At 40.6% G+C, this 72,089-nt stretch overlaps 2 long non-coding RNA genes across 2 annotated transcripts in view; both read left to right on the forward strand.

Annotated features, from left to right (window-relative positions):
* Nucleotides 1-17,434: 17,434 nt before the first annotated feature.
* On the forward strand, nt 17,435-46,903 carry LOC132333329 (uncharacterized). The gene is made up of 3 exons (XR_009488144.1): nt 17,435-17,596; nt 43,755-43,876; nt 46,660-46,903. It is a non-coding gene; the product is annotated as an uncharacterized LOC132333329 (long non-coding RNA).
* A 22,210-nt stretch (nt 46,904-69,113) lies between these two features.
* Nucleotides 69,114-72,089, forward strand: part of LOC132333370 (uncharacterized) — an 8,294-nt gene continuing 5,318 nt past the window's right edge. The window contains exon 1 of the long non-coding RNA XR_009488151.1: nt 69,114-69,357. This is a non-coding gene — a long non-coding RNA (uncharacterized LOC132333370). The remainder of the gene's footprint in view (nt 69,358-72,089) is intronic.

A 72,089-nucleotide genomic window follows, 5' to 3' on the forward strand; every position in this document is an offset into this window, starting at 1 on the left:
AAACACCAGAATGTTTATTATCTACCAGTTCTATGCTTCCCTATCCATTTTTTGCTTCTTCTCAAACTCAAGTCAGGCCAGAACCATAAGGCAGTGCAGATTGCCATGTTATCTGCTGTCTACCTTTCACACAGCTCAAGGGATGTTTATCTCCTTCCTCTGCCTGTGTTCATCTTTTCAGGGGTACCAACTCCATCAATCTGCTCCTGAAAGATGGTTTAAAATGCCAGCAGTTGTCAAAAAATGTGGGAATAAGAGAAATGCTTTGTGAAGATATGGCTGGTTAACTGTTATCTGGAGAGATTCCCTGCCTGTATTACTGTACTTGAATTATTCTGAATTTCACTGCAGAACTTCTCTTAGCAGCTCTCCTTTCCTGTTATTCTTGCTCACATCTGTTCACTGTAGTAATGGATATTTTTTGGCTGTAAGCAGTTATGCAGCATGACACTTGGCAAATGGATGTCTCTGTGTGCAATAGCTACTGTTTTTTGAAGACTCATTTGGCTCTTGTCCCCTCTGGGTGAAACAAACATATAAATATATTGCTATAAACCTCTCACCACACTTCCATTGCAACTACTACCTTTTTGACTGACATTGCTTATGCTTGAGCTCTCCTCTGAACTGAACTCTTTTGGGGAAATTGAAAGGATTTGATTTTAAGCTTCAAATTTATTGTGCGTATGTTTGCTCAGTGACAAGTTGTGCTTCTGCTACCTAGTCAATGGCATATCTGTTCTTTGTAAGAAACATGCTGTTATGTGATATAATTATTTCCACTAACCACTCAGAACCCAACTGATCACTCTCACAGCCATAAATGAATCTGTTTGACAACCTGTTCTCTACACAGTGGGTAGTCTTCCACCCGCCAGCTAATTTGTCATTGCATCTGCCTGGCTTTGCCAAGGGATATGTTCTAGTGCATTTATTCTTGTCTCTAAAAGCTTGTGAGTGGCCATTATCTTGGGAGGAGACATTGGTAGAACAAATAGTTTATGGTGTATATTTCTGTCTTAGTGAAACTCTTGTTTGCAGTGTCTCAAAGAGATCTCCTCCTTTAGTTGTTTTCATTCCCTTTTACAGTTGATACTTCCCAATGATTGCAGAGACCCCCAGCAGCCTGGCTGGTTGGCCCAGGCTAGATGAGAATGTTTCTCAGTGTTGGTGAGAAGTGCCTAATTGATATTAACATGGATGGAGATGATCTGCTCTGCCACAGGACAGACGTCATTTGGTACACTTTCCTTCCCTCTAATGCTATAGTGCTCATGCAACCTGAAAGGACCATCTGTAGATCTCTGAGATTAGTGCAGGCCTGTTTATTATTTGGCTTTTCTGTTCAAGCTATTTGGCCCTATCTGTCTGGATCTGCTGAGCTAATTGCCTGATATGTGAATGTCCAGGTTGCCTAGGTATCCCAGCAAACAGCAGATTTTTTTAGCTCACATTTATTCCTAATTCAAAGTAAGTCCAAGAACCTGCTGAACTGAGAAGCCGCTGAAATGGGGAAAACCTTCATCAAGCTTGATCAAGCCTGAATCAAGCTCTTCTGCCATACTGCTAAACAGCATTTTCATTGTCTGAACTCTTCATTGCAGTTTGCATTTTTTTCTTCAGGGCTCAGGTTTAACACCTTCCCTGACATGTCTCCCTCCACCAGTTAAAGCCAAAGCTCTGCCTTTGAATTACACAAAGGCAGCAAAGTTCACAGATGCTGGAAAAAGGTCAAAATAGTTGGTGTGACCTGCAAGTTGAGGCTATCTTTTTGATCCCCTATAAAATATGTCTCTTTATTCCTCAGTAGAAGAATCTCCTCTGTTTTAGCCTTGTCTTGTCACATGCAGAGAAGGATTAACACTACCAGAAAGAAAATTGAAGATGTCACTCAGAAGAATGGACGGGGCAGTAACTTATCAATAAGAGTATCATCCTTTCACCTAACTGACTCCAACACAGAGACGTGTCTTGTTTCTATTAATATTTCATAGAACCAGCTGGTACTACTAGATCCAGCCAGTCCCAATGAACTTCATTTTAGCCTTTTTATTAGCTTATAAATGTGATAGGGTTGATGGATACCATTTAATGGAATGCTTTCCACTCTGCTCCTCCCTCCCTTCCCACCCTGAAAAATCTGACATTCATAAATGGAGGAGGTCAGTGATTTGCATCCAGCTGAGTGGCTGTCTGGCTTTAATGAGATGATTTGTAATCATAAGCACTGCACTGCAGTGGTGTCTGGTACAGGGGAAGAGGAACATGTATGCATACTCCAGCTGAGAGGAGGGAAAGGTGATGGGAGGGAGGGAAAGCACATGGATTAGAAAAAGGAAGCAAGGCTGGAATGACATAAGGAGCTCCATTAAATGTAATACAATAATGTTGGACTGGTTAGCATAAGAAGAGCCAGAGGCTGGCTGATGCAAGCCAGTGAAACTCCTGTTACTTAAGGCAGGCAGGCAGCTTGCAGGACTGCACTTATCCAGAGCTCTTTAGAGTAGCTGAAAATAATGGGTTTGGTTTTGCCAGCTGTAAGTCCTGAGTGCCCTTAATGCACAGCTCTGTCCTTCCTCTCCCACTCCTTATACAACAAAAAAATCTTCCAGACCAGGAAGAAAATTGAGGGGCTAAAAAGAGGAAATATGTTGTGGAGATGGCATGTTCCACAACATCTATATTTTCAGCATGTTTTCCTAAACAAGTGGATTATGTTCTTTGTGTGTATTCTTCCTCAATCTGATGCATTTTTAACTCACTTACTCTTTTCATTTCAGTCACGCAAAGTAGTAGCAAATTCCTGCAAGTCTCAGGCAAACAGGTAGGAGAGAGATGGAGGCTATTAATCCATTCACTGGGGGAAAAAAATCAGAAGAGAATCCTTCTGGGAGAGGGCGATTTTTAATTCCCTGGCTTTGATAAAAGCTTCGCTTGGCATCTGTTTCAGATCAGGCAGCCACGAATCCACCACAGGCAAATCCATAGGAAGCCAGGCTGAGCTGGCTCTCCTGCACACAAAACTACATTCTCTGGCTGACTGTGAGAATTTTACACCTCTCAAAGACTATCTTTCCCTTGTCTCCAGGGTTTCTCTCCTCTGTAGTAGCAATTCTCTGAGATCGACATACGATACTTTTTCATTAGGCAACCCAGCTGTGGAGGACTAGATTCCTTTAACCATGTCTCCAGCTGTCTGGAGTTATTCTGCAGCAGGCCAGCTGGACCAGTGTAGTTTTTATTACAGCTGCAATGGAGTAGCTTGGATCAGCTTTAAGGTTGTTATTTTAAAATTCATTAACTACTTTATGTTATTAAAAAAATTACAAAAACAAACAAACAAACAAGTCAGCAATTGTGCAAACTGATCCAAGGAGAAGACACTGACTTGAGGCAGGGAAGCTGCTGGTTTGGCCTTGCTCACAGTGTCTCCCAGTGCAAGATAATATTGTTCAGCTCACAGCCCTTTTTGAGGGGTGTAATCTCCAGGGCAGTCTGCAGTCACATTACATCAGGAGATTTCAGCCTTTATTCATCTCACCTTTCTCAGTCACGACCTTGCATCCCCTTCCTCACTTGCCCCTGGAGAATGAAGATCTGTCCTTCCAGGCAACAAAGAGCTTTTTTCTCCCCCTTTCCTGAGCTCCTTCTGTAAAACATCCATGCTTCAAGTGCTTCCTTCTCTGCAGATGTTTGTAACTCTGCAACATAGTCCTTCCCGCCTCTTCCCTGGGGAGACGTTTACCCCTGTGTTAAGTACAGAGATTTAAGTTACAGGGATATGTGGGTGGCCTTCAGAAATTGTGCCAGTAAGATATTTTTCAACCAGATTTTCAGTTCTGATAGAAAAAGAAGAAGCGACACAACTCTACCCAGCATGCATAAAACAATAGTTGACCTTCCTTTGAGACGGAAGGTGTCTTCAGTGACCTCAGGGAAAGATGGACCCCGATAATGATTCTTTTTGAGAAGAGCCCTGACCTAGAAGCAGGTCTCCCAACCCCTCTGCACTTTCCAGGCTATCTGACTCCATCAGCAGGTCTGTAAGCTGGCAGTATCTCCCACAGCTTTTTCACAGGCACACCAACTGCTTTGCCAGGTCCTTACAAAGTACCAATTTACTGTGCTGTGTTAGCAATGCATCATCTGTCAGAAAGGAATTAGTTGTGTATAGTCTTAATGTTAAGAACATAAATAAACTGTAGATTGAAAAAAGGGCTCATGAGGAGGGAAATTCATTTTTACTGTCCCTCTAATATACCATGTCTCCTCTTTGTCTAGGGAGTATCCCACAGATGATCACCTCTCAGCCAGCAGTGCACTTTAGTGCCATCGTTCAAGCTAAGAAAAACCTTGAAACATTCACTGGGGCTGTTTTATTATTTTCCCAATCATGTTTCCTTGACTTGACTTGTCCTGTCCCTTTGATCAATAGCAGACGTCACCCAGCATGAGACATGTTTTGGATTGATTTAGAGTGCTTGTTAGTACCAACTTCTAAATCACTTTGGTGAGCTTCCTCTCTTTGATGTTGTTGGCAATGGATGCGGTCTTAGGCCGGGATTTTCAAAGGACACAACCACTGAAGAGTCCAGAACACTTAAAACTCTCCAGCCCCAGTTGAAAATCACAGGTAAAGAGTGCAAGAAATTTACTTGCTTTCAATTATAAGATTTTCAAGCACTTTAAGGTGCACATAACTGCTTTATGGAGTTTTCAGAGGTGCCTTTCAGAAGCTGTATACTTAGGCATATTTGGAAATCCTATTAGAAGCCATTCAGCATCTTTATTTGCCTAAATTCCTTTAAAGCCTGACTCAGCATACTGTGATACTCTTCTCTGTGTGTGAGAGCAACAGCATAAAGAGCAGGCTCCCAGTGAATGACTGATGCTGTATGAATGTGTGGAATACAAGCCAAATCCCAAATGCAAGGGCTCATATGTTACAGTCATATAACCCAGCCACTTGTTTCTTCAGCAGTTGTCACAGCAAAGCTGTCATTTCCTAGTTCAGGAGTGTTTTGTCACATCCTTATCCTTGATACACACTCCAGGAGGAGGAAGGACTCACAAAGCAAGTGGAAGTGTGATTCAGAAACTTCATCAAACTGAGCAATGAAAATACTCCCAGCAGTGGCCTCTGTCTTTTTTGGGTATGTGGAATGGATAGCTGGAGTTCCTCACATAATTTAGGTTACATTACCATTTTTCAAGAAAAATCCACAGTCTGGATTCAGTTTGCATAAATAGGAGCTTCAAAACCAAAGTCTAAAACATCTCATTCCGTTCTTACCAACTTCCAGCTGAAGGATATTTCTGAACATGAATTGTGAAGTATTGACTGATTCAATGGGAGCAAGAGTGAGAGACAGACAGACACATAGACCATTTCCGAGGAGATGTAGCCTGTTTCCTATGAGCTTTCTTATTAAAATTATCCCAGTATATACATTCTCTATTCAAGCATGAAGTGCTCATTACAAGTCTCTACATGAATAATGTACACGTAAAATGATTCCCTGTGCCATAAATATTGACCTTGGTTAATAATTGACTATGGCTTTCTCTCTCTGGTCCTCTGAACACTACTGACTGAGGGGCTGGACTGTTCCCATGCTTTTCTTTCCTTTTACTCCTGTAATTTTCCAAGAAGATACCATGCTGATAATATCAGTATAATGATGACACAACTTTGGACTGGAGTATACAGCAACTCCTCTACCCATCCTGGTTCTGGCTTAGTGTCCCCTGTGATTTAACTGGAAAGTGTGGAAAAAAAATTCTGTTTCTAATTTAATCTACAATTTCTCTGCTGGTGTTTGCTGCAGTCCCTGTCCTTTTTTGCTTTAACATGTAGTTAACATGTTAAAGCAAAAAAAGGACTTATTATTACAGTAAGATACATCTATCAGTCACTTTGCGAGACTGGTTCATGAAAAGAGTTTCAAAGAGCAGTATGTGGACCAAATTTGCTGTTCAAACTGCAGTGGATCCAAGACATTCCTTGTATTTTAAGCTTCCCACCCTTGTGCTTGATAAATCGGTACTGCCTGTACTGAGAATTTGGAAGAATCTACAGATTCACAGAGGAAGAAAGCTGAATGATTGTAAAATGTTGTCTGGCAGAGTTCAGGTTTATAATGTCAACTTCAGCCAAGACCCCAGATCTGTGTCTCTGTAGGCCCTCACTCTGCAGCTTTTAGGCTGGGCATGCAGGAAAAATGACTCTTACCTCATACACCACCATATTTTATACTTCTAGAATGAGTTTTCCATAGAGCTTTGCCTGGGCTTCATACATTAAATGAAAATTGCAAGCAGCGATAAAATGTGCTGAATATCCTGTCTGTGGTATTCAGGTATCAGAGAGAAATGAGGAAAGGCTTTGACGGCAACACTATGAAAAGATTTCATTAAAGTGTTTTATCCTCTAAGTTCTGACAGAATTTTCCTCTTTTGGACATTCTGCAAATATGTGTTACAAAAAATGCTGTGGTTGTTCCTACAGTTCCCAACTTCTCCCCTGGTGACAGAGTTATAGCCACTCCATGTGGGAGCTGAGAAAACTGTATCTCTTCTTTTACTCTCAGCCTTTGTAATTCTTAACCCAATGGCTCCTTGTTTTGAGAGAGAGAGATATGGAGGATGCTGTCCAACAAGCAATATCTATTTATGGAGACAGTGAATACACAATGAGTTAGGAGACGGTGACCAAAATGTGCAGCATTGTTTGTGGGTCCTTGAGGACCAATAAAAATAATAGAACTGCAACTGTAAATAGCTTATTACAAACATCCAATTTCTATGCTTGGAATTCAGGACTCTGTCCAGACCATAAAATTAATCCTCGTTGCCTGCTGAACCTTGGAAGCTGGGCTCCTCTGCCAAAGGTCACTCAGTTCTCAGTGGTGGCATCAGCGCTGATTTGTTTCAGCTCTGTGCATAAACATTTGCTCTGCTTGGTTACAGGCTGGAATTGCATGATCATTGGAAAACTGGGTGAAGTGCCACAGCCCCTTCATAACTAAGGATTGCACCTCAAGGAAAGGCACAGGAAAGGACCTAGGTACTAAAACTGACATTCTGTTATGGGTAATATAAGGAGAACACCAAAAAGGTTTTGCCTTGGGCTAATACTTGAAATTATTGGTGAAGGAATGATGAGAATTCGTAATCATAGCTAAAGTTTGATGTGGTAAAATATGCTTTATGTTCAATACTGGTTTTAATTTTTACTATGCCAAGAATGACAATATCTGTAATACACTTTCAAGTATTTAAGATTTTCAATTATTATGTATTAATTGAGAATATTTAGAAATGCCTAAAGGGGCCAATCTGTGTTACAGATTTCTTTGCATAGATTTGCACTGATGTAACATGCACAGATAAAAACTCAGTTTTTACATCATCATTTTAATTTTATTTTCAAGTGTGTTCCTTCCTCTGTAGAATGAATCATACAGCCTGTAAACTGCTTTAATATTTCTGCTGGTGGGATCCTGACCCACAAGAGAAATGAACCAGTAACCCCTTCTCTTATAGGTCATCATGTATTTGCATAATCAAACTTTTAATTTAAAGTTGTACTGGAAGCAGTGTTTGGCATAGTTTTTTTTACTTTTTCTGGATCTTTCACATTAAAATGCAACATAGTCCCTAAGGGAATAAAGGGGATGTGGATACACCCTCCTGAATTAAAGTCCTGTGTCACTACCACTGCAATCTATTGATAAGACATTTTGCTCCCCATAATGGTTTTGTCTTAGGAATCACAAAAAAAAAAAAAAAAAAAAAGGAAAAAGAAAAAAGATGCAGAATCTCAGGGCTGAGCTACAATGCTCTGCTGTTCCAGCAAAGATGATTAATAAGATGATGATTCTTATCCTGTACCCCCATCCCCTCCCTTAAAGCACAAAGCCAGCCAAAGACTCACTCAAAATTCAGTGGTGGCCACAAGGTCTTCAGAGATGATACTGAAGGTATGGACATGCCTCCTAGCCTGTGAGTGGGATGCTCTAACACAAGTCCACTCACCAAATGGCCCTTATCTCCAGGCTTCTGGTACATTTCACCTCTGCCCTTGTCCAAATGGGCTGGTATTGGTACAATTATCACTGGTCAAAAAAGGTAGAAATCCACAGAGATCTGTTGTGAGGCCTGAGTGTTAGCAGCCTGCCTCAGGGCTGGTGACTGCCAGTAGAGAGAGTTTGGCAGTGGCACAGAATGTACACGGAAGTTTTCATGTTCTGCTTAACCTACACCATCAATAACATCAAATGGGACATAGGTGAAAAACTCACAGATGTTCTCATCAGTTAATTTTATGAACTGCAGTTTTACACCAGAAATCAGTGCCCCCCCATTGCCTGACAGACACTTGGTAGATAATTTCCAGTTGTCTCTGTACAAGGGACCAGGTGCAGCCCATCCTGATTGGTAAATCCCAACCACACTGTAAATGTGCACATCTGCTGGTGTGAGTGGACAGACCTCTTCTGACACCCCTAGGCTCCAAGCCAGCAAACAGAGCTGCCTATTAAGGCCTCCTTTTGTAACTGGAACCTAAAACATCCATCTGAGCTGCAGTTGGTACTTGTGGGAAGTACTTCCCACTCTGCTGGGCTGTGAGTGAGAAGGCAGAGCTCAGCTCTGATCCTGCCAAGCTGGGCATGGAGATAAATCCCTTTCCCTCATCCTCACCCTTCTCCCTCCCTCTCTCGTGGTCTGTGAGCAGAGGAAAGCCTGTCTCATCCTGCTTGTATGTGCAGTGCCCTGCAAAAGATGGCCTTGATCACATCTGTGGTTTACAGGCTTTATTATAGGACATGGAAACAATGGGAGTTTTATTACCCTGAATGTATCATTTCTGTTTGAATGCTCCCTCAGCGTGGTGTTCTGACTCCAGGCTTGCCCAAAGAGGCTCGCATAGTAATTGAAAGATTGGTAATATTGCTAATGCTGTTCAGAGCATAATTCCACATCAAAACTCTGCTTGGCTTTTGGGGCCTTTTAAACATCCAAGTTTTATCCCACTTCAATTCAGCTTCTGAGCCTCCTCTCCACAGTGGATCAAACCAAAGGCCTGAATCCAACTATACTCTGAATGAAGTTCCAGATTGTATAGCTTCAAGTCATCTTCCTATGTATGAAATTGCATGCTGTACTGCTTTGTAGAGCAGAAGTCCTTGGTCAAGTGCTTTTGTGCTCTATTATGTAGAACTGCAATAAAACCAACTTTTCCAGTTGCTTTATAATCCATGTTTATTAGAGCCCCAAAAATTCATACCCTGGAGATAAAGCTGGTAAGTCTCACTTCCCAATAGAAGTTTATCCCAAGCAGAGTTGAGAAAGACTTTCACACCAACCAAAATATGGTTGTCACCAGAGAATTCCATCCCAGTCTACAAAGGAGAGTACCACCTTGCTTTTTCCTTCTTTCAGAGACTGGAAATTCAGCCTGCAGGTCTCAAAGTCAAGTTAAAATAATTCTGCCCACCTCTGCAAATAAAAAAAAAAAAACCAACCCAAAAAACACCACCCTGCTAATTGCCACAGTAAGGAACTGATTTTCATAAAAGCTCAGTTCCTATTTTGGCACAGAGCTAATTGGTTAGAAGTCCTAAGAACTGTGTACACTAATTACTGGTCTCTTTCAAAATATGTCACAATGGGAGCTGCTAGTTTGTGAACAATTGTGAAAATCTCCCCTCACATTAGCAATATTAGCAAAAGGTTTTGCATCTGGTGCTTAGCTCTGGTAAGGGTCAGAATATGACCATTTATTGTCAAAATCAGAGGTTTCTCAGTGGAAAACTGTGGTTGAACTCTATGGTTTGACTCAGATGTAGCACAGTCTTTGGAGGTTGTAGTGGGTTAACCCTGTCTAGATGCCAGGCACCCACCAAAGCCTCTCTATCACTCCCCTCTGTAACTGTACAGGGGAGAGAAAATATAAGAGTTCAAGGGTTAAGATGAGAGATCACTCACTAAATACCATCACAGGCAAACCAGGCTCAAACTGGAGATATTAATTGAATTTATTACTAACAAAATCAAAGCAGGATAATGAGAAGTAAAATAAGGCCTTAAAAACACCTTCCCCCCATCCTTCCCTCCTTCCCACCCTGACCTCCTGCCCCAGCAGCACAGGGAGATGGGAATGGGGTTTACAATCAGATCATCACAGGTTGTTCCTGCTGGTGCTTGGGGAGAAGAGTCCTTCCCCTGCTCCAGCGTGGGGTTCCTCCCACGTGAGACAGTTCTCCACACACTTCTGCAATGTGGGTCACTCTTCCATGGGGTGCAATCCTGCAGGAACAGGCTGCTCCACTGTGAGCCCCCACAAGGCCACAAGTCCTACCAGGAAATCTGCTCCAGCATGGAGCAGGTCCCTGCCATGGACACCCCATGGGATCACAGCCTCCTCTCAGGCATTCACCTGCTCTGGTGTGGGTCTCCTCCAGGGGCTGCAGGTGGATCTCCGCATCCCCATGGATCTCCATGGTCTCAGGGGCACAGCTGCCTCACCGTGGTCTTCACCATGGGCTGCAGGAGAATCTCAACTTTGCTGCCTGGAGCACCTCCTGCCCCTCCCTCTCCACTGACCTGGCTGTCTGCAGGGCTGTTCTTCTCACATGCTCTCACCCCAATGTCCTCTAGCTGCAATTACATTTGCACAATACTTCTCTCTCTTATATGTGTGTGACAGAAGTGTTTTCATCATTTCTAACTGGCCCAGCCTTGACCAGCTGTGCATCTGTCTTGGAGCTGCCAGGGATTGGCCAGACATGGGGGAAGCTTCTGCCAGCTTCTCACAAAAGCTACCCCTGTAGGCCCCCCAAAGAAAACCTGGCCACACAAACCCTATTCACCATTTCACATCACTACTCTAGCAGTAGGATACTTTCTTCTTCTATTTCCTTCTTCTCTGTTCTCCCAACACATTTTCTTTTTAACATGGGGAAACATTTTCTTGGCACTCCATCTAGTCTTGATCAGCCAGGAAGTGTTGACAGTGTTGCACCTTCACTGCATTAAATCTGTCAACCTAATATGAGAATAAACTCAGATTTGCTGGTAAACATACCTAGGGCACACAGAAAGCAGCTCTACCAAGCTACAAGCTTGTAATTTCTAATGAATCTTTTGATTATGCATACTGAGTGTGTCCTCTTCATCTCATAAACCAAGAATAAGAGCTGCCTTTTCCAAAAGGAAACTGGCATTGCATTTGTGGGAGCAAGAGGCTGTTTCCAAAGAGTGTTATAAAAAGCAGTTTATCTGAGCTGTGGTCAATGTATCATCCTTCTCTCACTTTTTGAGCCATTTTTTTGAGAATGATGAATTGTAGTCATCACTTCATTCAATTAATTTTTCCTCAGCTGGTTCTTATAGTGTGTTTGTACTAAGTGTCCTCTAACAGCTGATAAATCATCCCTGGGTGGCTGTAGATGCAGCAGCAGTGACATACACTAGACTGACGACAGGAATGTGCCACACCGTGTCTCTTGTCCCCTTTTCCCGGAAAGAATTTTATGACCTTTGGTGGCATTTGCAAGAAGCCATTTTATACTGATGTTCCATGGCTCTATTGATCTCTGTGTAATATTAATCTTAAACAAACAGGCCATATAATTTATGTAAACTCCATAGGTAATTAAATTCCTTCCAGCAAAGGTCAGGGCAGAATATTTAAGATTTCATTTGAATGGAAATTACAGTTAGAAATGAAGGGGGGAAAAAAAGGAGAGGGAAAGAGAGAAATTTGGAGCTTGTCATATCAATTATTATGGTGTAACTAAGAGGTATCAAGTTACTTCTCAAGGGCTCCTCTGCACACACAGTTTGAAAATGTTTGCCTAGAAAGACTTATAAATATCTTTAAGAAGTGTTTAAATAGTTCTAATGGATAGTGAATGAAAACATCACCTTTTTTTTCAAAGAGAACTGAGACTCTCCTTAAATGAACAAAGCACATCTTTGTAACTGACCTTGACTGTAGTATCCATTTTTCCTTCACCACGATCTCAAGGCCATGGTGAGTATTATTTTTTTGTTTACTTTCCAATTCCAAAAATCTTTCAATTTTAGTGTTGAAGCTGTTTTTCTACTAGAATAATATGTGTTCATTGGGCAGGTCTAGATGCTCATATTGAATGCATAGCTTCTGAGAAAAGGCATTGAACAAAAACTACTTTGTGACAAAATTTCATGCTTTGAATATTGTCTTCTTTTGCTTGATATGTCCCAAACTATCAGAAGGTTGTGCCATATTTGGGAAAGGCTTGCATAATTTCTACTACTTAGCTGATGAAATAGTCTCTCTCTCTGGACTCAACAGAGGTCTGTCACGAAGCTGAGAGAGGACCTAGGCTGGGCATGGAGACATTCAGCTGGTGAAAACCTGGGAGCAATCCAATCTATGGAGAAGATTTCAGCAAATGTCACAGTCACTTTCTCCTCCAGCTGAGAAGAAGAGAAGGCTAGGGTATAAAATACTTTCAGCTACAGAATAGCATAAGGGGTACAGGTAGGATTTTTCAGAGTAACTCTTTATTGTATATTTTGCCCCACTGAATGGCCTGTAAATGCTGTTGTGAAGTGGGACAGTGGCTGATCATCACTGAGAAATGTAATCCTGGTCTCATCTTAGTGCCTTGCACTGCCATGCCCCAATAATTTGCATAAATTTTTAAGCCTTTGTCCCCATTCAGCAAGTGGTGACCACTAAGAATTCAGAGGCAAAGAGCACCTGCAGCTGCATCTCTAACTGCTGGCTGCCCACTGCTCTGAGGCAGCTGCAGCATCTGCTGCATGTCTTGCTGTTGCAGGTCTTGCTGCAGTCCCACTCCCATCAGTAGCATCTGTCTCACCAGCTTTGCAGCAGCATCTTCCATTTGCAGCTGGCTGCCTTTGCTTGTTCAGAGGCCCATCTGCCTCCACACTGCCTGTCTCTGTTTCTGATATGATTGAGATCACATCTGCTCCTCCACTGACGGCTGCTCCCATTATGGCTGTAATGTCATTCACTCTTGTGCTTTCTGCTGCTGTTACTGCCATAATGTCCTGGCATCTGACTCGGGTTTTGACACAGTTACTCATAATCTCTGCTCTTGTTCTAACATGAGGACACAAGTGTAGCTGGGCTGATGTGAGCTAAAGATTCATCTAAAGCCATGTTTCTCCCCTCTGGCCATCTCCACGCACCAAGGGGGAAGATGCAGGCTCTCTACAACAAGTAGATGTGGGAAGATTGATGCTGATCTTTCCTTGCTTCTGCAGTTGGTGCAGCAGCTATAGAGTTAGCTGGAATTTGGGAGAACCAGGTTCAGATTCTGCTTCACAACCAATTTGTTCCATTACTTAGGCATAAGTTTATTGTGGAGTTTTGCACTTCATGTCACCAGGGCCCATTTTCCAGTGATTGGTTTTCACAATGAAGGGAAACCTAAGTGTCTTTTTCTTTAAGTTCCCCATGCAATGGATGAGGAAAGTTACAAGAACCTCAGGAATTTTGTTAGAAGTTGCAGCACTGAGAAAAGGCTTCCCCACAGGAAATGAAAATGACATGGACACTTACTTTTATGACATGTAAAACCATCCCCTGGAGGGATGTGCCTGTTTCTTTTCAAAATGAAAGAGGACTCAGTCCTTCTTTCTCAAAAAACAGCTGACAAGCCAGTGCTCACTTTCTCCTCTGGATGCAATGGCAGCTCTGAAAAAAAGTAACAGAAGGATGAGATTTCAGTGAGTTTTGGCTGTCAGTTTGAAATAATGCCTTCCCATCCCCCCTCCACCAGAAAATTGCCTCAAAATTAGTAAAGAGGTGGGTGTATGTAGGGAACTTTCTCATCTACAAGCTCTGCATACAGTGCTTAAAAATTAGGAAGGTGACAGGGGAAAGGGATGGATCACCCTTCAGCAGTGAAGAAGAAATTTGAGCTGTGATGATGATGAGAGCCATCTGCTATGGCTCCCACAAGTAGCAATGGTGATAGTTATGTAAAACAACAGCTTTGGGTTAAAAAATAAAGAAAAGAGAGAGAAAGAGGTAAAGAACTAGCCTTGTAGCTCTGCTCTGAAGGACCATTGTTACAGGACAGGGAGGAGCATTAGCTGGTGAAGTCCTATTGCTGGTTATTCAATGTGATCACAGGTTTTCCCAGTAAATCTCTGCCATGCAGTAAAACTCACCTGGTTACTCACAGAAATACAGAAACAAATTGAACTTTCTCATTTTCTTGTAAGCAATCATACTTGCAGGCCAAAAGCTTGGCTCCTCACACATGCCCCCTCGGGCCTGTCTTCACTGATGTATGCTGGCACACCCAGTATTCTTTATTGCAAGCTTCAACCCAAAAGTCACATAGCCATGTTGGCATGCTCTGCTAGAGTAAAAAGCCACCCTGATTGAGCCAGTAAGCCCTAAGGAGAGGCTGGGCTCCTCAGCTCAAGCACAGCCCTTGCAAATATATTGATTTGTGGTCAGGCTCATGGGTTTGTAACTCCTAATGTGTCATTCAGCTTATACAAATCTATACTGGTCTGTCCTGGAATATTTGTAAGATTTCTCTGGCTCATTAGTAGTATACCTCAGCATAGTATGTCTCCCTCTCCTCTCCTCTCCTCTCCTCTCCTCTCCTCTCCTCTCCTCTCCTCTCCTCTCCTCTCCTCTCCTCTCCTCTCCTCTCCTCTCCTCTCCTCTCCTCTCCTCTCCTCTCCTCTCCTCTCCTCTCCTCTCCTCTCCTCTCCTCTCCTCTCCTCTCCTCTCCTCTCCTCTCCTCTCCTCTCCTCTCCTCTCCTCTCCTCTCCTCTCCTCTCCTCTCCTCTCCTCTCCTCTCCTCTCCTCTCCTCTCCTCTCCTCTCCTCTCCTCTCCTCTCCTCTCCTCTCCTCTCCTCTCCTCTCCTCTCCTCTCCTCTCCTCTCCTCTCCTCTCCTCTCCTCTCCTCTCCTCTCCTCTCCTCTCCTCTCCTCTCCTCTCCTCTCCTCTCCTCTCCTCTCCTCTCCTCTCCTCTCCTCTCCTCTCCTCTCCTCTCCTCTCCTCTCCTCTCCTCTCCTCTCCTCTCCTCCAGTTTCATGAGGCAGTGGATGCTGTGGGAAGTTGTGTCGGTGCGGTCTGACAATGGTGAGTCAGGCAGCCCCACGCTTGCTGAGCTCAGGACACTCCACCATCCTCCTAGAAGGCAGCAGGTTCTGTCTGAGTGCTAACATTGCAATAACTGTGTAACATTTGCAGAATCAGGAGTCCAATCTGCCATCAAAATGATCCACAAAAGCAGCTGGTCTCATGCCTGTCTGGTCAAACTAGACCAAACCTCTAAACCTTCTGAGGTTCGCCCATCACTAATAATTAATGTTTGACTTTGATAAAGCTGACATTTGGTTTATAAAGGCAGACTAATAAGCTCCAAGAAGGCTCAGAAATCCTATCAAGTAATGTGTTGCATTACAAATCTTAAAAATTACTCTAAAAATTAACATAATCTACTGCTGGGCACGTTAGTATATTAATGTGATTGGAAGCGTGACCTCTTTCTGCTAACTTTCCGAGTGACCTCAGTAAATCTGTGGCATTTCTACTTATGTTAGAGATAACTATTTTTTACAGACCTGTAAAAATATAAAATACAGAGAATGTAGATACAAAAAAATACTGTATTTTCAGGGCCTTAAAAACTTCTGTTACAGGCTTTTGTCTTACATGAACGTGTTTTGTATTTAATGAGTAGCCTAAAGTTTACATGTTTTACGCAACTGGTTTTGTCTGGGCTTTTTTCTTTGGCTTTCCATTTCTGAGGCAGATGTTATCTTTATGGTTAAAGAGGTTTGGGCCTCCCTCTGTGACATTTAAAGGGACCCAAAGCTTACTAATTTTAATTTCAGTGGCTGCAGCTAGCAAGTAGTGGGAGTTACTGACCTTGAGATGACATGCATGGAAGGACAAAGTGTAATGGGGACTTTGTCACATCTCTCTGTGTCTTTGTTGAACGGCAGCTGCAATGTGCATCTATGTCTTTTAGATGTGTTATTTCCCTCCCCAGCCTTGTGGATGGACATATCTGTATGACGTGGATGATGCAGTAGAGAATACCATACTAAGTCACTTACACAAGGGGAAGAAAACAAGGAAGAGGAAGTAAATAAGATGAAATGAAAAGTAGGAAGCAATGTGTTTTCTGATATCATCATGTTCCTTCAGCCTGACTCTTTCAGCCTGATTCCTTCAGCCTGATTCCTTCAGCTTGCAATTCTTAATCTATTGGGAGCACAGAGCTGAAGCCAGATACAATATTAATGATAAACATTAGCCCTCAAAAATTGCTAAATCTTTTTCCAGCTTTTGATGTTCCCTCTTCAATAAAATGTTGTTTCTTCCTGTTCCTTATCTACTCCTTGCCTTCTGTGAGCATGGGAGCCCATCTTTTTTTGAATTATGGGTCTTCATCAGCATATGGTGATTGTTGCCCTCTTCATCAAATATCCTAGGTGTCTCAGTACGCCTTAAACAGATCAAAACAAATTTTCCTCATTCTCCATCTTCTGAAATGGCTGTTGAGTACTGTACAGTTTGTCCCAGCTCCTTCGGATCTGACACCAATTAACATATCAAGAAACATGGCACACAGACCCTAAAGAATATGTGTGAAATCTGAAAAAAATACAGACTAAGGGGAAGAGCAAGTACAGAGAGAGTAATGAGGAATGATAAATTTGCAATAGAATGGAGTTATTAAGCTTCTTGTGAATATAAGTTGAATTCACTGGGTGATATTGGGTCCAAATAATTGGAGAGAATTTTTAAAATGTTGACAGTCTCATCACACACACAGACACACAGACACACACACAAACATTTTGGCAGGAGAAAGTCTGTTCAGCCTTAACTGCATTTTTCCCTAGATGAGCTACCGAAGAGGAAAAAAGATAAATTTTTTCCTGCAGGTCTAGGCTACTCGAGCTGCAGGGAGTTGAAGGTGTGCATCTCCTTTTTAATGGCTTGGATATTCCCCAAATGTGCCAGGCTGGCTTAGTGGCCATCTGTCTGAATTGACTGTGTTGTCCCTGGCTCCAGTGACCACCCAGCCTGAACTCTGCAAGGGGGGCTGCCTGCCTGTGGTTGGTTTCTTCCCCAAATAGCTCTGAAGTGTGGCTTGGTGTGTGCTCTAAGTAAAATTATGCTACTGTTCAGTTCTCCTCTTGATTAAAATGTATCTTTCAGCATTTAAGGGTGGGCAGTGACTTCCTGGGATTAGAAAGGGAAGTGAACTGGCTGGAAAGCAGCAAGGAAAGAAGTTGTTTACGAGTAGTGTGAGGGCAGAGTAGCATGTGTTGCTGAAATCTGGGGTTTGGCTGCATTACTCAACTCCAGTTACAGATCTGCTAAATGCGTTCCGAGTCCCGTTTTCTTTTTTATTAGCACACACAAGGACGCTTTTACCAGAAGAATGATTAATCTGCTGTGGTATCCCAGATAAATTTCAGGAGAGCAGGCTCCCTTGGGCTGACAGTGTATCGTTTGCCTCAGGACAAATGCCCTCACAGCCTGTCAAGTTGGCTGAACACAGGCTTCTGAAGAATTGGACTTTTTCAACATGTAAGTTTTCACTCAGCATAACAATTTTTATTCCCATAATAAATGTTCTGAATAGCTTTGGAAATCCTCTCATGGCTGTGGCAGGAGAGGCACCACCATTCACAGGAAGTACATATACTATAAACTCACAAGTACAATCACTACTTAAGAGGTGTGTGTGAAACATTAGTGAGTACACTGAGGTGCCCCTTCACTAATTTATAGAAACTGAAAACTCGGTTGTTTTGAAGGCATGAATGTTGCAGTGTTTGTCAACTTAATGAACAAGAATTGCTCTCATCTCTGTTTCTATTTCACAAAGAAATAAGTTGATAAAAGAAACCTATTGTAAGTCTTTTAATGAGCAATTTTTAAAGCAGTCAAAATATTGGCTGATTTTAAAAGTTGGTGGGGTTTTTTTGTTTGTTTGGTTTGGTTTTTGTTTCTGTTTTTAATAGATATATGTGTATGCTTAGAATATGAAAAGAAAGTATTTTCAGCCTCCAGAGTCATTGGAGTGGATTGTAACCTTCTCTTACAAGTAGAGGACAAGATTTTGAAAGTTTGGCCCAGGCTTTGATACAGACATGTTTTCTGCCAGTAGCAATTAATATCATCCTCAGATGAGTCGGATAACGTTCTCAGTTGCACTGGAATCTAATCAATTTTTCTAAAACATCTAAAGATCCTTGGATGGGAAACAGCATCTGATTCAGATACTGAATCTATAGTTTCTGAAATTTTCTGTCTGTACACCTTTCTGCCTCAATATATTTGCATCTCAGTGGAAAGGGAAGGGAAAGAAAAAGAAAAGAAAAGAAAAGAAAAGAAAAGAAAAGAAAAGAAAAGAAAAGAAAAGAAAAGAAAAGAAAAGAAAAGAAAAGAAAAGAAAAGAAAAGAAAAGAAAAGAAAAGAAAAGAAAAGAAAAGAAAAGAAAAGAAAAGAAAAGAAAAGAAAAGAAAAGAAAAGAAAAGAAAAGAGAAAAGAAAAGAATTGAGTTTGAGCTTGGACTAGCTTTTCTTCTGTCTTTGGTCCTCACTAGTGCTGTGCCACACCTTCTGGCTTTTCTCCTTTTTTTTTTTCCTCAGGATATTAAGAAAATGCCCAGCTTATTTTAATGGTCATAGAATGAGAAAATGAAATATCAAAAATATTTTTGATGTAAATTAGTTATTTTCTTATGCTGAAGAAGCAGCTTTTTTGATGGCAGTGGCTTCTGGTGCATTTATCTTCCTCCACTGATCTCATCAGGGTGCCAGATGAGCCATCCTGACAGGGCCTGAACCAGCTGGGTCCAATATTAATGAGGAAAGGGACCTGTTAATTGTAGCAAGTGGTTCAGAGACCAGTGCTTCAAAGCTAATTCAGCCAGATGAGACTGAACCTCCCTGTGCACTGTTTTTCACATGATCTTTTATAATCTGTTGAAGAAAAATTCTATATAGAGACACAGAATTTTCAATGAAGTTATTTTTGCCATTAAGGATGAGCACTGTGACCTGCCATCTTCATCTCATGAGCAGAAGACTGAATGATTAACCAGGGTTATCCTAGCAAATGATGGTTTATTTTCTTTTCCAGCCATAAGATGAATTGAATCTAGACCAGAGCATGGGGGGTTTTCAATTATTTTTTGTGAACCCGTCTCCTTCAGCTTTGACTTGGTGGTTTTTAACACTCAAAGGGAAATAACTCTCTGCTAAAAGTCTATTTTGCTGTAAATTGCAGGGCTTAAACTGACATTCTGGATATTGCAGTGAACTTCTTGGTCTCTTAGGCTTGCTATTCAATACTCTCATTTTGCTTCCTTTATTCTGAGAAATATATGATGGTTATATGAAATTTTAAACTTTTGCTCAGGCACAGTGTAGAAACTCATGGTTCTCAGATGTGCAAGACATTTCTCCTCTTTTATATCTGGTAGAGCACTCACTAGCTGCTGGTTTTGAGGGAAAGATCTTTGGCACCAGGTAGGTCCTAGGAATTTTGGCACAAAGTCTTTTTGTTGTAAGCTAGAAAGTAATTCACTAGGAGCTGTTGTCAGCAATGATTGTTGCAGCTCACCAAGGGGAGGTTTCTGTGAAGAAGGTCTTTGTCATCCTGGGATTCTCCTTTAGCAGTTCCAGCTGTGAAGACAGCAGGGTGTTCATTGCTGCTAGGCACCACGGGGGTATGAAAAAGGGAATATCTTCTGAGCAATTTCCAGTCTTTGTTCAAAAGTTGAAGAAGTATTTTCTTCATAGGCATTATTTCACAGAGAAGGAAGTGATGGATCAAATATTTCTAAGTGTAGGATGCAAGTGCACTTAAGATCTTTTTGAATCTTTTTCAAAATAAGCAGTAATTTGGTTTACACTCTGGGGTTTATAAAAAATAAGATAGGAAAGGAAATAATAATTTCAAAAGGTGTTTATTTTGTATGTGTTTTATTTAAGCATGTCTGTAAATTTGGTTATCCTATTCACAAATGAAAACATTATGTGAAGGATATTGTGATTTCAGAAAAGTTTGTAAGATACCACTAGAAGTTATTTGGACAGTTACGTTTTCTGAGGTTTCTGAAAATCCACAACTATGATTATCCTCAGTAAGAGTCCTTTCCTTTCCATCCATAGTAGTGCTCACTAAAGTCTTTTTATAGCCTAGGTTTACTGACTGTGTCAATTCACTGGCAGTTGTCTTTGAGCTTCTTGTATAGTGCACAGTAATATTACTTAAGAATAAAAAACCTTGTTAATGATTTTATAGTTTTTGTTAGGAACTTATGGTTGTGAGCTAATAATATCCTAGTTCACAACTGTCATTTCCATCTCTGTCATCGCTTGGCCTCTGGAATTTATATCTGTGTTTTATAAGGCAGTGTTCAGGATCTTTATTTTTATGTAGCCTTTTGCCCATTCTAGCCAGGACTATTTGTATTCAAATAAAGATTTTTTCACATTATGTACCCACTTCCACTCATCTTTGGACAGGAACACTTAGAACATTATCAATATTACATTTCACAACAAATCATCAGCTAGTTGAAACTGGCAGATGAAAATGTTTGGTTCCATTAAGTCATCCCATTCTTTCTTCACTGGCCAATGTGTCATTTATAGCTGTGGTAAAATCACAGAATCACAGAATAATGAGGTTGGAAGAAACCTCTAAGATCATTGAGTCCAACCTATGCCCTAACACCTTAACACCAGTCTTTTTTTAAACACATCCAGAGATGGTGATTCTACCACCTCCCTGGGAAAAGCATTCCAGTACTTTATTATTCTTTCAGTTAAAAATTTCTTCCTAATATCCAACCTATCCCTTCCCTGACGTAGCTTGAGACTGTGTTCTCTGGTTCTGAGGACATAATTAGTTCATAATTAGTTCAAAGCATGAAGAATTTCAACAACCCATGTTCAGTAGTTACCAAGTATTGATGAAGGAATCAAAATGGACAAAGCTTTCAGCTGAAAATCTGTCACATGATGGAAACCTGTATAGGTTTTCTGAGGTTTTCAACTTTGTTTATTCCTGTTGTAGGCAGGATCTGGGACTTACTAAGGAATTTGTGGACAGAGCAACTGCATCAAAGATTCTGCAATCTCTGCATCAGGACAGCATGCTTTTTCTTTACATCTGTGATGAAATTTCCGTGAAAGACATTGTGATTAATGACTACAAATCTGAAAGAGATCACACCAAACTCCAAGGTTTAGTGTAACTCAGATTCATGGACAAGGTGACGTGAGACATACTAAAATAAAAGGAATCTTTCCCATGTTGTGGCTTCCCAGCTGTTTCACAGCTTTTGGATTCAACCACATTACACCTCGCATAGCAGATTTGGGTCTGCAAAAGATCACTTTCTGTCAAGTAACTGTGCTCTTATACAAAGTGGCCATTTTAACCTTGTTCCTTCAGTTTGTCTGCTCTGTGATCAATATCACAGTCTAGACCTGGATGACTGCAGAATCTGATTGCAGCTTAATTTCCCACAAGAGTAGCTAGACCTGCTGAAACAGCTTGAATATGCAGCACTGAATAAGCAGGCTGAGTGACAAATGTCCTCACACCATATTGGGAAGCCCAATTAGCAGAGTGCATCTTGCTGTGTTATTTTTCTCCCTATTGCATTTTGGAAGGATTAAGCTCTGGGACAGTCATTGTTAAGTAAAGGAAAATAACATTGGAATCCATTACTGAATAAATAAAAATCCATTACTGAATAAAGGAAACTGTAAAAGTGCATGTGGTTTTTTAAAAAATTTTTCAGTTTATATAAGTGTATATAAGATTAGCCTTAAATACTTGAGGATAAACTGGCAGTATGTTAAACTCTTAACATCCACTAAGGGCTTTTACCCAATTCTTTGCTAGGTTTAAGTGGGGCAGTGGAAAACATTACCTTCCCTACCAATCCTTTTCAGAGTCACTGTCAGGATGACACTGTCCCCACAGTGTGGTTGGAGGTGCATCTGCCTGCAGGCAAAAAGCACTGATGAGAACAGCAAGCTCATTATTTGGTTTGACTGCATGCACTGGCTAATGAGGATGGGTAACTTCATTTCGGGTGGCATCTGCTTTTCCTAATGCCAGCAGGGTCCCTGTCTGCTCTGCCTGTGAGCTGTCTCCTGCAAGGCTGCACTTTGAGGCTCATCTTAGGTCAAGCCTCAGTCAACACCAGTTGACATTAAAATGCTGGGCTGTAATTTGCAGGGCTTTAAAGATGCTTCATTGTTACCTCTGTCCTTGCTGCACACTTGGGTAGAGAGTCTGAAGGGAAAACTTGGGGCCAGTGATTGCATCCACTGTCAAAACTCAAGCCCTTGGTATGTGTGAGTCAGTGAGAGAGCTCTTGGTCTGGTTTGCCAGATGAAGTGATCTTGTCCCTCCAGGTTTTGATGGATGAAGGGGAAGGTATCAGAAGCTTCTTTTCCCTGGACAGGCAGCCAGGAAGGGAAGGCAAGAGCAGGAGTGTGCCAGGGGATGTGCTCAAATGATTCACCTCTGTTAGGTATTGCCTTAGCTCCCTTCAGCAGCAAATACAAGCCAAAGGAGCCTCAGGGTACATTTATGCAGAAGATTGGGTTGCACACCTTATCCCACTATGGGCACTCTTGGCTGAACTAATTTCTAGGACTCAGCTTTCAGTTCTTGTGCCAGCTATCCCTGTTGAAGGTAACAAAGAACCTTCATATTACTTTACTTTTTATGCTGAGACCTAACTAATTCAGCTGTGGAGGTGTCAGTGAAAACAAGAGCAAATAAAGAAAATGGATGTGGGGAAGGAAGGGAAGTATTGAAGACAAAGGGCTTAGGTACCTCCCAACTGGGGATCACTCATACAATGGGCCATTAAAATTTAGCTGAGTCGAGTATATTGTTTTTAATTTGTATTCCCATAACATACTCTGTTATGGAGGGTGTATGCAGCAAATGCATATTAATGATGCTACACATTTGCATATTATAGATCCATAATACCAAGGGTGTAGTAAAAATCTTTATTAAAAGTGGTGACTATGCAGCAGTCAATTTTCTCTGTATCTCAACCATTTTAATGCCCTTTTTTTGCACACACACACACACACACACACACACACACACACACACACAGACACACACACACTCTCTACAACTGATAGCTATACTACATTAAGGGACTAATGACCTGCAAAATTCCATTTATAAAAGATGAAGAAATGTTAGATTTATGTGGGGAATCATCAAATTATCTCTTCTTCTGGAAGATTTCCAGTTCTTTGTTCCTTTGTTCTAAAATTTTTAAACCAATAAGCTGACAAATGCAATATAGTTAAAATATATATTTAAATCCACTTCAGATTTAGTGCCAGGAGAAGATTACCCTGAATTTAGTTTTCAGGATAGTTTGTATGGCTGAGATACATATTTCTGCTGCTCAATATTTTAACATGAAAAGTAGCCCCATCTGGGCTAGCTGTGGATTTAGTTAGCAGTCCTTAACTAAGGAAAACTTCAGCATTACTTCAGCATGTCTGAGCAGACATATCCTTTTCTGGATTACACTTTGAACAAAATATGGCAAATTTGCCTCCCATCACTACTGTTCATGGAAGTTGCTACTGATTCAAGAGAACTTAGAAATGTGGTAAAAAATGGAGTATCCTGGTCAGTTATACTACAATATAAGCAAAAGTCTTGGTTGCCATACCTCAGTCTTGGTGAATTAAGGTTTTATATGTTAGAGTTGAAATTGTGGCCCAGATTCATGGAGCCATAGAGCAGCTTGGGTTGGAAAGGACCTTAAAGATCATTTGGTTCCAAACCCCTGTCATAGTCTAGCTGGGGTACCTTCCACTAGACCAGGTTTCTTTGAGCTTCACTAAAACCTTTGAAGTTCTCTGTAGAGCCTAAAGGCCAGGGACAGGAAAATATTTCCACTCCATTTTGAATGGATTTTTGTGTGCTGAGGAATCACTTGTAGCTGTTTCTCACTAGAATAGAATCATGGCAAAAATGGGGAAAAGTGGACTCCAAGCTCATGGTGAAAGAAGTGGATTTTGGGAGGTCTGGCTGACAGCAAGAGGCTTCTTTCTCAGAGGGCCCGACGCAGTTTCCCATCAGCCGGTTTTTGTATGGACATGTGCTGAGAATTAAATGGTGTCTGAGACAATACTGGGCCTGGACCTGAAGTGTTTCACTCACTCCATCCCATCTTCTCTTTCCTAAAGAAGGCGCCACCTCTGATAACCAGACGGAGCAGGAGATGTGTGGTTCCACAATGCCAGTGGATCCGTGTCTCACTGTGGCTCCCCACCCTCACCTCTGTCACAGTGCAGGAGGTACCTCACAGCTCCTCTGCCTCAGAGATTAAAAGCCCAAGCTGTCTTCCACTGTGTTCACAGGTCTTCCCACTGACCTCAGTGTGTGCTGGAGCATACCCTAATTTATAGAAACAAAATGATCTTTACAAACCTAAAAAGGCTAAAGTAGTGTGCTGCTCAATGTCTGTATATCCTCAGCAATACTTTCTTTAAGAACAACAAATCAGATGTTTGAGAAAACAATTTTCCATTCTTCAGATACTGTCTGACTTCATGAGTGAGATTCATATTTTCAGCTTATGCATATATCCTCATCCCTTGCTTATTAAAGCATAAAAAAAATGAAACACTATAGGGTAAAAGCAGGTAAGGGTCTACATTTTAAGTAAATATATCGTTCCTACTTTGCATTTATTTTTTTAAAATCTACAGGAGTGTTGCTGTAAAACTGTCAGATTTAATTTTTATCTGAAAAACAAAGAAAATGAAGAAAAACAGTGAAAACCAAAAATTGTATTGTTCTTGGTGAGGAAGGATATCTCCCCTGTGTCCTGTGTGCCTGCAGCAGTTGTCCATGACTTCCCATTCCTTGGGATACTTGCAGGTCTATTCAATGTACTATAGAGATGTCAGAGCAGAATTATGTCAGTGAATTCTGTCCATCCATCTGCCCTGCATAAGGTTTATGTGAGGGTTAAGGTTTAAACGTCAGGGCAGTGACCAAAAAGTCATCCCAGATATATGTGGATTTACAGTTGTGTGATGTGAGGACTGAAATAGCAAAATCCACCTTAAATTTTATTTTCACCTAAAAATATTCTTCCATTGCTGTAATCCAGCTGATTTTTTGTGAGTGAAACTAATTGGGGCAGAAGAATATCATGAGTGGCTAGAAAAGAAATGGGTAAAATGGGTATAGTTTTTCAGGGAAATTTAGAGGATGCAGTATGTTATTAGCCTTCCTGACAGTCTGGTGGAGGCACATACTTTACATCCTGACTTAGTTTTATTCGGTCCCATAGGGATTCTTCATGAACAAAAAGTGGAAGCAAGAAGAGAAGCGTCAAGACCTCACTATTTTTTCCTTAGTCACTCAAAGGACCAGTTGCCCCATCCTAGTCCCTTTAGACCTGAAGGGAGTTTTACCAGTGACGTTAATGGGAACAGGATCTGGCCCAGTAGCTGGCTATTTTGGAATTTCTTCTGTGGCCCTTACTGCATTGTTGCCGAGAGTACAGAACATCCTTGCCTCCTGTTTTTCACCCCTTACTATTTCCTCAGAATACTTAGGCAGAGAGTGACTGTAAATGCTTAACCTTTGTCAATGGCAGCCGTTCAACTGAGTTTGGCTGCCTCCCTCTATTTCCTTGTGGACACTGATTTAAGAATCCATCCAAAACATTTGTTCAGAAGGATATGACTAACATGAGAATCTGTCACTGTGTAAACACAGCGACCAAAAACTATTTGGCAGTGGTTTGGATCTGCTGGCTAATAACTGGGTATTTACATTTGATTTAACAGCACCAGTTGTGATGATCTAATGTCGCTTAGTTTTTTTTGGGGATAGCTCATCAGATTTTTTTCATTTTACAATGATTCAGCATAATAATATGAGAGATAAAGAACATATAAAGAAAAGTACATATTTCAGTAAGTAATATAAAATTTTGGTTAGGACCACATTGGGAATGATGTGCTGAGCTCACACCAGAAGAGCAACGCCTACATTTACTGGAAATATTGCAGAAAGAGTGAGTGAAGTCATTGAAAACAAATTGCCATTCCCTTCCTAAATAGGCTTGGGCTGGAAAATGGTCCTCTGGGTTGTGACCAGACTTAGCCTTAACAGCCAGTTTGCCCCAGAGAAACTGAGTAAATTCTCTTGGGAAACCAATCTGAAAAATATGGATGAGAATTTTTGAAAAGAGGAGTGATACAAGAATATAACACAGTCAAAAATATATCAAAAGCCATAAACTATTTTCCATTGTTTGGGCAGTTTCAAAAGAGAACATTCATCTATTAATGCTTTTATCACTGCAGCAGGTATAAGGTTACACTGATCCAACTGTGTCAAAAGTTAAGTGAACAACACCTGTATCACTGCCTGACTGAAATACACATTACTCACTATCAAGAAAGTTATAAAGTCTGTGAAACCTTAATGATACAGATCCAAGTACATATTGATAAGCTTGAAGGACATATGACTTTATTAACTTGTGTACCTTCTACTGGCATTGTTTTCAGAGTGTTGTAAAAGAGTAGGGAAATATTGTGCAATAGTTGGCGTGAACAAATTTGCTTTTGATTCTTCTCCAAAAAACTTCTGCTGCTGAAGATGTTATGAACATGTTTGAGGACAAGATCTTTTCCTGCCCACTCAAGCAGTACCCAGTTAGTTTGTTTGCAAAAAGCAGAAAAATTCTCATTTCCCCCCACACACACATGCCTCAGATCACCCCAACAGATCTGAGGAGATATGGAAAGTCCAATAATGTGGTCTGAGAACCACAGGAATGACAGACTTTTCCACCAGCTTTCTAAATCTAATAATGGCAAAGATGATTCTGTGCACAGAACCATCACCATGGATAGTCCTCCTGGTGCTCAGTACCTTCAGCTTTTCACATTTGTAATCCTTTATTTTGTTCCTTGATAACTGGTGAAAAAAAATTATGTGACATATACTTTCAGCTTAGGTTAGATCTTACTCTGGCACATTCACTTCTGTGCAGTACATTTCTTCTTTTAAATCGTTCATTTCACACTGACAAGCATTTTAGCTAGAAAGCTGTGAGATGCTATGATAGAATCATAGAAATTAGGAGTCATCAAATCCATCCTTGTGCCTTAGGGGAGGAGAAAGTAAAGAGATGACAGAAGACCAGAAAATAGCAATACTGTGCTACACAAATATTCATTGTTACCAGCCAAGTAACTGCAGATGGGAGCAGTATATATGTTTTATTTGTTTGTTGGTTTTGGTTTTGTTTTTGTGTTTTTTTTTTTCTTTCTGACAATTCACTCTAAAAATTAAAATCTGCTATATAATTTCTTTCTATGATTTTTTAAAAAATATTTTACTCCAGTCTATAATCCTTGCTTCCTGCATGGATCTCCATGAGGACAGCTAAAGCTTCTGGGCTCAGCTGCCACTTACAATGTGTAGATCCTTCTATGTCCAAGAAATAATGACAGGCCTCTGTTTTGGAGACTTCAATATTTCTAAAATTAGCAGGAGTGGAGTTTGATATCTGTGGGGAAATTTGGTAGGGAGAAAGGGAGGAGAGGAATACAGAACACTCGTACTCTAGTGTGAAACTTATTTTTCATTGAAATCCCTCCGTCGCTGTCTTTCCTTGGTAGAGCTGGCCAAGTCATCTAGCAACAATGAGTCTTTTTTGCCAATGTCACCTTTTTATTATTTCTCCACTCACTGTGATGGCAATAAAAGACTGCTTCAGAAAGAAAAATATTCTCAAGATCTTGCCCTGCAGTGTTCTGGAGACGTGATTAACTTTCCATAGATATAGACAGCTCCAAACTCATTCAAAGCAAGGGCCTTGAGTCTAGATTTTGGATATTTTGGATATTTTCCAAGGCAAAAATGAAACAGAAGCATCTGGATGTTCTGCATGCACACTGCAGCAGTAGTGGGCTGTCATTCCCAGAGGCTGGACACGCCTTTCATCCTCCCCTTAATAGCACTCCCCAAAGAGGTGGATTTATCTCTCCCACCTCATTCCTCTTCCCAACCTAAGCAGTGAATGCTCTTACCCTCCCATCTGGAGGCTCTACTGTTCCCTGGCATTGCAGATTATCAGGCACAGCTCTTCCAGCGTGGTAGTTAACCTGGTTAGAGCAGGCTGGGGACTGCCTGTGGGAGCTTCTCCACCAATAAATCAGATGGGTGGTAAAGATTTCCAGTTTGGATGCAGTGATGAACAGCTGTGGGGAGTAAATGTCTCAGCTGGAACAGCTGGAGCTGAAAGAGGATGTGTGACTATGTCCTGAGACAGCCAGTCAGTCTCAGACAGCTACGTAACAGGAGTAACTGAGCTGTTCTTATACAATTTCCAGGCACTTAAACAAAAGTATTACCCCAAAACCTGCCTCAGTCACCATTAAAATACTAGAGCGTCTTGCCATCTGTTCCCCAATTAGACAACAAATATGTCTAATTAACCTCTCTTTATTTTCTCTCTCAGATACCCAGAAAAGGAGTAAAAGATGTCTTAGAAGCTGATTGTGGAGAGGAGCTCTAAATACACTGTTGCAAATACAAAATTACTCCCTTAAAAAAAAAAAAGTATAAAAAGCTTAAAATTTCGCAAGACCTAGTCACAACGCCAAGAACAGCTCTAGTAAATTGTAACGGGCAAAAATAAATCCAGATGAGTTTTTTTCAGAAAAACCCAAGAAACAAAATAGTCAAGAACCTCATGTGCAAACACTACACCTGTAGAAGGTGTAGTGTATACTCTGCTACCAATTTATCTCAAGCTTCAGATGAAAGTATCTTGAACAGGGGTAACATCTGATAAACATTTACCTTATTTAATTTATTAATATTTGTGGGGGACTTTTTTTTTATATTGCAGGCCATGTGTATGATTTCCAAAAAAAGCAATAGGTTACTGTGCTTCCAATTCTGTATTGAAGACTTTCTGAAGTCTGAAATATTTCTTAAACTCCCTCAACTGCTATAGGCAGAGGCTGTAGCCAGCTGGTAACATCAGTCTGATACATCCCATTAGGGAGGCTTGCTTTCCAGCTGCCAGTAGTTTTTCATATCTTTAATGAACTGGTGTTTAATACTCTACCTTAGGTGCCTGTTTCAAATGGTTTTTTGTTTGTTTGTTTTTTCCTAAATAGAAGCTAGTTTCATGAATGAAGCTGGGAGAAAAAACCCAACAAAACAAAACAAACAAACCAGAGGTGGTTCAGTTTGGTTTTGTTGTAGTTAAAGGAAAAAAAAGAAAGAAAGAAAAAAGGTGGAGAAGTTGTTTCTTGAAATTTCTAATGCTTCATGGTTCAGAGTAAGGTTTTGACTTTTAGAAACACTTAACACTTGTTTTGTGGCCAGGCTTTGGCAGTGCCCACAAGAGCAGCCCACATTTTCATTCAATGCATTTGTTTATGTGTCAGTCTGCTGATAAAGCAAATCTCTGCAAAATCCTCTGAAAAAGCTTCTGGTTCTCCTTCAGGGCTCTTCATAGAAAGGATGACAATCATCTACCACTATCAGTTTCTGCTTTAAGCTTAGTGGCAGAGGCAGATCTCAGGTTTCCAGCTCCCCAGTGATTTGTGTGGGTGTCAGCATTTCTCTGTGCAATAGAAAGCCTACAAAGTCTATCCTTTTTCATCATTTGATAATTTAAAAACTTGGAAAATTACATTTTTAGGAAATACACAAAGCGAATATAGATGCAATTTCAAGGCATGTAATAAAAATTCAGATTTAAGGCTGTCTTAGTGATCTTAATTCAACCCTATTATGCATATTGATACAATAATAAAAAAAGTCTTTACACCTGATTTTTTTCGTGCCAAAGATGGTGCGATATTCGTTATATAAAATGTGTATGCTCAGGACCATGTAGCAAAAGAAGAATCCTTAGAAGAGATACAGGTCAAAGGACTGGGACATGGTATAAGGAGGAGACCTACAAAATATTAACCACCTGATCGGGGTAGATGTTTCAAGAAATGGAAAGATATAAATAGAAGGAAAATAGGCATTGTGTGCTAAAGACACATACCACTGTGCACAGACATATCTCTCTGCTCCTCGTCTTGATTCTCTCTGCATGGGAGGTGATTTTACAGAGGATGTAATTGCTGTTTCCTGGTGACTCGGGCATTGGCTCTTCCACACCACATTTGCAGACACAAGCCTTTCAATTCAGCATTCACTTTCTGTTTCAGAAGGCACTTCAGATGAAGATTTACATTCGGAAGCATGATGAAACAAATTGGGACAGTTTTCTTTAGCATCATTTGTGTAAAATATTGCCGCAGGGACAGAAAAATTACCTTGATCATGAAATAATGTCTGAGATGGATTATATCACACAGTTCTCTCCCTTTGGCAGTGTTTTGCTGATGCTCCCTTGAAAACCAGTCAGAATTTACATCCTCTATATGCATTCATATACACATATTATATTCAATTGTCTGTCTTTAAAGCAAAATATATTTTTTAAACCTGTAAAATTATAGATATAATTTTGCTTCTGCACTTAGCTGGTGTAATTTAGGTCCCTGGAACAGGTAGAAAGACTGCACCCTATATTACTGAGATATAAAATACAGTAGGTGAAAAAATACCTCATTGATGTCATAGCATATATTTAATATATTATGGAAAGCAGAGCTTACTCTCCTGTATTGTTTGATGCCAGGAGAAAGAAAAATATCATTCTCGCTCATAAAATTTAAGCAATGCTACATTCTCTGTGTCCCAGACCTACAATGTCACAAAATTGGTACCTCTTGCCTCTTATGGTTCTTACTAATAATTAAATCTCAATGACATAAAGCAAGAACTTCCAAGAACCACACTGTGCTTTGTGTTCCCCTAATGGAAAGGAGATATCAGGAGCAAAAGAAACTTAATTGAAGCACTCTGCTTTCTTGATTGTTCTTGGGCACCAGAGTAGCCCTTTGAGTGTGGGGATAACCAGGCAGAACATTCCTGAGGCTGCTGTAATTTATGCAAGGTATTGGACTGACATCTGGCTGTTTCCAGACTCCAGGGGAAGATATAAGTGGCTTAAAGCCAGTTTTGCCTGTTCTAGTGATGAGAGCAGCTCAGAAAAATCAGAAATTCTGGCACTTAAGCATACAAATTATAATAATAGTATTTTGGGGCAGAGGAAAAAATAGATGCCAGGCTGAGCAAATGTGGCCCAGTAGTGATGCACAAACAAAACCCCATCTGCTGGAGACTTTGGAAGCCTTTAAGACATAGACTTTTGGGTTCATAGATTTTTAATAAAATACATGAATCACCAGGGCAAGATTAGAGACTGATAATTCAACTGTGACTTGTATTTTGATTTCTTTTTAAAGCCTGGCACTTCCAAATGGTAACAGTAAGGTTTCTGTTTGCCTTCACAAATCTGCCTTACTTTACTGTTTGGATTATAAAACAGTAATGAAAAGGGGCTGGTGGGATAGTCCTGTACTCCCACCTTCATCTTTCTGTGTGCTGACATTTCAGGATAAACTGTCTTTCCAGAAAACTGCAACAAGAAACATTGCAGTTAGAATATGCTGATTTTTGATGTTCACTAAATGCACAGAAGGTATGTTGTATGGAATTCCTGCCATCTCAAAACCTTCTTTTTTGGCCATTGACACATGCCACTAACATAACTTACACATATTTTGTGGTTTTGCTCTGTGAAGGAAGTATTAAGCTTTGAGACACTGTAATAAATTTGTTTGGTTTTGATAGAGATTGGCTGCCTGAATGCTACCATTTTTATCAGCTATAAATCGCTCCACCAGCTGTGGGACGAACGACCTTTCAGAGTCAATTTTGCCTTAAACCACATAAATCATTTGCAACGATTCCTTCAAGAGATGTCAGTTCTTTCTCCTGTGTAAATTTGTCTGAAAACTCATTTTCTAATGAATTGTATCATTCTCACTCTAGAGAGAGTTCACAAATAATGCCCTGCAAATGCTTGAAATTTTAGGCAGCCTGGTTACCAGCTTACCCGTGTGCTGTTTTCTGTGGTGGCTATAGGATGGCCAGATGCAGCAGTACAAAGCAAGCCTATGTTTGAAATGCAATATTAATGTCACTGTCAGAGCTTTTTGGGCCAGCCTGAAATGTGGATCCTGGGTACCCTGTGCTAACAATCCATTCATGAATAGAGACAACACGGTGACAACACTTTGTGATTTCAGCTTGGGGCTCATCGACCCTTTCTGGGGACAGAGGGAACCACACTGGGTTTCTGCCTTGTGGGAAACTATATAATCACTGACACAGCAGTGTGAACTCCATTTTTCTGAAAGGGACCCAACTGCACAACGATTGAGTGGTCAAGACTATAACAAGGTCACAATAAGGGCTAGACTTAATCTAAATTTTAATCCAGTATTGAAAAACTGTACTCCTCTCTAACTTAAACAAAAGTTATTGGAAATCTCCTTTCAATTAATACTGGTGAGACTGAGCCAGCTTTTGCTGCCATTCAGTTTAATATTTCCTAATCTTTCTATTTTCTCCTTTCTGTAGTGTATGTCATAGACTTTTCCTATCCTGGGGTGAAAATAATTGAGCAGTTAACAGAACTATCAATATCAGAGCTAACCTCTTTTCTGTGGTAAAATGGCATTGTGTTAATCTCCCTAAAAGAGAGCCACCTCCCTCAGAGTGTCTGAGGATGGTGTTTAGTTAAATAAACTAAACACCATCTCAGGTCTCAGTGACCCTCTGAGGACCTTTGAGGCATACTGGCCATATCACTTAGAGGTGAAATAGAGAAATATTTTCAGATAGAAAAAAGAGGGAATTTCTCTTATCTAATTTTCTTAATTCTTTCTGAAACTGAATGGAAACCAAAGATATTCCCCGAAATTAAACTCTGAAACATTTATATGTTCTAATGCAGACCCTGCAAGTTAGCAGGTACCAACCTGAGAAATAACATCGGTGAGTGGTACCTGCCCTACTGACAGCTAACCCCAGAGAGCAGTTTTCCTCACTGTGGAAGAGGCACAGATAAGTCTCTTAAGGCAGATGAAGTAGATAAAATACTTGAATCCAATCTTCCACCTCCTTGTTGTGCTACTGGTAGGTTTAATCTCAATCTCCTGACTCCTGGACCAGCCCAGTTCACTTTTCTGTCTGTGGTGAAAGACTCTCGCTGATAGACTTGTCCTGGAACTGTACTGTCCTCACAATTTGTAGAGATGATAAAGCCTGATTTTGACAATTCTGTCCTGCCCTTCTACACATTTAAGTGACACAGAGAGTTACTGATCCTGGCCTGCTTCCACAGAAATGACATTGTTGGGTCTGGGATTGAGCTTTTTGTATGACATTAGAAAAAAGAGCCCCTTGCCTCCGCTCTGCTGAGAGGTGTAAAAACATCATCATCATTCTTAGAACAAATACTTTTTTTTCCCCCTGAGCCAGCTTGGATAAGCTTGTACTGAGTAGTTTACAACAGCTTTTCATGTGGATGTCACTCTCACAAAAACAAGGATGGAATAAGAAAATGGTTATTTACACACCTATTTACATCCATCTCTCCCCATGAGAAGACAGGACTTTTCCTGCTCTGTATCTCAGTCAGTGCTTAGAAGACTGGCATTATGCCTGCCATTGTTGAAGGGTTAACCTGACTATGAGAATCATTCTTCATGTCACATAGCACTGCTAAATATATCTGTTATTTGAGCTCATTAGATTTGCCAAATGTCTAGATGTTTCCCTGACTCCTAGCTCTACAACATGCCTTTGTCAGGATGACTCATTGATTCATGAAGTCTTTTTAGCTATGTCAGTGTTTTTCATTATTTCCTGACCATCAGGCTTTTCTCTTTTTAAAATTTTGCTCCCTTCCTCCCCCTGCATCATTGTCCTAGAGAAAAAAATCCAGTTTTACCCAAAACCAAAATTACAAAGAGACAAATAAAATAGCACAACAGTGGCTGTTGCACAGTTTTTAAGGAGCAGGGTGCTTTACAGACCCACACAATGGCAGTGCCATTAAGGAAAGCCAAGTGGGTTCCTTTGTGGGTGGTGGAGTGACTTTTTTGCAGCATAAGAAAAACAGCTGTGAAGTTTTCCAAAGTCACTGTCAGAACTATGTTTTCACAAAGAGGAAAGAGAGAGACAAAGAGACTAGCAGGGAAAACATGCAAAGACACCACTTAAAGAACAGGTGTTTCATGACAGGTCAGAACAGAGTAACCCAGCAGAAAAAGAACTGTAACAAGGCAAAACATTAACATAGAAAGTGTTCAATGTTTTTCCAATCACAGCCATTGTTCTGCTTAACTGATGCTGGCAAACAACCCTGCAGTAATCTTTTAGGTATACAGGATCAATGAACAATTCATGGTGCCACTGGATACACTGTGATGCACAAAATAACTTTTATTCCCAGAATGGCTGTAACTCCTGCTTCCCTTAGTGCTGGAATCAGAAGTTCTCTATTCTGCTTATCTCTGTAAAGTAGAATAAAAACTTGGATCAAATCTGGATGTCAGCACTTGAGGTCATTGTGAACTGAAAGAACCAAGGGCACACCCAGTGTTAAAAGAAACATATTGATTTGGTCTCTGAATATTTCTTTTTGTCCAGCATGATGCACATGCTAAGCAAATCAGGAATGACTAATGGGGTTAAATGTGATCATCACCATATCAAATATCGGCTCAGAGTTGCCCTTTCTGCACTAATCAGATTTCACAGTATTAGGAGTAGAATTTGTTTTAATTTTGTCTTTATCCCTTGAGATACATACCTGAGTTAGACATGACAGTTGGAGCCATGAGGTTGAATCTTGTGTCTCACAATCAAAATGTGGGGCTTTAGCCACAGCTTAAGCTAAAATGAAGTAGCTGTAAGTACCAGCCACTTAATGTCTATGAATCTATCATTATATCCAGAGAAATGAGAAACTAAATACTTCCTAATTTCTTGTTGACAAGATTGATCAGTTAGAAACTAACTACATGCACTGAGCAAAATAAAGACAAGAGAGAAATGGGCCTGAGCTATAAACCAGCTCACAGCTCTGACTTTTGTGCTGACCCACAACAAGAGCAAAAATTTAAGCAGACAAGCATGCCATAATAATTACCATTTTCCAGGCATGGGCTATTAGCAGCTCACAGTCAGCAACAGCCCAGTGTCTCCCTGCTGGTCTGTACTTAACAGCGGTTTTCACTGCCATCCCAGCCAGCACATATGAGAAGGACAGGATAAGGAAATAGGGATCAGCTTAGGAGACAAGGCTCTGTGCAAGCATATGCCAAATTTCTGAAGAGGAAGGGCATGATGTGTACTTGGCACATGTTTTCATCCCTGCCTCCTACTGGTCTCAGCTGCTGGTGCAGTTGTTCCTGAATGCTGAAAACTAGGATGCAAAAGGGCAGTTCAAATTCACTGCTGTTTTGACCAGGCAGTTTTGAGCACGCCTCAGCCCTAACAGCTCTTTCCTCTCTGACAAAGAGAGGAGAATACTGTGCTGCTGCAAGTTTGGGAGGGCAACAGTTAATCCTATGGCCACAATTTCTCTGAAATCAGTTGACTTCTGCTATGTCTGAAATGCTATTTTAGTGCTTTAAACTTCAGGCGAACTTCCAGCATGGACACTCCTATATCCCAGAAGGCTGATTTAAGTGCATATATGTTTAAAGGCTGGAGAAATGGCATTTAGTTCACTGTGCCCTGGATCTATTGCATAAAGGATTAGGAATTGTATCCTTAAAACTGCTACTGCTCTTCACTCATAAGCAAACTTTTTTGACATTGGTGAATTTATCGTGGTCTAAAAAATTTCTTACTTTCTGGAGAAATGACCAAACTGCACATCATTTAGCACAGACTATCGATGTATCGAGTACTAGTCAGTCTTCCCTCAGCCCATTCTCAGGATCTCATCCAATTTAAAAAATAACTAGAGTATCTTTAAAAAAGCCTAGGTGACCCTGAGACCTAAATTAAATTAACTCCCAACAGCCATCTATGTTCATGGCTGGCTCAGACTTCCACTGTGATGTAAATTCTTAAATATTTTAATTACAGCTGAGAAGCAGGATCCTAAGTCACTTAGTTTCTTCTGAAAATTTTATCTGGGAACTGATGAGCACCATCTAAATTGTCAGTCTGCACATATATTCTTAGATGGCATCACACTTAAACCACTTTTTTTTTCCATAAAAACAAAAAAAACTGACAGATCAATTCAACAAGGGAAACAAGGGAAAAAACCCAGCTACATCTCTTCTGGGTGGTGAATAAAAACTGGCGTCAAGGATCCCTAAGGATTCCCAAATCTGCTGGCATGTTACAGAAGGATGGAGTAGCTGGTGTCACAGTCTCTGGAATCCAGCTGCCTTCTGGCAAGACTGGTTTAAAATTGCTATTGGAACTTTTTTCTCTGTGATCAATATCTCTTTGCTGCTCACTTGCATCCTGACAGTTTGAGCTTAAACTGATAGTACTCAAGGAAGTTCTTGTCGTGCGGGGGGAATTGTGTGGTGTGCCTTTATGAGAATGATGCAGCACTTGGGTGAATGAAGTTTCTCCTCAGTGTCAGAACCATTAATCCCTGGGAAAAAGCAGCATGGGGCTGTCAGCTCTCCTGAAAAATATTTTATCACTGGCCAAACTTGATAGTAGAAACAAAAGTACTTTATTCCTTTTAATGTTCATTACAGTGTAGCATGCATTTTATATCTCTGCTTCTCTGTAGGACTTCTTTAGTATAAATCAGCATAAGACTGCTGAAGATAAAGGCATGCAGCCTCCCACTACTACATATTAATCTCACAGAATAACAAATTAATGCATTGACATACTACAGTGTTTTTAGAGATGGAATTCCTATCTACAGGAGCTTGGAAATGAGGTACCTTCTGACAGCTGGGATACAGGAGAAACTTCTGAATTTCCCATTCATTGCATGTCTGTGCTCCAGTTCTGGATTGTAATTAACCAAAAGCACTTATGCCATATTTAGAAGGGTTTATGCAGCTGTTTCTCTAAAGTACACCAAAGATGGTTCTTTCATGATACTCTGGTTTTAAATGCAAATAAAGAAATGGTGGAGCCACAAAAGGACAACATACAATTTATATTCCTAAAGAATCTGTGGTGTTTGGCATATGGATAATAAGAGACATTTTCTTATCCTAGAGAGCTATAGGGCCTAACTGGAAAGGAAAACATGATTTTCTTCATTGTGAAGTGACATACAGAAAATCTGACTCTTCCAGTGTCACCAACAAAAAATCAGAGACAAGCACAGCACTAACCTCAAGGACAGTCCTTCTCCTGGTGAATTTCTTTTGTGTGTCATTTCTCTCCAACCAGTTTTCAGGAGATGTATTTTGACTTTTTCACCTCCTTTTTCATTGTCTTTTTTCCGGCAAAACTCCATCTTGCTGCCTATTTCTTCAAGAAGAGCATAAGGATGGCCACGCTGGGATAAGGCTGAGGCCCATCCGCAGGGAATGCTGGTAGAGGGATGGCTCTTTATCAAATGTATCAGGTGCACTTGCTCTTTTATGAAATGTGATGGGTTTCAATGAGGAATAGCTGTTCTGTGCATGGAACCCTAACCCCTAATCTGCAGAATTTTTAGGGGACTAGATGGAAGAAAGTTACTGCCTGGATCTTCTATGCAGAAATAAATGTCAGGGTGGCTAAAAAGGGGAGGGAAGTGAGGAAAGAAGAGAAAAAAAGAAGTTTGCATTTTTGAAAGAAGCTATTTTGGGAACTGTTTTGGCACATTTCCCAGTTTCCTGTCCTGGGTCTGTGGCAGTCAGTTTAATTAGTTTTTCTCTGTACAACTTCTGAAACACTGCAATTGTGATTTGTGCCTGATAGGTCATTAATTTTCTTCCTGCCCATTTTAATGCACAGCCTCCTCAGAGCTGGCAAAAACAAGCTCTGGCACATGATTCATATTGATTGATGGTCGTCTTTCATCTGACGTAACAGGTAAGAAAAAAAAGGGCATGGACACAGGAAATGCTATAGGAATTTCTGACTCAAAGACAATTAAAATTATAGTGAAAAGATTATCCTTCAGTATTGCATTAACCATCAGCAGAGCCTCATTTTGCTCATTGTGGCAGATGACCATATTTTGTCTCAAATGGAGCTTAGCTTCCATCATCATCAGAATTTGGATGCCATTTCCCACTAAAATCAATTTTCAAAAATCACATCAGTAGGTGTGATGTGTACTAATGACTTTGAGAATTTGAGTCATACAGTCAAAAAGATCAAGGCAGGCAAAGGGCTGGGTGGGCAGCCCAGAGAAGTGGACTGGTTTGTTCCTCATAAAGGTTACTTGTGGGCTAGAGCAAGCAGCTTTTCAAGTCCTACTAGAGAATTATATATATATTTTTTTAATTTTTCCTTTGGAGAGAGGGAAATAGCTGTATCTTTACTGGATGCTCAGGCCATCCCTGTGGTGAGTAAAATTACCTCTCTAAGGTTCCCAGCTGATCTGCCTGGCTGGACTTTGCACCAAGGCTTAAGGTTCATGCACTGCATATGAAACAACACCAGCATTGTAAGAGGGCACCTCATAAGTTCATGAGACACATCTTTCTTTCTAAATGTCTTAAAAATGAGACATCAGTGGTGAAGCTTAAACTCTGAGTCAAGGTTTCCTACCCAGATGAATCCACCTCTTTTCCCAGTTCATCCTCCCTTGGATCTGTGCAACTGGGGGTTCTATTGCAGGCTGCTCTTGCCAATAAAATGGGTGCTGATTCTCTGGTTGCCTTATTTTCCCTTCTTACAGCTTATTCCTGCCAGATCTTGCTTATCTAGAGTCATTTACTGCAGGCAGCTGCGAGCCATCCAAGTCCTGCTAATGGCAAGCAAGAAGTTGAATTCCTTGGTCATATAAAACCAATGAAAAATGTAAAATAATTAAATTTATCCCTAGACACCAGCATATTTACTGTCCTAGCTGAGGCCTGCTTTAACAGAACAGCATGGAAACAAATTCTCATTATGCTGATGGAAGGCAGATTCTGTTTCCCATGTAAGCCATGTGGAAGCCCCTTGCTTTTGATGCCATATGTTTTCATGATCACAGTGATTTGCTTTGGTTTGCTTTCATTTACCTCCTAGAAATACGAGAGTCAGGGGAAATGGTAGGTGCTGTATTTGCTTCTGCTTTGTTCATAACTCTGTATATTATTCAAAACCATGTATTTATTCCCAGAGGAGAAATATCATTAAGGTATTTTTAATGCTAACAACATATCACTCCTTAGAGTTAGGTGAGTTATTTATTTATTATTATTATATAAGAAGCCAGTTTCTTGGGTTATCATATGCTTGGGAACCTCTCAGTTAAATGCTTAAAATCAAATTTGTCAGTAGATTAACATAGTTGTGCACTTTTTATCTCTGAGACAGAGACTTCTTTAGCTTTCCCATACAGTTGTCTGCTGAGGACATGGCTCACAACAGGATATTCAGTCCTATTGGGGTGGTGAAGAAAGAGAAAATCTGACTGCTTTCAAGGACCCGAGAATAAAACTTAGCTGGATGGACCATGGATATTTATACCTGAATTTCTTCCAGGTATAAACTGATATGTATCAGTTCCACAAGCAGAACTTTTTGTGACTTATTTGAAAGAAAATTATAATTATATATCAATGGGACATATTTATTTAATAACCTAAGTCTGGGCAACAAAAAGGCCTCAAGTCCATCTCAGCTCATTACTTTAGTGTCTGAGCAATGGGCATTTTGATACCTTTACAACACCCTTGGAGAAAGAAAAGAGCTCATTGCTCTTTTTATAGATGAAAAACTGAGGCATAAAAAGAGACTGGGGTCGTGTCATGGTCATCAACAGGAAAAGGTTCAGCAGAACTCAAAGTGGAAGCCAAATCCTAGCACCATAGCAAGGGTGCTGTCTTAGGCATCTGAGCAGCTGACCTTTGAAATACCCTTCAGATTAGGAGTTGCCCATGCTCAGCTGCAATCTGTGCCCTGGGTTTTGAGCCAATCTGCAGAACTAAAATTTCCTTGCATTCAGGTTTTTATTTGAGTTTGCCCATTCTCTGCCCAAACCGTATAAATTTCAAGAGAAAACTCTCTGCCTAAACTATTCTCTCCTTGACTTTAAGTGAGCACTTTGCCTGCCAGACATTGATCTTTGATTGGTATTTCCTTGCCAGCCCTTCAAAACTGCCGCTGTCACTGTGGCATCTTATTTCCATATTGTGTCTGAGAGCGACAGCAATTATTTCCCACTGGGACTGACTTCAATGTCACTACACTGATTATTCAGCAAAGGTTACTATAAGGAAAAGTATTGGTCTTCCTTTTCCATTGCAGCAGGAAAATGCCAGATCTTAGCAGCACAGTGCCTTGGGGATGGCTGCATTAGTTTTCCAATGAAAGGCTCTGCGCAAGTCGAACATCCCCTCCCCCATGCCTCCTTCCCACCCCTCTCTTCCTAAAACACACACTGAGGTTTAGTATAAAGTTAATTCTATAACCCAGGGTGCTTTTTTTTTTTTTTTAATGCTACTGACCTTCCATTTCCTTGTCAGTCGACACCAAGCAATTCCCCAGATGGAGAGAAAGATTTCCACTTTGAATATCCCTGAAACACATTTAGAGCCAAAGGCTTTATCATGGGAATAAAAGCACTGAGGTTCTCACAGCTGGGAAGATTTATACAGCTGAGCCTTACCAGCTTAAATGCCTACAGACAGAAACAGCTGAGCTATGTATTATTTCTTTTCCTCCAACTTGCAAGGGAGATGAAAAGCGCAGAGGCAGCCGGCAGATAGCTGTGACTGACAAGGGAGGGGCAGAGCTGCCTGCCCATAGCTGCTGCAGTGGCAATTTTATCAAATAATTTCAGCTCCAGAGGTGAGGGGGCTAGGGCTGACATGACTGCCCCAGCCAAGGGGACCTGCCCTTTCAGTTACAGCACTCCAGACCGTGCCAGGGAGTCTTAAGCATCAGTCAGGGAGGCAGGGAGCTTATGCCTGCCAATGAGCCCCAGGGGAAAGGTGTTCAGAGGAAGATGCACTGAGCTGAGTGCTCTGCACAGCAGAATTGCTGTTTGCAGTCTGTGTAAAAACAGAAGCCAAGCTGTCTCTGCTCTTCTTACCATAACAGCAGCAGTATTTTGTTCTTCAAAAAGTGACGGCAGACCTTAAAGAGTTTAGTCTGACTACCACAAAACTGTCATTCAATGTCCATGCTAACCCTGGAGAAAAAGAGGAAGGGATATTCCCAGAGGCTCAGGCTGTTGTCCATCCACACATGCTTACTTGACTGAAGCGACCTGCAGGCTCCTCTGGCCAAAGGTGGGCAGAGCAGCCCTGAGTTCAGCAGCCACAACAACATGAGCAGGTCTGTGCCCCTGAGCATCCATCTCCTGCCTCTAACACGATTCTATTGCCCTGAATCTGCACTGCCTCTGCTGTCAGTTGTCCTTTGTGTCACCTAAACCCTGGAGATGTGGGCTTCACTCTCTGGTGTGCATGGCCTCAGCACATCTCTCACAGCCCTCAGCCATGACCCTAATTCAACCACACACAGGATCCTGTGTCTACCCCACTGGGAAGATAAGAGACCTTCCGAGTCCATGTACCCATGCTGTGCTCCTCATCACTCCTGATTTTCCCACCTGTTCAGCCTGGGGTCCAGTAGTGCATTATGTCTCTCCTAGTTCCCAGAAAGGCTCTACACCCAGCATCCCTTCAAGAAAATGTTGACTGTGAGCCTGGGGCCATCTTTTCCTTATTATAAAATTACTTAGATTTTAGGAATGCCAGTGAGCTGCTTTCAAAATGGTGAGAATGGTCCCTGTACTTGTAAATCATTGGAAGGAGAGAGGTGCATTTTCTAAATGCTGCTAGTAAAATGCAGCATAGGAGGGGGAAAAGAATACAGCAAACCTGGATATTGATTAGAAATGTCTTTTAGCAATAGAGAAGAAAAGGCAATATCCTAAAATTAAGGGGTCTGTAAAACAATTTAAAAGATTGTATTGTCAGTAATAATGTATCTAGTGAGTGAAGCGCTCAGAAATAATCAGTGTCTGTGCTTGTCCAGCCTGAGGGACTTGATAGGGGGTCTAATTTACAATACCAGTGAAAAATCTACCCTTTGAAGACCAGGTTACTGTGAATACTCAAAAATCACTCATTCTGCAAAACTTATGCCATCACGCCTGCCTGTCAATATCCAATTGTTGTCTTATTCTTAAATGTAATTTTTCTTGGTATATGGACTTTGAACAAATGTCTAACAGCTGTTACTTTTGTTACTTAACACAAGAGCCACCCCTCAGGGTCAAAACAAAAGTCCATTTACCTTAATAACCCATTGCTCACAATGACTGTAAATAAGAAAAGAATGGGGTCATTGGGACTAGACACTAGATTTAAAGGCTTTTCATCAATTCATATCTTGTGAATTTATACAGAGCATAGAGATAGATGCTTTATGTTTGCCTCTACCCTTCTGCTAGCTCTCTGCTTAAATTTGGACTGCCCTTGAGCACTGGAGGGATGTTTTATTGGGTATTGCACTCAGCATTTCCCAGACCTTTACCATGACTGAGTAAAGCTGAAGTACAATCCTTGGTCGTGCAGATATGATTTCTTTCTGTACTGTTTGGCATATGTACTGGATCTGCCATTTTTTCCCTCTCATTCAGTCTTATAAGACTTTCCTATAATTTCCCATTTGTTTCTAGGTTTCATTACATTACTTAATTTTCAGTCTTTGCCATACAGCTCTTCACTGTCTTTTTCTACTGCTTTATATGTGCTTTAAGAGCATGGATCTCTATAGTTTTCTACTGTGAGCTCCCTTCAGTTGTACAAATTTAACATTTATCCCTAAGTTTTCCTGTCCATCTTTTAAGTTTATTCAAGTTGTGATGATTTGCTCCTTTGTTCTGTGAAAATTTACTTTTTTTTCCATGACTCTACTGAAGGGCCTCATGAAAAGCTTTCTAAAATAAACTCCATTATTTTAGCTGAAGCATCTCTTCCACTGTGAGCTTGGTGGCTCTGTCCTACCCACATCTACTAATTCAACTCTTCTTGTTGTTTCTACTGATTTGACTGTGAATCGTGACAAAATTTATTCTTGAACCCTTTTTAAAGGTGACTGTCACATTTCCCGTCTTTCTAAATTTTAACAACAAAGCTTATTTATGCAAAATGAAACATACTGCAGCTCAGCAATTTCACAACCGAATTCCTGAAAACTCATGAATGAATGAATGAGTGAAGGAATGCTGTCAAGACCCAGGGTCTAGTCTCTTCTATTTTATTTAGTTGTCCTAAAAATTCTTTTAGCAAAGCTTCAATATCAGACTGTCCCTCAGATTTGCATTCAGCAAAATATCTCATATATGAGAAAACCTTTTCTACACAAAGCAGCAGCACAATTATCTGCAATGCACATAGCTTCAAGTGCTCACTTTGTGAGTCATTGGTAGCATCCAGATGTTTTGGAGGACAACATGGATTAAAGTTAGTAAAAACCACAGAATAATGCAGGGTAATTTTTTGTTGTCATATATGTGTGATAACCAAGAGAAGAGTCTTGTTCCTTCCTTTTTCCACTCAGTCATGACATCTGACTAATGTTTTCATTCACAAACTGTTCTCAGGGCCCTCAGGCTCCAGTGACCTCCATCATCACTGCAAGGACAAGCCCTGTCCTTGACCTTTCCTGCAGTTACCAGGAGGCAGAGTTTACACCACGGAGGCACAGGCAGAGCGCAGATAACCGGTGGGTATCCAACAATCCCTGTTTTGGAAATTGGCACACTCCAAACTGTGATAGCCAGGAAAATGAGAGCAACTCTCCTCTCCCTCTGATATTTTCATATGTTCCAATAGAATCAGGGTACATCTGAAGGGAACCATAAGAGAGACTGTTTAGGGATGGGGAAGAAATACAGCCCTCTCTCAGAGCAGCAACCTGGGCAGGGCAAAGTGGTGACACACTTTAGGGAATGGGAGTACAAGGAGCCAACCGTGGAGTGAAAAGAGGGAGAGAAGGGAAGGGAAAGACAAAGCTACAGATCTATAATCCCTCCTTTGGGTGAAAAATTGGAATGTTGTTATTCTGCATTTTTTAATGTCTTGTGAGTGACTGAACCTCCCAGTGCAACCCATCCTCACTCCTGAAAACCTTTCCCTCTGTCTGCAGAAATTCCTGCCCCAGACAGACAAGACCTATTCCCCTGAAGAATACCATCATGTAGGTGCCAGGTGTATTTTTGTTCTCTGTTTGGAGAGTTTTGCTGCCTTGCAAACTCCAGCTGAATTTCCTTGGCTAGTCAAGCTTTGCTGACTTGCACAAGCCCAGAGTCTAGCCTGAGACTCAAAAATGTTCTGTGCTGGTCCTGTGTGACCTCCAGTGGTCTCTTTGGCTTCGTGGATGCCTTTCCCTGCCGCTGAAGACACTAAATAAGGAGGCAGAAAAATGACAAAACTAAACTAAGAAGTATGAATGAAAAGCTTATGCATGTAAAAAAAAAATAAAATTCAGAAACTTGCTGTCTCAGCTATAGACTTCAAAGGGTAATGGCAATTTTAGTGATCATAAAACATGTGATTTCTATTAAGCATTTGGAAAGTCTTTGTAAAGAAAAGTAAATTAACTTCTAGAAGCATTGAAAATGATAAGGCATCTTATTTAATATTCACAGGATTTGGGAAATGGAGTTTTGTTTATGAATAACGAACAATATCTAATTCATTATATGGTGTTCATAAATGATGCAGATGCAAAGAAAAACTTTAAGGTTCTCAGTCTTTGGCCCCTAAATGAAATTAACTTAACTTAAAATATCATTAACTGCTGATAGTTGAGAATTTGCTCAGGAAAAATAGACAATTCTGGAACGCTCTAGCACTTTGTGTACAGCAGTAACTATATATACACTCCCTGTTGTTGTTTCTGTGTGATACCTCATCTATGGGTTTGCCTTAATTGTAGATATAATAGGGCTTCCTGCCTGCCTCTTATTTCTCAAAGAGAGAATCTTCTCCAGAGATAAATGATATTTTATCTCCCACTTCTCTTTACGGAGTTGGGGATGGGTGGGTGGAAGAAGGAAGTCATGACTTCAGGTTACATGTAATTCCAAGAGGGTTACTCCTTCCCTTGTAGTAAGGATACAGAAACCAAAAGTTCTTAGGGTCTTTCAATACCTTCATAAACCTTCCAGAGTGTCAGAAGCCAAACTTTGGCTGCACTAGCAGAATCCACTGCTGTATGGAAGACCAGCAGGGCGAGAATGGAGGTAGGCACTAGCAACTGCTAATTTGGGAGGGCACTGCAGTGTGACCACTCAGCTCCAAAGCTGGGTGCACTGGCTCTGCTCTAGGGTACAATATGTACCATATTCTGCCCATTCTGACTATGGGCAGGCCTCATGGACATCCAGAGATCAGCTGAGATTTATCAGATGTATTGCCGGTGCTTGTGATGTTAATGTGAGAACCTCAAGCATCACTCCTTGACATCACAGAGCTAATGAGGATCACCCTGTGGTAGTCTGGAGCTGAACATTTCAACAATAGGAAGATTACAGATAGAACAAGGAGTGGGAAAACATGCAGAAATGTTTTCTCAGATTGACACTTTAGGAAATAAGTGCTGGTGTTTTTTTTTTTTTTTTTTTTTTGTATGGAATTGTTGGCAGCTGCACATTTTGGTTTTACTTAGTGCTGTAAAGGGATTCTGTCTGAATCCTTTATAGGTCTGAAGCTTAATGTTAAAGTCTCTTGACTCCAGGACATAAGACAAAGAATGTCATTGTTTATTCTTTGATGTTCTAAAGCATCTTATTCTTCAGGGATATCAACATGCTGTACACATATTAATTAAAGTCCATAGTACTCCTAAATCAGTTGCTATTATTCCCAGTTGATTGATGGAGAAGCTGAGATGGAGAGAGATTATACAGTGCATTTTCTAATGTGGGAGTATGTGAAATTAGACCCATGAAATTCATGGCTCAGCAATTAAAGTGAAGCAATATGATATTTTTCACATATACTGAAAAACCTCTATGTTCCACTGAAACAACACTAAAAATTTGGTTTTGGGACCTTGGTTTCGCAGTACTTAGAAAACTGCAAGGACATTTTGAGGTGCAGGAAGACTAGTCTGTGTGGCCATCTTCAGCAGGTGCCCCCACGGCACCTCAAGTTCAGCTCTTAATCCAAATATGTCCATGGTGCATAGTTATTTGTATTTACTTTTTTCAGCTGAAGATATTTAAAAAGAAAAACAAAACCCAAAGCAATATAGTCAAATGTGAACCTGTAACAAGTCAGCAGCTACCATCAGGCAAAGCATGAGCTCCAACCAGCTACTACAAGAAGAATCAAAAATTACACTGGTGAGCACAGTAAACTGAGTGGAATATCTTCATATTTTATAGTGGAAGAAATTACCAGGATAGGTTTTGGTCTCACTCCATCCATAATACCTAAGAAACATTTTTAAAAGCTTCAGTGAAGACTGATGACCAGTTTTGTCTACTTATTTTTACACAGGGTAAATTTCGTTAAATGAGTAAGACACAACCTTCTCAAAGGGAGATTTGATCCCATTCTCTGAAGAAACAGGCTTTAGGAGCTCCATCATCCTCTCCATCAGATGTATGCACAGATGCAACCTCCTCCTTTTCCCTGGTTCCCTTCTCAGGTGAGAGAGACACCTGGCTGACAGATCACAGTGTAACTCAGACCATCTGAAACCAAAGTGAAATTTGAAATAAACTATATTTGAGCTAACTGCTATTTTGTATTTTGCTTTCTCATTGGTCTCTAGCATTCCTGTCTTGCAGCATCCCAGACCTGGGCCCTTCAGGATGGTCCTGGAGCCCTGGCTCAGTCTGAGGCTTCGCATGGGAGTTGGATCCACACAGAATAGAGTTGCTCCAGCTCTCATCCCAAAGTTTCACAGGTTTTGCTCCAATAGTTTGGGAAGATGCAACGGCCCCATCTCCCAAAGCAAGCTATATGCTACAGACCATGCAGCCAGTGGTTCTCTACAAGCAACCAGGGCATTTTGATGGCTCAGAGGGAGCAGAATGGGGCTTCTTACTGGCTGCTTTCTGATTTTGAAAACATAGCTCCCATTATAAGTGGGAATATTTAGGATAAGCTGATAATTTAGAATAAGCTGGCAGAGAGAAACATTCAGGATCTGAAAAGAAACCTGTCTCATATTTACAATTGCTATTGCAGTCAGCTGAACAAATAAAAAAAATCTGTTTAAGCTTAATAAACAGGATATAACTTGTAAGCTTTAAAAAAACACCTAAGCAAGCCAGTCTTTTGAATTCTATTTCTGTCTTAGCTTCTGTCTTGCTTGTGACCTTGGCATGCAATTTCCCTCACTTGTCTCTCTGTTCTGCCTCCCACCACTTTTCTGTCTTGCCTATTTATGTTTTCTTTTGCTCTCAGTATTCAAGTTTATTTGTTCTGTCAATTGAATCCATTCCATTATTCAGGGAAGAGTGTACTCTAAAGCATTTTGTCATCCAAAACATTCCCTAGAATATCAAAATTGAAAGTAATGGAAAGTAAATAAACATTCACAAGCCATTATTTCCACATGGAACTAGAACCTTATTATACCTGGCTGCCTGACAAGTCTGTCAGTCAGTAACACTTATTTCTCCTCACAGTTGGCTGTGCCACAATGCTCCTCTGAGTTCATTTTTCCAAAACCCTAAACGGATGTATATCCTCTGCAGTGCCTCATTTTCACATTAAAGCTTCACTTTTAAAATGACCAGAAGGTCCTCAGATGGTCCCAGTGTGCATCCTCTGTGCAGCAGTCTGGGTTGTTTGTGTTTGTAAAGCCAGGAATCCCAGCACAGGGCAGGGGGCACCTAACCAAATTGTTCCTATAGGACACGTTTGAGAGGAGAGTCTGAAATGTTACCTCTGCAGCTCAGACTTTCCACCTCTAATATTTTGTGATTCACAGTCCAAGGCTGTTTCCTAAACATGTAGTATTAAGTGATCAGACTGAGTACCAAGGAAATGAATCACTTTCCCCTTTTGAAAAGCAGCTGCCCTGTGGGGAGAAGAATAGGTCATGGCTGCCTTCTGCATTGTTCAGTACTCACACACAGGGGGATCTGCATTCAGCTCACTTCAGCCTGACATTTTTAGGGTTAGGTCCTGATCACCAGGATATTGCTGCTCACCATCCTTGCGAAAATAGTGGTGTGCAGAAAAAAAGGGCAAGATGCAAAGGGCCAGAAGCAAAGAGAAAATGACAGAGGATATCCCTGTGACTTAGAGCTGGGAGATTTTTGTTGGGCAAAAATGGTGCATTCTGGTCTGTGCTGCTAAAACATCTCAAGTGCTGTGTAGGAAGAGATATTAGACACAATTCATCAACAGACCTGAAATATCTCCCTTTCCTTAACTGCTTTTAACTGCTCAAGCCTAAACTTTACTTTTTACTATTATTTCTAGTTTTGTTAGTTTTCAGGGCAGGGAGGGGAAGGCTACCTGTTTTTTGTTTTTTTTAAACAAGTAGTTCTAAAATCAAAGCTTGTGTTTTGGTCTCAGTACCAGGTTCTCAATATGTCTGAGCAGCCCTGCCTCATCAGTGACCCCTTTAGCTCTCAGTTCCTGAATACATGCAAAGCTCCCACTTGCAATAGAACACCCAGACAGAACAAGACAGAAGATCTGGTTTCCACTGACAAAAACATATTCCCATGATGCCTGAGGCTAAGAAGTGATCGGCCAGGGTTTTATGGTGCCAGCACCATAATTCTATCTACAATGTACTTTAGGTTCCTTATTACTTTTCAATGTCCGATAACCTGGTACATTCAGCTATTGCTTCTGCAAGTGGCTGTGGCAGATCAGGATAGTGCGTTCTGTCAAGACTTGGAACACAGGCAATCAGGCACAGGAGATGAAGGGCTGTAGATAGGCCCAAAAAATTCTCATTCCTAGGTGAGAACTTTAGAGTTTAAGGATTTTAGATGCCTGACGGCATATGGTCAGTATGAAAGCACCCAGACCAGCTTTCTTATGCTCTGATTTCAGACTTGTCTTGTTTCAAGCTAAGCTGGATGCAGAGCACATCAGGTAGTCTGGTTGCTATTCTGTTTAGAATGAGATAAATAAATTAGCTATAGCTTGTATCTGAATCAAGACTGTTTGGGGTTTTTCTTGTTTGTTTGTTTGGGTGGTTTTTTGTGTTTTTTTTTTTTTTTTTTTTTTTTTTTTTTTTTTTGGTGGTAGTGGTGTGTTTTTTTGGGTTTTTCAATGTATAAAAGTTCAGGATTTCACTGTTGGGAGTTTCTGATGTGGAGAGAGGCAGGGATACCATTAATGGATGAAGTACTCGTCAGCTTGGGAAGGATAAAGGATATTGGGAAAAATATTCAGAGTACAGTGCTTCTGCAGTCATGTTCCCCAAATGACTCTCTGCTTTCATGAAATCTCCTGACACCTTTCCATTAAGCTGAGATGGGTTTCTGTTGGGTGGACAGAGCAAAAATGAAGGACTTTTATTTCAGGGAGGTTTCTTTGCAATTGTTACTCCAGAGGTTTTCAAGTTGTTGTGGACTGGACCACTAAGGTAGAAAGAATATCCACAAGTATCTACAAGGAAAATTTCATCCACAAAAAGCTAATTAATTATTTAGTTACTCTAGTTTTGTCCATGGCTCCATCAGAAGATCTGGTAATCAAGCTCACTACCCTTGTTTGTTACCACAGAGGGACAGCAGAAACCCATCCATCTTGTGTAAGCTGCTATTATACTATTTTACCTTATTTTATCAAATATTTTCCCATGCAAAGGAATGAAGTCTGCAATATTTTATACAGTGGAACAGTTCTTTACAAGAATGATTTAGGTTTGACAGATAGGACACCTCTAGCTCTCAGCTCAGTGACATGATCTACATTAATCCATCATGACAAAGATGTAAATCTTCAGAGTTACAATGTTAATAGTGAGGACTAAATCCTCTGCAACAAATCTGGAGAGAAGTAAGAATCAGCATCAAGAACAGAGTCCGAAAAAAAGGCTCAGGGGAGACCTTATAGCTTTCTACAACTACCTGAAGGAGATAGCCAGGTGGGGGCTTGTCTCTTTCCCCTAGGAGTGAGTGATAGGACAAAATGAAATGGCCTCAAATTACAGGGGAGGTTTATATCAGGGAAAATTTCTTCAGAATTGGAGCAGGCTGCCCAGGGATGTGGTGGAGACACCATCCCTGCAGGTGTTTAAAAGATGTGTAGATGTGGCACCTGGGGACGTGGTTAAGTGCTGGTTTAATGGTTTGAGTCAATGACATAAAGGGTCTTTCCTAGCTCTGGTTCTGTGATTCTATGATTTTAGCCATGTCAAATTACACCAGCTGTGGATGCATCTCTGTATTGCTTTCTTGTACCTTGTAACCTGCATTCCTGAAAATCCTTGCCTAGGCACTGGTTAGGCTGGTGGGATGGATGTGGCTGATAGCTGTTAGTTCCTGCCATATGGATCACAACTGGAGGTTCTACAACTTGCTAATGACCTTTAGCAACAGTCTGCCTGTAAAGATGAAGAAATTGAATGTCTCTGTGTTTGCCATGCTAAGCTTTATGCTGGCAAACACTTGCTAACATATGTCACCAGCTTTGAAAAGACATGGTTTTTTATATGTTAATTACTGCAACACTTTGGGGAAAATATTTGGTGTTATAAGAGCTGTGTAAATAGTCGTGTTGAGAGGCATTGCCATTCAAAACTTAATGATTTATAGCCAATAAAAGTCAAGAAAAGTCTACAAAATGAAGGGCCTCTCCTTGCTTATGGCTCAGTCCAGGGCCACAGAGATCTGAATCAATTCTACAGAATCACAGAATTGCTGGGTTTGGAAGGGACCTCTGGGGATCACCCAGTGCAACAGCTCTGCCCAGGGAGGACCATCTAGTGCAGGTTACACAGGAATGCATCCAGATGGAATTTGAATGTATCCAGAGAGGGAGACATCATGACATCTGTGAGCAACCTGTTCCAGGACTCTGTTACCCTCAACATAAAGAACTTTTTTCTCATATTAGGATGTATCTTATTGAGTTTTAGTTTATGGTTATTTCTCCTCATCGTGTCTGTGGATACCACTAAAAAAGGGGCCACCACCCTCTTGGCACCTGCCTTTGAGATATTTATGTGCATTAATGGGATCCCCTCTCTAGTCTTCAGTCTAAACAGTCCCAACTCCTGCAGTCTCTCCTTGTAAGAAAGAAACTCCATTCCCTCAATCATCTTTGTGGCCTCCACTGAGCCCTCTCCAGTAGCTCCTTGTCTTTCTTGTACAGAGGGGCCCACAGCTGGACACAGCACTGCAGATGTGGCCTCACCAGGGCCAAGGAGAGGGGCAGGATCTCCCCCCTTGACCTGCTGGTCACTCTCTTCCCGATGCACCCCAGGGCACCACTGGCCATCCTGGCTGCAAGGGCACAGTGCTGGCTGGCAGATAACTTGTCACCCACCATGGCTCCCACATCCTTCTTTGCAGAGCTGCTCTCAAGTGGGTCAGCCCCCAGACTGGATTAATACTTGGGGTTATCCCTCCCTGGGTGCAGGACCAGGAGAATGCCACTGGCCATCAGATGAATTCAACTCTTGTGATCACAACTCTCTGAGCTCTGCCATTCAGCCAGGTCTTCATCCACTTCACTGTCCATTAATCTAACCCACATTTCCTGAGCTTATCTACAAGGATGTTACGGGAGACAGTGTCAAAAACCTTGCTGAAGCAACACTCCTGACAACATTTCAAGACAATTTCTGTCAGTTGTGAGTGAGCCTTTAATTGTTTCTCATGCAAATTTTCATAAAATCACACACTCCCTTCCCTGGATTGGAGTCCTGCTTTGAGACACTGCACTACATTTGAACTCAGAAGACAGAGGTCACTTCTGAGTGAGAGCAGGGAGTGGAGAGTGTGCAAATGTTGCTGAGAGCAATGTCAGTAATAAAGCACATCTCATCCTTCCCCAAATCCAGGGCCTCGTCTGGACACAGAGAGGGGCTGGTTTGAAGGTGTCATCCCTGCTGTGAAAGAGGACCCTGAGGCCTTCACAGCTATGATCATTAATAGTACCTTAACACTGTTTGCAAGAAAAGTCTGGCATTTCTACAAAAGTCTCTGGGCAACTTGTGAAACATGCTGCTCTGAAGTCTCCTTATTAGCTGTTGATAGCAACTTTTCCCTTCAGACCAGCCACATCCCACACTCCTTGTAGAAACGTGGGTAATGACATATCAGACTCTCCACAGCCAAATTTCTAGGTCATAAAGTACTTCACAGGGAAAATTGTTCTGTCAATGTATTGAATTTTCATAGCATTGCCATTAGCAATGCTATTTACCTTGAGGCCAAACAACAAAAGAAACTATTCTCTGGGATCCACTTGGCTGTAACAAACACCAGGTTGTTTGTAAAGTAGTTTACAAACTCCTGGTTTTGTGTGTGAATAGTATTACAGGGTTGTGATGATCAAAAATGAGAGTGCATTTTTTCTGCATCTATGGCCCAGAAGCTGCTGGGCACCACACCCTTCCCGTGGGCAGAAATTTGCTTCTTATGCAATCAACATGGTTATCCAGTTCTTCAAAACTACAAAATATTGAGACCTGAGAATCCCAGAGATTCACAGCTACCAAAAATACATATTTTGCTATGTGTCCTATTCACTCTAGGGATTAGAGATAGACAGAATGTGGGCAAGATAAGAAGTAACAATACAATCTTTAGCAGGTATCTCCTGAATCTGTGCATGTGGAGAAATGGAGATGATTAGCCAACATGAATGAGAAACAGATCACATTATACCATCTGATAAATGTTTCAGGTATCAGTTATGTTTATTATATCTTCTAGAGAATATATGAAAGGAGGTGGGTGGCATGAATGGCCAAAGGATGCACTTTAAAAGCCCTTTTAGCCACTTGTCTCTCCGTTCTCAATAACAGCACTGTAAAGGTTGCTATTAAGTATTCCTTTCAGGTCAGAGACACAATGGCTCAGATGTTCTAGAAGGGATGTCATTGCTCTGCTGAGATCAGATTAAGGGCAGAAAAGTATACAGCTCAAGGCTGATATGTTTGGCTTCATTCCCTGCTGTAGAGTATCAAAAGCTCAGTGGCTTGTGTTTTTATGGCAGTGATTTCTGCACAACAGTCAAATAATTTCAAACCACAACCACTAGTAAACTAAAGTAATAAACTTTGTCATTCAGAGACTTCTCCTTCCTGGTAACAGAGGAGGAAGATTATGTTTAATACACAATTCACAGTGAAAAAATAGGAAACTGAAGTTGGGAAACCCTAACTGAGAGAGAAGAGGCATCTGTATTTGGAAATATATCCAATCTTCAGATCAGCACCACTGTCAAGAAAAATAAGCTACTCAGTTCTGGAAACGGCAGTCAGAGAAGGACTCTGCCTTGATGTGGTTTAGCCCTTGATCATTACCTGTGCAGTTTAAACAGGGGACAATCCTCAATCCTATGTTCATAAACAAAACTATCCTATGACCTGTACACTCTTCTCAGAAGTCACAGAAAAGCAGTCTTCAGGAAACCACACAGGTTTTATAGACAAGTCACTAAGTGTCAATATTCTTAGCTCCACCCCAAAAATAAGCCTTTTATGATGATGTTTGCAGCTTATCCCACATCCTGTTTAAGACAGAACACCTGTGCAAAATAGGTGGTTTTATTTTTAACCACCTAGCTCCGATTAACCTGTTACTGCTATTATTTCTGCCACCTGCAGTGCCTTGGTTGTTGCCTAAAAAAGCATCTAGAAGTGAGCAAAGCCTCAGGTGTCTGTGTGTCAGGTGCTACAAATGTTTTGGGTTTCTGGGTTGGGTACTGCCCTTGGTGTTTCATGTACAGCTGTTGCATGATGCGTTCCTATTTTCAAGAGCAGCCCTCTCTGTATCCCCTGTTCAGCAATGGACATCCAAAGGCACCACATCCTAGTACAGGGACTGATTTTCCTTATAGGAAAGTAGAGGGAAATAAAAGTTTAGCAGCCCTAGGTACAGGAAAGGGAAATAAAAGTTTAGCAGCCCTAGGTACAGCTTGATAATATGCCATCTCTCTTATTGCAGCTGTCAATAGTTGAAAGCTGAGGAGACACTGTAGAAGATGAAAACTACGACTGCTGGATACATTCCACATACACATTCTGTTGCCCCAAGAAAAAATGGCTTTTTTTTTTTTTACTGGTCATAAAACTCTCAAGGGTCCCATAATCAAACAGTGCCCAGAAGTTTCCCTTGGACAGTTTACTTCAAATTTTCAACAGATAAAATGGCTGGGCTCTACAGAGTCTACATGGCAAATTCATTTTTCAAGAGTTGGTTCCATCAATTCCACATGAGTGATTTCTCATCTTTTCTTTGCATTAGCAAGCAAGTAACATCTTCCTCAAGCCTGCCCCTCCCATTCTTGGGTTGAGACTGACATAGCAAAGCTTCACACCAGCATTACCTGATGATATAGTCTCTCTTTTACCTGCTGATATTGTTTCAAAAAATCCTTGAGTAGAAATAACAAGGGTAAAAACCAACTGTACTCCAGCCTTCCCAATTATGGGCTCCATCAAGATTTATGTATCTGGAGCTGAACTTCTTTTTTTGACAGATTCAAAGCAGAAGGGTTGATGTCTATGAGTTCAGAAGTATTTGAAGAAAGGTCAGCATAGCCTCTGTGGGATTGCTGGTGCCCCCTGTGCAGTGGGGCTTGGACTGGATACAAAAGCTCTGGGAACAAGGACAGAGGACTCTGTAACCTTTTATTTTCTTATCCACTGTAATAATACTTTTTCCTGGCTTGCTTTACAAGGCTCTTTTGTCGATCCAAATTCCCAGAGATCATGTTTGTCCACATTTGGTGTTTGAGGAGTAATGGGAAGGCAACATGTGCTGGCAAAGTTGGCACATGTGCAGACACAGATTTTTTTGTACCAGTTGCTTCACAAGGAAGGTGGCCTTGGACATCAAATGAACCAGTCTGAACAGCACTGAAGTGACACTGCTGGTCAGTTATGAAAATGCAACAGAGAATGAGAGTAGAGCAACGGGATGTGAAAAACTGAACTTATGGTAAAGCTGAGGTTTTTCAGCTGGTTGGGATGTTAAACAAAGTTACTTCCTCAGTCAAAATGAGGACACACCCAGGCTGAGAACAAAACAAACTTGTTTTGATTACTGCTCTGCTCCTTTCACTTTTCAGACACTCCAGCCTGCCTCCATTGTCCCAGTTAGGGTTGTGTCCTTGCCTGGAGAGACAGGACTTTTTTTTGGCAGTTGTTTCTACTATCTGGCTGGCTTCATAAGGAGCAAAGATGCTATCAGTGTACTGCAATAAGCTCACTGCATCAGTTCCCTCACTTTATAAGGTGGCACTGTACAGGACTCTTCTCAGTTTTCTTTTTTTAATTGGCAGAGTTATTACCTATATGAAACCAACTTTTTTTTAAAGCTTGCTCAGAGAAAGGCACAGGAACAAACACCAGACGATGCCCTATGATGACCTTTCTAGTTGCTATTGTATAACTATGTCCTGAAAATCTTTCTCTGGCAAATATCCTTTTCTCTCTTCAAATAATTTGGAAGCAGATTGTGCCCAGGGTCACACACAATGTTGGAGAAGATATTTTTCAAGCAGATTTTTCTCCTTTATGCTCTTGGGCACAGTCTGAAGAATCTCCCACCTGAAGACAGGTGATTTACCTAGAGAATCTGGATTCTCAGCTCCAACTTGTGTGTTAGATACTTTTGAAAATGTCACCAGAATCTGCACAGCATGACATTGCAGTGCACACCTGGGAGGACGTCCTTGGATCATTTTAAAGTCCAATGGCATTATAGAACAGGGATGAATGAGTGAAGGCCTCCCTCTGTGTCTGAGCCTCACAAATATTTCTGTGGATTATTCTTGAAGATTTTGGAATATTTGGGAGATTTAGTATGTTGATATTCTATATATCTATATATACATATATATTAACAAGGGATAATACTTTAAAATGTCCATCTCTTAACTTCTGGAATTGACTTGATCAGCATTCTGTTTAAAGTCTGAAGGCCCTCCAGACAGATGCCATCCACTCCAACTTTCAGAAGCTGGCAAACCTTGGCAAAACTTCTACTATAATCTTCTAGAACATGGAAGTTGATTCTCTGCTTTGCGTTCAGTTTGTGTTTTGGCATTGAAGAAAAATGAAGAGGCAGCTTGGTTTATTTAAGCAAAGTATATCAGGTATGCTGTAGGCCTAACAGAGTTTTCCCCTTGACTTGAATCATTCTCTCTACTGTGTGGACTGGAAGCATAAGATTTATGCAGAACCTGTGATTTGTATATGCATTATTTTTGCCTTGAGTTTTCTGATACCGCTTCCCCTTACTCTCTTAACACAATGATTTTTAAAGAGTTTCCTTGTAGCAGTAGAATTGAAACCAGTATAGAAGGATGAACTAAACCAAGCACACTTCTTTGTGGCACATTGAAGAACTATTCCCTAATGGAAATCAGATGGGGTTCTTTTTCCCAACAATAAAAAATTCCCTGTGGGACACAAGCTTCTGGCTTTTAATATCATTACTCATCTGTCTAGCCTAAGTGCTTGAAGAGCAAGATAGCTATAGGTTTGCACTCCTAAATAAGTTCTTACAGCTCTTTAAAATTGTCTTTTCACTTGTGAACCTTGCATGTATGCAGGACATGAGGCTTTGCATAGTGCAGGTTTACTTGACACCTGTGTGGTTTTTACTGGCACTTGCAAATGGCAAAATCCTGAGGGACCTCTCATGCCTTGTTCTTGGATTCAACACTTGTGAATCCTGAGCTTAATCCAAATTGAAAATCAAATAGGCTGGATTAATATTGATATTTCTTTATTGCCTCCAGCAGAGAAGTGCTGATTTCCATCAGCTGAGGATATGTGGAGGTTGGAGGGTGCCCATCTGTTCAGCAGCCAGCACGGGCTGTTCTCATCAGTGACCCCTGCCTACAGTGTTTGAATTCTGACCCATCCGTCAGTGTCCCCAGGGTGATAAGTCTGACAGAGGATAGGTTCAATGACTGCAGACTGTTTGTTTTAATATCATTTTGTTTTCTTTGCTTGGCTCTTTTTGAGACAATTTGAGTTTAAATTACCTCTCATTTTCCAGGTCAGCCATGAGAAATAGAAATGTTCCAGTAAAGCAAAGGGAAGAAGATTACACACTAGCTTCCTTCTCCAGGCTTCTAGGGGGAAGAAATTTAAGGTTTTAATTTCCAGACCTGCTTATAGGATGCTCATAATTTTTACAAACCACAAGTTTTGACTATCTTTCTAGTTTCCCCTTCTACTCAGAAAAAAAATGAACATTAAAGCAAAGCTGAAGAATGTAATCAAAATGGGATTTATGTTCTGAGATGTCTTCAAATGTCCTTGTAGTATTTAAATAAAGTTGAAATTATCTTCATTATTTGTGCCAAGCTGTATCATTTCTTTGGCATATCCTGTCCTATGAAATAGGAAGTGGTTTTGCAGACTTCCTTATATAGGGCCTCTGTTTTAAATAGTTTAGGGTATTTTTTTCCTCTTTAACTGTGATAAGAGGAAAAAAATCTAGACCCTGTTTACATTCTTCAGCTCTCTGCCTTTTTATCTTCAAGTGAAGCTCTGTTTTTCTTTGAAAGGTAAAAATGTCATCCTTAGATGAGAATAGCATTGTGCTAAGACATCTGATCAGACAATATTTTACTGCCAGTAAATCAAGCGAAAGTATGAGCTCTGCACTTGGCAAAAAAGGATACATAGTTCATGAGCTGCAGCTGAAGAAAAACTTACCATGGCACAATAGGATCAATCAAAACACAAAGATTCTGGCAGAGAATCAGGATGCTGCAAAATAAGCAGTGGATCTTATATCTCAGGCCTGGATGCCAAGGAAAATGGTGAAAGCAGGAGAGCTGTGAGGAAGTGGGGTAGACAACTTCAGTGAAGGAGAAGTAGGACATTGTATTTCCTCATGTGCAGCTTAAAGCATTTTTATTAGCATAGACTAATTATTTCAGATTTAGGGAATGAACAAGGATAGAATAACTATAAGTGGAGAGTCTCACATGGAGCTGCTTCTTTAGGAGTCGAGATTGTAAGACCCACATGGAGAATCTCCTCATTGGAGGAGAACTCTGAAATTATGTAAAGCTAGCAGAGCTCTGACATCAACAGCAATTTACTGTCTAGCTAACCTGCCTCCAGTCCCCAGCAGGAATAACTTCCTTACAGCAAGTAGGTTACAGCAGCTGCCTAAGCCACATCTGGAGCTTTGGATTCCATAAGAAAAGCCCTGACTCTCCTGCATCTCAGGGATGAGTTTGGCCTGAGGTCCTCAGGAGGCAGAGTGAACAGCGGCTCATCCAGCTACAAGAGTAGGAGTTGTTCAGGCAGGGACAGCTCCTACTTATCTTACTAAGAAATAGGTAGGGTGAAATGAAAGCACCTCATTCCTATCACACAGTTGCCTCCAGAAAATGTCTGAGATGAGGAGAAAGAAACAGAATAGTAACTATGAAGAAAAATGTGGAGGGATAAAGATCAGTGGAGGTAATGCAGAGGACAGGCTATGGAGAATTATGAAGAAGTGCTTTGGCTATGGATCAGAGGCAGCACTGTGGGCAAGTATGCATGAGTGTGTGGTAATTAACTGAAATGAGAGTATCAATCTTCTGCACAAGGACCCCTGCAGAAAGGATTGACAAGTGAAGAATATAAGGGAAATATATTCAGGGAGAAAAACCAAAGGGCCTAAGCCCACATAGCAACGGGAATTGGAAATGCGAGGAAAGTGACTCAGAAAAGATGAGCACTAATTAAGTAAGACAGAGGTGTATGACCAACAGATTATGGTTCTGTTCGTGCACACTATTTCTCAGCACATGCCTCCTTGCTGTCAGCTGTCCCATATCACAGAGAATTTTGGGTCACCATGATGAGGAAAATATATGGAAGATGATAACACACAGGTAGAGCAGATAAGATTTGAGTCAAAGTGCCCAAGTCACTGTTGCCATTTCACAAAAGCACTTAAAAACCTAAACATGTAGGGAAGGGAACCAAGTCAGTGACACTTGAAATATTTGTAAAATTTAGCATGACATCACATTTTTCAAACTTGTATGTTACAGACTCAAGAAAATTCTGATACTAGTATTCATCTTAAGCCCCAAAACAGTGGAGAATAGAATGGAAAAGTGTGTAGGAAAAAGAGTGGAAGATATGTTATGTTACTTTCAGGATTAATATTTCTATGTTCTTTGGGCATGAGGGAGAAAAGAAAACTGCAGCAAGATCACAGTGAGGGAAAGAGGAGGTTTTACTCTTTTTCTATTCATTCAGGAGAAAAATGGTTGTTAGCAAATCCCAAGATGAGCTGTTCCCTGAAGAATGAGAAGGAAGATAAAAGAAATTTCTCTTTTTCTTCCATTTCCCCATTCCTTTTGGACTCAGCTGAAGGGATTTCACCTCTGGAAACATGAAGCAGAGCCATGATGTCTTTGGTGTTGAGAAACTCTTTGCCTTACATTAAGCTCTTTTGCTGCATAACAACACAATTTTACTCCAAATTCAAGACTGAGGCATCAAACAAGGGTTTCATCAGTCATCCGCATTTGACCTGGGATCAAGGTGCAGGGAAAAATTCAGGTACTATGATGAAACTTGGACCCTTTGCATCTTGAACTGCAAACACCAATTTGGTTCCTCTGTGACTATCTTGTGTTCATTAAAAGAAGATAATAACAAAAATCAAAATATCAAAAACTTTCTCTGTATTTAATAGCAAAGATAATGTTGCAACTATTTATTTGCATCTCCCTGATGCAGTGGATTTTAGAGAAAGAGTTCCAGCTTGCTTAATTCCCTTCCCAGTTCAACCCTGAACCAGCAGATTGTCAGCTATGCCATGCAGAGGTCCTGAGGAAGTTTATGAGTACATAAAAAAGGAGGATATTTATTAACTTCTGACTCACAAACAAACAAGGCTTACTCTGAAACTGTAAAAGTGTAAATGTGGAAGTGGTAGTGGATTACCTTTTTTTAAAAAACAGATGAATAAGAAAAAAGAGGCAGTTTTTTCCCCCAAGAGGTCCTGGAAAAACCCTTTGTAGGGGTTTGTTACTTGAGATGAATCCTGTGGGAAAAAGTCATGAAGTGATGTGAATTGGTCTCCTACTGAAGACATTTCCACTGTGGAGGTCAAACGTGTTTTTAGGGCAACAAAACAGAAGGGGCAACACTTTCATAATTTCCCTGTAATCTAGGTGATGGGTCTGCTGAAATACTAAAAAGAAATTGCAAGTTCCAGCTCAGGTATTTCTATGGTTTTATGACATATTAAAAAAAGGATCTTTTCCTCCTTGCTAGAATCGAGTTCAATTGTAGATAAACTAAACTGTGAGTTTAGTAATTTCTTTTTATTGACCTCATATGTATGTCAAAACCATCTCTCTTCTGCTTTACTGTCAGGCATATGTTGAATGCCAGCTTGCAGGCATTTTTGTCCTATATAAATGTGTGGTTCTATGTTATAACCAGACCTTATCAGGCAACATACAGAAATCCCAACAGGAACAAAACGAGAAAATATTTCAGGAGCAGAGGGAGAGGTAGGACCTGAACTGAAACCCAGCATTTCAAAATCATCTTCATGAACTGCAAGAGAAACAGTCTCATGAAGCACATGAGACTGACTTTAACTAGCTCAGTGTTGTGACTCTTTTGTTGACCACTGGAGAATATTTCAGGAAAAGATGTAAGGAATTTGGTTACTAGGCAAGGTGACCCTTCCCTGACAGTCAGCATCTTGGGATCTGTCTCCCAATAATCATCTTTAATGACCCACACTGGGCCTGCCTTTTATGTATCTGCCAAATACCTTTTCAACCCATTCAGACCATTGTTACATTTGCTGCCTGATCAATTTAAGAGGTGCCATCTAGGTATGAAAAGGTATTTTTTCCATTAGACAAACCACAATGACAGTGCTCCATTTCAGCTAGATAAGAAGCTACAATGCAGGCTGGCATGGTTTCAGAGGTGTGTATTACTTGGTAGTTCACTGATGTAAATGCCAAAGGCCTGGATTCAATATAAAGTATTACCCATTTTCTTCTTACACTCTCTTACCTTTCCCAACAAATCTGTTGTTTCCCTGCAATAGTTATAGTCCTGAAAAAAGCTGCCAGACCATAGACTCTGAAAAATACAAACCCTCTTGAAAATTGTATGTGATGAACTTTTTCTTACTTTGTTTTTCCTCCTATAGTTAAAATATAGTAACTTATCTTTTCTCCTTCTAGATATATTTATTTTATCTGTAATAGGAGGTTAAGCAAAACTTGGTTTGTCCAGACTACAACTGCTTTGAAGACTCAATGGCAGCAGAACAGAAAATCCTTATCTTGTTTGCCTTTGTCAGTAAAGGGTTTGTTTAGTCATGCTAGCTAGTGCTTTTATGCAAGTCTTGGGACCATTTACAGAGCAGTCAGAAACCATGTCTCTTTCCAAACAGTTTCTCAATGTGGTGACGTATCCTAGCCATTACTTGTGTTCATTTTAGGTTTCTTTTAGGTTAAACCATATGCTACACTTGCTTTAAGTAATCCAGTGCTTATAATCAGAGCAATAATCCCTTAACTTTTCCAACCTATATCCTGTTTGTCTCCCTACTGCCCTTTCGGTAAAATCATCTTCAGACATACTTGAGACTAATTGTAGCTGCAGTACCAGTGCCATGCTGACACATCCTGGCACCTGACCTTATTTGTGCACAAATACATACCTCTCACCATCTGCCCATCAAAGACCATCACCATAAGATGGAGTTTCATGACCCAAACAAAGATGCACATGAGTTATTTGGTGCATTAGAGCTGGTCTCTAAAATATAACATACAGAATCACAGAATGGCTGGAGCTGGAAGAGATTTCTGGAGATCATCTGGTCTGCCTTCCCTGCTAAAACAGGTTCACCTGAGCAAGTTCAGCAGGATCTTATTCAGTTATGTTTTGAATATCCCTGGAGAAGGACACCTCATAACCTCTCTGGGCAGTGTGTTCCAGTGCTCTGTCACCTTCATAGCTTGCTGTAGGCTTTTTCTCATAGTCAGGTGAAGTTTCCTTTGTTTCAATGGAACCTATCGCTTCTTTTTCTGCCACAGGGCATCACTGAGGAGAGTCTGGCCCTATTCTCCTGACACCCAGCCCTAAGATACTTGTATGCATAGATGAGGTTCCCTCTCAGTTGTCCCTCTACCAGCTAAACAGGCCCAGCTCTTCAGCTTTTCTTTTTGGTAAGAGAGATGCTCCACTCCACTAATTGTGCTGCAGTCCTCTAATTGTCTTTGCAGTCCTCCACTGGACCCTCTTCAGTAGTTCCTTGTCTTTCTTGAACTGTGGAGTCCAGAACTGGACACAGCACTTGAGGGCTCACCAGGGCTGAGCAGAGGGGCAGGATCACCTCCCTGACCCCCTAATGTACCCCAGGATCCCATTGAGTGCCATAAGGGCACTGCTGGCTCATGGACAGCTTCTTGTCCACCAGGACCCCCAGGGCCTTCTCCACAGAGCTGCCTCTGGTGCCTGGGGTTATTCTTCCCCAGGTGCAGGACCCTGTACTTGTCCTTGTTGACCTTCCTTATGTCCCTCTCTGCCCAGCTCTCCAGTCTGCCCAGGTCTCACTCCAGACCACTCCTCCCATTCTTCTATCATCAGCAAAGCAGATTTGCTGACAGTCCACTTGTCCCTTCTCCAGCCACTGTTGAATGAGATAAATGAGATTGGACCCAGTTCTGACCCCTGGAGACACCTCCAGCTAGAGGCCTCCAACTAGACTCTGCCCCACTGATCACAACCCTCTGAGCTCTGCCATTCTGCCAGGTCTCCATCCAGCTCACTGTCCACTCACCAAGACACATTTCCCGAGCTTAACTATGGCATCTTCTTTGAAAGTAAGCAAAATAAGTTACTGCCCTTCCTCACTACAGAGTACCCTGATGTATACAATTGCTTTCATCTGTAAGGCAAAATTGGACCTAAGATTTTGGTTTAAATCTGTGAATCAGTGATAACAATGCCATCAATATAAGCAGACTACAGACTTGGAAAGGAATTTAGAATATACAGAGAGGCAACTGCCATTTAAGCATTTTCTATTCTTACAAACACAAAACATAACAATCCTTCTAGCCATGAAATAAAACAAAGACCACCATTAACCTGGCTGTGAGATAATCTGATAGTCGGTGTTTTTCAAAGTGTGAAAGAAAAAAGCTTTCTTTGAACTAGAAATCACAGGTGATGACCTTTCTCTTTTCCCCTGCTACAGCCTGGACCTCTGATCCCAGAACTGGAGCCTGGGTCCTGGTAGTGGAAAGTCCTTGACTGGTGGCAGCAAAGAGAAAATCATCACCTGTTCAGCCACAAAAACCACACAGGCCTGGAGCACTGTTTGTTAAACAGGATCAGTTCAGAGTTGCACAGCGGAGCTTCAAAGCTTTATAGCTCTGTTAATGAAGGCTTTGTAGATGCTGTGTGCCCACCAAAGCTTTGGATTTTGGGGTTGGTATTTAATGCAAGAAACCCAACACTGCTCGGACTTACCCAGTTTTGATAAAAGGAATAGAATTGCTAGGAAATGAGCACAAATTTAAACCTCCAGATCTGATCACAAATTTGTTTACACCATTTAAAATTACCTCAAACTAAAAGAGAGAGTAGTTTAGATTAGAGGCTAGGAAGAAATTCTTAGTTTCGAAAGTGGTGAGACCCTGAACAGCCTGCCCAGAGAAGTTGTGGATGCCCCATCCCTGGCAGTGTTCAAGGCCTGATATAGTGCAAGGTGTCCCTGCCCATGGCAGGGGGGTTGGAACTAGATGATCCTCTAGATCCCTTCCAACCCAAACCATTCTGTGATTCTATTAGGCTACAAATTCATTTAATCAGTAGAGCAGATATGCTGGTTTTCAGGTACAAGAGCAAATCTTGGGTTGGAGACAAGGTAATGACTAAGTTTGATTTTTGAATGGAATTAGGTTGTTGTGGTGATGGAATTATATGGATTCCTCAGCCCTAAATGTAATGTTTCCTCCAGAACCAAGTTGATACCTAACCTATCCACATGCTAGGATATATTAAAGGGAAGGTTTGTTTTACAAAACGTTTCTGACAACTCTTCTCAGAGAATGCAGCACAGCAAGTTAAAAAAAAAAAAAAAACAAAACCCCACACTTTTTTCAGTAACATTGCAAACATTTTAGCTCGAAAAATTGAAATGTGTAAGATTAAGGGGAAATTTTTTTTTGTATTTCAATGAAGGGGTTCTAGCTCAGAAGCTATTTTCCAGAAGTAAAAACTCCAAAACAATAAAACTCCCACAGAATATTTTAAAGCTTAATTCATGCTATTAAACATTTTTTGCTAGCATTTTCTTAACAATAGAGTATATATAGCCTTTTTTTTTTCTGCATAGACACATGTATTTAGGTATGAAAATATATGAGCATTGAAAACCTAATTTCCTTCTGTTTCTGTCTTTCATTTTTGTAAGGGTGAGCTGAAGTATCTTTCTGTAATTCCAGTTTAATCAAATGGTGCTGACACTATGAGACTTATGAATGACATTGGCTTATGAACAATCTTCTTCTGGTCCCTGTCTTCTTTTTGCTGGGCATGGGGTCCCACTGCCATGCAATGACACATTTGGTACCCAAAAAGGGTACACCCATGACACATCAATGCATGGCAGATACCCACATTACCTCTGGATGGGGTATCAGAAGGCTGTGGTGGCCAGACAAGTGAGGATATAAGCACTGCTGAACCTGCTTTTGAGATTTTATCATTCCCAGTTCTGTGATGAGGGGGGTTTGTGCAGAGCTATCAGACATGAATGACAGCAGCTGAGCTGTAGGCACCTTGCTGCCTTCCAGCTCTGCAGAGGCTCCTCAGCCTTCAGCAGAGGGGTAACAATGAGCAGCTGAGCAGGGAGTAACACCTCAGGATGCTGCAGACATTTCTTTGTTTGCAAGACTCAGGGATATCAAGGCTCTCCTGCCTTTTCAGAGGCAGCCTGAGGCCTGACCAGCTTTGCATCTTGTCTCAAGCAGCAATACTGGTGATGCTTAGTAGCGAATACAATTCATGTGTGTTCTCATCAAGTCCACCTAATTTAAGCCTCTATCCTTTTACCCCTGTTGAAACCCAGAACCATAATTTCTCTTCAGGATACTGGAATTTCTTGTACCAGAAGGTTATCTGATGGTGTCCTTCAGAAAGGCTCTTCAAAATTGCATCCTTTTTCCTGAGTCTCCCTGCAGTGCCAGAATTTTTTCAGCATAGTAAAAATATTTCATTCATCAGGAGCTTAGTCATCTGATTCTTGGTGCTGATGCTGCCTTTTGGAACAATGGCTGGCTGCCACTCTGTCTGCTGCTGTAGGAGAGCTGCACTCGGTAATCTTTGTGTTTCTTTCTCTCTCTCTTTTTAATATCCTTGGCTTTATCATGGGAATTGATTTTTCTAAAATGTCCACCTGGTATATTTTCTCTTCATTAGAAATGGATATGAGGTGTTAATTTGTGCCAATGTCACTGACTTCAGATGATAATGAGTTCAGAAAGGATGGGAAATCAAAGTGTATTCCACCATGCCTAGAGGAGCAAAACTGTGTGGGGAAAATACATGTCTGGGTAAAGTAGCTGGAGGGCACACTACCCCTTCCTAACTGTGCCTTTATGTATCTGCCTTTATCCCCTCTTGAAATGATTGGCATGACCAAAGGACCCTGGGGAAAAGACAGAGAGAACAAGGAGAGTCCCACAAAGCTGCATCATGCATTAGCTGTGAATAAAACAAAGTCAGGGAGCACAGCTCTGATCAGCTTTACTCCATCCTCTCTGTCCCTTCGGGGAAACCTCAGATCACACATGTCAGCTACCAGGGACACAGCAGGAGGTACGATGAGCTGCCTGGGCACATGGAGAGTGATGTAGACACAAAAGTAGAGTACACTGATCAAATCCTTACATGATGGGAATATATGGTGTGGAGCATCCCTGGGTCTGCATTTTTTCTCACCCAACTCCCAGCTCCAATGATATCATATTTGTTCCACTTTCATGTGCATATGAATAAAATAGCCCAAAGAGTTTTTGCATGACTTTATTTCTCCATGGATTTCTTAAGCTTGGAAGAGAAAACATAAATACTATGATCATGAAAATAATAAAAATGTTGGGTAGGAAAGGATTTTATGAAGGCTTCTTGATCAGGATATTAATGGCAGCATTGTTGCCACACCACAGAATCACAGAATTGTTTAGATTGGAAAAGATCATTGAAGCCAACCTTTGACCAATCACTGCCTTGCCAACTGGACCATAGCACTAAGTTGTTCCTTGAACACCTCTAGAGATGGTGACACCATCCCCTTCCTGGGCAGCCCATTCCATTGCCTTACAACTCCTTCTATGAAGAAATTCCTCCTGCTCTCCAACCTGAACCTCCCCTGGTGCAGATCGAGTCTTTGTCTTGTTGTCTTGGGACCAGAGCAGAAGAGATTGCATTTACTGCCCTTAGCCTTGCACAGATTGCATTTATTACACAGGAAATCTGCAGTTTCTTTTTTTTTTTTCCTCCTGGAAAGTGAGCCTTAGAAACACTTGTGCACCTTGGGCACAGGGCAGAATGGCACACAGATAACATGGCAAACTTTCAGCAAAAGATCATCAGAACTATTAAATGCCGATCAACTTAGCTGAAATTATACTAGGTCAGCTTAGTGGCCTGTTGACAATGTCTCTCATTACTGAACTGATACTGCAATAGTTCCTGGGCAAAATGTACTGTTATTGGTTTTTTCTAGATTTTTTTTTTTCTCTGTTTAAAGTAAGGAAGGCCAGAACTTGAAGAACTGAAATCCAAACATAGGCTCTCATATCTGTAGTTTGATTCGCCACATTTGTCTGATTTTCAAAGATATTGGAACATCTTTGTTCAACAAAGAGCAATAAATACCACTGAAGCTGATTAATATTTTGAATATTTTGTCTAGATTTTCGGGTTAAATGATTAACAGAGATATGCAAATCACTGATGATCCAAGATAACTGCTTTATTTCTGCTGACACTTCCGACAAGAGATGTCACTGTGGAAAGGAAATGAGTCAGGAGAAATGAATTTCTGAACAGTGTGAATACATTCCTGGCAAGACCATTCCAGGAAAATTAAACAGGGTAGCAGATCAAATATGCAGGCAGATGAACTACAGTAGCAAAACTCATCACACAAAGAGAGTTTTTCCCTCTGATGTGATGACCTGTGTGGTTCTCACAAAAACCTTTACAACAGAGTGGATAGCTTCCTGAGGCTTGCTCAGAGCAAAGCAAAGGGAATAATACTGAGATTTCATCCTTGTGGGGTGTTTGTATTCATTCACTTTTAATGCAGAAGCTGATTTGTGACTCTTCCCCTGTATGACAGAAAAAAAATCTACCTGAAAATGGTAAAACTATTACTCCTCCAAATTCCATCAGGGTGTTATTTGCTTATGCAACCTTAAAGAAGAACTTTAAAAACTTTTGGATACTGTCATTACCAGGTTGGATGACATAATGGAAAATTAAGTTTGTGACAATCTGAGATCATCAAGGATAGGACAGAAAGCTTGCATGCCCTGAAGTCTGTGGGAAGTCTGGCATTGAAATTAGAGACACTAATAACTCAACACTGATCTTCCCTTCAGAAATATTGTCTACATGTTACTTTGCCCAACATTTCTCGGTGTGTCTCCTTCTCTGTGACATATTTCAATCACTATGGCCACTGTTTTCCATGCAGGGATTATGTCTGAGCAAGACACTTACTTATGTACTCATTTAGATGTCACCTACATTAAGCCATCTTCCAGCTTTTGTTACCAGAACTTCATCTTTTTCATTCTTTTATGTTTTATCCAAAATTGCTTTTTATAATGACTTTTAATTTAATACCTTCAGCAGCCCACACATTAGAAGGGAGCATGTATCACTGGTACGAAGAAAAAAATTCTCAAGAAAAGACAATTATTTTAAACAATACCAACAACCTGATCCAGTTTCTCCAGCTAGTTTCAAGTGATGACATAACTATGGGTCAAATTTGAATTCAGTGATCCTAGAGTAGATCTGAAAAGAGGGAGGGGTGTTTGGTCTACACCCTGAGTTACTGATATGAGTCCCCAAAGTCAATAGAATTGAAGGAGGAGAATTAAATAACCCCCTCTGTTTTAGTGACATTACCTTGGATTTATGTCAGTAGAGCCAAGAGCAGACACTCATTTAGCAGAATATCGCCAAGAGGAAAGATCATGGTGAGTGCTAATATTTGTTGCTGGAAAGAATCCAGCAATGATAAAGAAGCCATATTTTTATAAAGCTTTGAAACCATCCTCTAGGCACATTATGTGGGTCAAGGTACTAGGAAATAATGAAAGTCACATGGGTCCTAGGCCTTTCTAATCCTGTCTGATCCAATGATCCTCCAATTTTGGTCATTTCACTTGAGTCTCTTAAGCAATTTCAGGCCAGCAATAAAGGCAGTTATAAGAATGCCTTAAAATCCAGCTAGGCTCCAGCTTAAATAAAAAAAATATATTCACTTTTTGGGCTTTTTGCAAATGATTGTCAGAATTTCACAGAGAAACTCAACTGTTAACAACCCAGTCTGGGAAGGTGCTGAATGCAGGAGGTGAAAGCCATCAGCTGCCAAGGTACAGTAACACGATGGCTCTGAGTGCAAAGCTGTGACACAGTCTGTTCTGAGAGACACTTAGAGTTCTGTCATAAACTGGTTTTACTAAGAAAACAGCTTGTGGGCTGAGAAATCAGCACAGAAAGGAAGTCAGGTTTCTTGCTCTCAGAACACATACAGGCTCGGGCAATTTTATAAAGAATGTGCTTTTTTTTAGCAGCTTGGAATTTAAGACAAATGCATCCCCAAAACTGTTTCCTGGTTTCCTTCCACTCTCAAGGGTAGATTTTCCTTTTAGTGCAGACAATCAGAAAATATTATGAACCTTCACAGGAACTTGGAAATATCTGATGATGCTCTCATATGATGGCTCAGATGCTCACTCTCAGTCTAAACAAAATATCTTCTGGGGAAAAAAAAAAAGGTATGTAAGAGTGGGTGTATATGTATATGAGTGCTTATGCATGTGAATTTTCTTTTTGCCTCTCCAGTGAAAGAGGAACACCTAACTTATTTTCTTGACATGTTAGGATCTGGTAAACTACGAGTGAATTCTGTTACTATTTGGTTAAATTAATGTAACAAGGTTCAGGGGAATGATCCAACATTTTTCAGGTTATGAATGGATATATGTTTTTAATTCCATGACTAATTATGTCTTTGCCAGTAATAGCAGGTGGGTACTATTTCAGACTGACTGTGACAGTGGTTTGAGGAATCCATACAGCTGATTAGCAGTCACGAACCCACAGTTCATATCCCAAGGAAAACATTGTAGCAATATTGTGCATTCTGCATGCTCACCTCTTTGAGAAGTCAGTGAAATTTAGATGCCTGATCTGATAAACAATACCAGAGTAAAGCCCTTAAATTCTTATTCCAGAAACTAGTTCAAGTTAATTACTAACAAGTATTCCCCTTGAAGTCTATGGTTATGAATTTGTCAGATGAAGCCTCAGACATTGACCCTTTTGTCAAGGTGAACCTAATCAACCCAGATAATTTTTTGTTTATCTGATGGAATGCAGGAATGGAGCTCTAATGACAATCTTCTCTAATTCAAACTGCTGTGTAAATATCATAAAAACATACATTAAAAAGATGGCCTGGTTCCAGGCATGAAAATATTGCCCTTTGTGATTAATCAAATGAAGAGAAGGGAATGATTATAGTGCCAATGCTAAGAAAAAAATGTTTAAAAAATCAACCAGCAACAGGAGGTTATACTACTGTTTATTTTCAGTAGTGCCTATACTGTTTTAGTGGGTTAACATGCTGTGGAAGACTTTAGGATCTTGAAGACTGGTGTCTATCTATGACTTGGATCATTGTGCCTTTCATCCCATGTCTTAAAAATATTCCCTGGCATAAGATTTACCTCTTAGAATACAGCCTTATCAAAGAAGGGATGGTAAAATAGGGGACAATCCAAGTAAGAGAATAAATTCAACAGCAGATAACAATAAAGATATTTTCTTCTTATATTAATATTTCTATTGCTTTGACTCATTCCTATGTATTTTTTTTTTTGCCATCTTTTTCCCAAGCAAAGTTTCTGACAGCATACATTGTAGATGTCATGAAACCCCCTGGCAGAAATTACCTTATCTATCTTTTGATATTCACACTATAAGTTTGTGTCTGAGATAGTTATCCTATTGTAGTCAAATCCAATAGAGACACAGAGTTGAGAGTGTGATTGATCGGATCTAAAGCTTCTGCCTTCTCTAGGATAAGAAGAGCTGCACCTTAGAGTTTTCTGAGTTTACAGGCCTTTCCTCTATTGGTTATGAAGAAAGCTCATGGCCAGAAGTTTAGATATAGAAGTCCACACTGCAGTAAGATGTACCTCCTCCCTCCTGACTTTATTGAAATGTCAATCAATCCCTTAATAGACACATATGCCAGGGTTACTGGTCTTCAATTTCTTTTTTTTTTTAAAGACAAAGAAAAAGAACTTAGAATCCTCTGATAACATAATTGTTGTTCTGTATCCACAGAAGTACCACAGTGCATGGCTAACCTTGCATCATCATTTAGAGAACAAACAACACTGGACATGACTTAAAATTTTCCTCTATATCTGTTGTGAATGTGAAAAAAATTACTCATATGAGTTTTTTGAGTTTCTCTTTTTCAGTCTATCTGTCTGAGGAGACAGATTACTTCAGTTCACCTTTAGCACGATACAGATGCCTCACCTAGAAAAACAAGAATCTCATGTTGATTTGTCTTCTCTTGATAATGTCTGCAGGTAGCTTAAATCTTTCCCCGGTTGCTTTTTATCTCTTTTTTGGACTGTTTTTAAAGACATTCCAAGATGTTGCTGGACAGCTCCTTTTCCAAAGGGTAGCAGTAGCAGGGAAACCAAAGAACATCCTGCTTAGTCTGATGAGCCTTTTTGTTAAGAGGACGTGTGGGTTTTTAGTGTAGTCTACCATGATTTGAAGAAGAGCAGAGAAGTACACTATGTCAGCCATCTGATGGTTAGTGCTGTCTTTTCCCTCCACTTTCTGTATTCTTTTGCCTTCATGGGTTTAACCTAGTTACTTTGGGAAAAGACTGTCAGCATTTTTACCAGACTGAGATGAATATCTGTTTCTTGAGACTGAATTCAGTTATTATTTACATGCAGTCCTACTCATTTGATAATCTTAACCTCAGCACTGAGGTTTGACTTTACATATGTAAATAATAATATTTTACTTGTTGGAGTTGCAAGATCTGTGTATATAATGATGCCTCTGTTATGGTGGAAAGATTGTCAGACTAGATGTGAACTAATAATTGAACTTTGAAGAATGGGACATGATATAGACAAGTATTCTCAGCCATGATATAGCTGCGTCACATGTTTTCAATATGAAACATGACCACAGGTTGTAAATGCAAACAAGGCTGGGGAAAGCCAAAATTGCCTCCATCTGAGAACTATAAAATGACATTTTGGGAAAAGATGGTTCTGTTCCACTATGAAGTGGTTTCTGGATACTGGATGTGACAATGTCAAAAAAAATTTCCAGAATGAATAACTTTATACTCTGAATGATCTTAAGTCACATATATTTTTAATAACACATAAAGCAGGGACAAAACTGTGCCTCTGACTTGAGTACACCATCCACGGTTGGCCAGATCTTGTGGAAAGATCTGCAG

This window comes from Haemorhous mexicanus, chromosome 1 (genome assembly GCF_027477595.1).
Source record: "Haemorhous mexicanus isolate bHaeMex1 chromosome 1, bHaeMex1.pri, whole genome shotgun sequence".
Classification (NCBI taxonomy): domain Eukaryota; kingdom Metazoa; phylum Chordata; class Aves; order Passeriformes; family Fringillidae; genus Haemorhous; species Haemorhous mexicanus.